Source organism: Podarcis raffonei, chromosome 16 (genome assembly GCF_027172205.1).
Source record: "Podarcis raffonei isolate rPodRaf1 chromosome 16, rPodRaf1.pri, whole genome shotgun sequence".
Taxonomy (NCBI): domain Eukaryota; kingdom Metazoa; phylum Chordata; class Lepidosauria; order Squamata; family Lacertidae; genus Podarcis; species Podarcis raffonei.
The window spans coordinates 8,095,405-8,165,393 of record NC_070617.1 but is presented as its reverse complement, the minus strand read 5'-3'; the positions used below and the strand labels follow the sequence as shown (position 1 = coordinate 8,165,393).

Here is a 69,989-nt window from a genome sequence, read left to right as displayed (position 1 = left end):
CGGCCGGGACCGCCCCCACGTCCACGTGGACTTCAATGCCCACTCGGCCATCCGCTCGATCGTCCTCCTCCTGGCCCTCTCGCTGCATTCTGTCTTCGAGGGGCTGGCCGTGGGGCTGCAGGAGGAGGGGGCCCAGGCGCTGGAGATCTGCCTGGCCCTGCTGATCCACAAGGGCGTCATCGCCTTCAGCCTCAGCCTCAAGCTCCTGCAGGGGCGGCTGCGCCCCCGCGTGGTGGCCGCCTGCCTCGTCCTCTTCGCCATCATGTCCCCCCTGGGCATCGGGCTGGGCGTGGTGCTGACGGAGACCCCCATGGCGGCCCTCCACCAGCTGTCGCGCTGCGTCCTCGAGGGCCTGGCCACCGGCACCTTTGTGTACATCACCTTTCTGGAGATCCTGCCCCACGAGCTCAACTCGTCCGAGCAGCGCATCCTCAAAGTCATCGTCCTCCTGGCAGGTTTCGCACTCGTCACCAGCATCCTGTTCATCAAGATCTGAGCAGGAGGAGGAGCAGCGTGGGTTGTGGGCGGGCGAAGAGATGCCCTCGATCTGTGTCCTAAACTCACTCAGGGATCCCTTCGGACCCAATCCGCGCAGGGCTTTGACTTTCAGAAACTCGAGGGAGAAGGCTGAACCCAAGGCAGGCAAGCAATAATTTTCACAGACATCCCCAAAGATCTCCCCCAGAGGCAAAAATAGCAGAAAACAGAGACAGTCTGGTGACATGGAAGGGAGAGGGCAACAACACACACACGCTATTCCTGGGAAAACCCCCACAAGCCTGGTTTTTTGTTTTGTTTTGTTATCCCCTCCAGGAATTCATCCTACTCCGTTGATTTCCCCCTGCTGGTGGCGTTCCTATATGTTAGAACCTAGGTCCAAAACTTGGGATAAACAGGCTTATCTCCTTTTTAAAGATTCTACCCTCTTCCTCTCAAAATAGGAACGCTGTTTTAGACCTGCACTCTGGCTGTTTCCACAATCTCAGGTGCCCTTTGGGCCTAGCTGTGCTCTAGGCCTGCTTGCCTGGGGCGCCTCTGCAGTTGGGCACAAGGTCAGAGTGTTTGGTGGGGTGTTAAGTGCTTACGCCCTCTTGTGAGTACGTAGCTATGAAAATAAAACCATAGCCAAATTTGGCGTGGGGATGGCTTGACAATCCTTCCCTGGGTTTTAAGAATTAAGCAGGTCTCAGAAACGGGCAGTCAGGCTGTATCTTGTCACCCTCTGCATGCTGGAACAAGGGCTCTTGCGGCAGCAGAGGGGAGAGTTCGAATGCTGCGCCCTGGAGGAATCACAACACAACTGCTGTGCGATTGGAATATTGTTGCACCGGCTGGTGGCATGGTCTTTCGTGCAACTGAGTTGTCACCACCCCTCCTTATGTGTTTCCTTGCACAACCACACCCCCTCCGGTGTGATTGATATCTCAAAGTGATGTACCCAGGGCTCTTGTACACAACTTTTTGCCACGTTTTACAAATCAGCATGTGTGGCAGGGGGTCTCTCGTTTGTGCTTTTTTAGAAAAATACAACCACACAACAAACTGGTTTCTGGTGCCAAAATACTTCTCTGCCATCTCCACAGCTCGTTAACCGCCTTGCCTTAAAATGTTGGTGCCTTGACTGTTTCAAAAGGGCTCACCAACCGTGTGTTTGTGTGTGTGTGTTTTGTACCGTGTGGTTGGTTGGGTTGAGTGAGTCAAACACTTTTAAATTTTGGTTGCCTCCTTTCCTTGACCAGCCCAAGCACTTTGGGGGGAACATTACAAGGCCACCTTTGGGGTTTTTTTGTGTGTGTGTGGGGGGGAATTCTTGCATTCCCTGTCTTAAGTGCCAAAGGTTTTTTTCTCACCTGCCCGGGGTGGGGTAATTCGGTGGGTTTTGCTCAAGTGAAAGTTGCACAAAACCGGTGTTGTGGATTGACGCAGACGCAGCTTTTATTGGGGGAAATGATCCTCTTCCATTGAGGCACCTGAGGCTGAGAGAGACAATGTAAAATAGCTGTGTTCATGCATCTGCTGTAAGCTTGCTTGATACAGAGAAAATCATCTAGGAGGTATCTTTCATTAAACTGACATGTTTTAGGAACAACCTGCTGGTGTCTGTATTCTTGAGTTGCACAGAAGCATTTTGCCAGGCCAAAGTGCAGAACGTTGGTTGTTTGTCTGTGAATCTTGTTCTGTTAATTAGGGATGAGGAATCTTTGACCTTCTAGATGCACGTTTCTGGACTGCAACTTGCGTCAGTTCTAGTCAGGGATGACGGGTGTTGTATCCAGCAAAACCTTGCGAGCTGCAGGTTCCCTGTCCCTGTATTAACAGATGGTTAAACCCATGGGCCTGGTGTAAACAGAACGTAGATCTATGTTTGATGCATGAGAAATTGGGCAAAAGACTCTTGCATTGCATTGGGTTAGACTACCTGATCCTGGGGTGTGGGTGGCTGTGTGTCTATGATTTTACATTAACCAGCAATTGTGAATTTCCATAGGGGTCTGCCCCTGTTGAATTTCAGCACTGGGTCATTTTTGGGCTAGTGTAAGGACGTGGGTGGCGCTGTGGGTTAAACCACAGAGCCTAGGACTTGCAGATCAGAAGGTCGGCGGTTCGAATCCCCGCGGCGGGGTGAGCTCCCGTTGCTCAATCCCTGCTCCTGCCAACCTAGCAGTTCAAAAGCACATCAAAATGCAAGTAGATAAATAGGTACCACTCTGGCGGGAAGGTAAACGGTGTTTCCATGCACTGCTCTGGTTTGCCAGAAGCAGCTTGGTCATGCTGGCCACGACCCGGAAGCTGTACGCCGGCTCCCTCGGCCAATAAAGCGAGATGAGCGCCGCAACCCCAGAGTCGGCCACGACTGGACCTAATGGTCAGGGGTCCCTTTACCTTTAAGGGAATTATCACAAGCGTGGAGCTGCAGCTACAGACCTTTGCAGGGGGCAGTTGAGATGACTGCGGACAAAGAACGACTGAGACGTTGGACTCAGAACAAATTTCCCCAGGCATAAAATAGGTTATGTTTTCATTTAAAAGTGGGACAGCAGTGATCAGACCACCTCCCTTGATTGCATTAAGGCGTTTGCGAATGCTCAGTACCGGTCGCTTGTTGACTTGAGCAGCTTTTGTTCTTAAACCGTTTCCTGTCTCTCGGAGGCTGGCGGGCACTTGAGACGCCCACGACCCAAGCCGTTTTCGCTGGCTGGAAAATACTCGGGGGCGGCGAGTGGAAACGAAAGCAGCTTCGATATCCAGAGCGGTTTTTAAACGGAAGTTCAGCATACAGTTTCTTAACTTGGCGCATAGCAGTCGCCGTCCCGTTTTTTTCAAAATTTCCACCCCTCTGGACCCTCCTTCCCATGTGCACAGCACTGCAAGGGATTTGGGAAGGGTGCGAAACAGATGTCTCGTGGTACGTGCCTTGAAGATGCCCTCCCTCCCCTTCCCTGTGGCTGTTTTTTGGGGAAGATGACAGGCTGGCTCCATCAGGCCTCCTCTCCCTTCAGTCAGTAGAGCATCAAATCTCAGAATCATAGAGTTGGAAGGGACACCCAAAGGCCATCTAGTCGAACCCCCTGGAATGCAGGAATATCAACGGAAGCATCCAGGACATGTGGCATTCCAACCTCTGCTTAGAAACCTCCAAGGAGTCCATAACCTCTCATGGGCAGTGATAGAAATATTATAATAATAATAATAATAATAATAATAATAATAATAATAATAATAATATTTATTTATTTATACCCTGCCCTCCCTGGCCAGAGCCGGGCTCAAGGCAGCTGACACCAGTAAAATTACAATAAAAACGTAATAGGAAAAAAAAAAACCCAATTTAAAATACAGGTTAAAATGCAATCTAAAATGCAGCCTCATTTTAAAAGTAGCCCATAGATCAAAACCATAAGGGGAGGGAAACGTAAGGGTCAGACTGAGTCCAAACCAAAGGCCAGGCGGAACAGCTCTGTCTTGCAGGCCCTGCGGAAAGATGTCGTCCCGCAGGGCCCTAGTCTCTTGTGACAGAGCGTTCCACCAAGTCGGGGCCAGTACTGAAAAGGCCCTGGCCCTAGTTGAGACCAATCTAACCAGCTTGCGACTTGGGTCCTCCGCGGGGCATACCAAGAGAGGCAATCCCTCTGAGAAACGAAAGCTAGGAGCTAAATGGCACCCTAAACCTGGAATATCTAGGCACACTTTTTAATAACAAGAATACAAAGCTGAAAATGAATGAACTGCAGCTAAAATATTATGTTCACTTTTCACGTGGTCTAGTCCGGGGGTTCCCAAACTTTTTTCAAAGAGGGCCAGATTTGATGAAGTGAACATGCGTGAGATATACTGCCACGGGGGCCAGGTTAAATCGACCGCGGGCCGGATTAGGCCCCCCCAAAGCGGACTTTGGACATGCCTGGTCTAGTCCTTCCCCTGCCCACTCCCCCTAATATTCTTAAGAGGGTCTCTTCTTCAGTCTTCAGAGAGTAGCTAGAAGTGGGGAGGCAGGAAAAGCCCCTCTCCTTCCATCCTGCAGTTTTAATCTGAAATCTTAGGCGCAGTACTGTGCCCAAAGCTTGGAAACTGCTCATGATGTTCCCCGTCGCAAAATGCGCCTAGAACAATGGGAGTTTCGAACACTGTTCATGGGAGTCTATATTCCACTGTCAAACAGCTCTTAGTGTCAGCCCTTCCTGATGTTGAGTCAGAATCCCCTTCCTTGTAACTTGGAACGTTGGCTGAAGTCCTGTCCTCCAGAGCAGAAGCTTGCTCCGTGGGATTTTTGATCTCAGCATCGTGGGTTGGAAAGATGGGCGAAAGATTCCTACGTTGCAGTGGGTTGGACTAGATGACCCTCGGGGTCCCTTTCCAACTTTACAATTCCACGATTCTAGGACTGTCCGCAAAGGAGAGCCGAGAAGGAGAGTTCGTTCCGTCAGCTTTCCCAAAGGAGCTGCTGCTAATCCTGAACAGTGGAAACTGACCTTCATAAGAACCACCGGTTTAAGAATTGGTGGCCAAGTTTGATAATTCTTGTTTTGTTTAAAAATGTTAAGCTTGCAAGACTGTTTTGTTATAATTGGTTGTACACAAGCCACTTGGGGAGCCTTTCTGGCTGAAGAACAGAGTACAAATACTCAGAATAAATAAGATGGGGTTGACCAATCTCCCGGGGAAGGAATCCCCGTTTTAAGTTTCTGAGGAACGCTGTGGATCTGCCAAGAGGCTGTTTCCAAAGCCGCATTTACGATACCCAGCAAAGAGGCTGGCTCTTTGGTTGGGTTTGACCTGCGAAGAATGGGATGGGTTGGGTGGCTTGCAGCAATTATTTTGCCTTCTCCGTTTTGTCATTGGCCGAGCACCACCAGTTTGCTGCTTTGACGTTCTTTCTTTGCGGCCGTTTTTGGGCTTTTTTCCTACGCAGAGGGTCTCGATGAAAGGATGTGGGCGGCGGAATCCTTCCTTCGCACGGAGCCCTCGGAATAAATGCTCCCTTGCATTCCTTTCTCGCCAGATGAAAACACGGATGGGGCTGACCGTGCCAAATTGCTTAATGAGATGGGAATGGAGCGGCCCAAATAAAAGGCGTTTTACTCCACCCACTCTGTTTAGAGGGCTGTGTGTGTGTGTGTGTGTGTCTGTTTCTCCCATGCTGCCTTCATTAAAACACAGCTTTCTTCTGTGAAATTTCTGTTGAAACCGTGGACTTGGCAGTGAGAAAGCAGAACGGCCTGTAATGGAGTGAACGGGTTGGGGGTGCTAAAATCTCGTCTTGGGAAGAAATTGAAGGGTTGTATCCAATGGTAATCCTACTCGGAGAAAGTCAAATGAATGGACTTGACTACACCATGTGTGTTATATCGTAAAATCGGAAGGGACGCCAGGGGTCATCTAGTCTAACCCTCTGCGATGCAGGAATCTCAGCTAAAGCATCCATGACAGATGGCCACCCAACCTGCTTAAAAAAAAAGTTTAAAGCAGTGTCATGTCACTTTAAAGTCAGGGCTCCCCACGCCCCCCCAAATTGGGCACTGTACAGTGGTACCTCGGGTTAAGTACTTAATTTGTTCTGGAGGTCCGTTCTTAACCTGAAACTGTTCTTAACCTGAAGCACCACTTTAGCTAATGGGGGGCCTCCCGCTGCCGCCGCGCTGCTGGAGCACGATTTCTGTTCTCATCCTGAAGCAAAGTTCTTAACCCGAGGTAATATTTCTGGGTTAGCAGAGTCTGTAACCTGAAGCATATGTAACCTGAAGCGTATGTAACCCGAGGTACCACTGTACTGTATTTTGCTATAAGTGTTAGGGTAACCTATTCCAGTGTTACAGTTCTGTGGGTTTCCTGGGAAGAGGGATCACACTTCAAAACGACCTTGACAGATTAGAGAACTGGGCCAAAACAAACAAGATGAACTTTAACAGGGAGAAATGTAAAGTATTGCACTTGGGCAAAAAAAATGAGAGGCACAAATACAAGATGGGTGACCCCTGGCTTGAGAGCAGTACATGTGAAAAGGATCTAGGAGTCTTGGTTGACCACAAACTTGACATGAGCCAACAGTGTGACGCGGCAGCTAAAAAAGCCAATGCAATTCTGGGCTGCATCAATAGGAGTATAGCATCTAGATCAAGGGAAGTAATAGTGCCACTGTATTCTGCTCTGGTCAGACCTCACCTGGAGTACTGTGTCCAGTTCTGGGCACCACAGTTCAAGAAGGACACTGACAAACTGGAATGTGTCCAGAGGAGGGCAACCAAAATGGTCAAAGGCCTGGAAACGATGCCTTATGAGGAACGGCTAAGGGAGCTGGAGAAGAGGTTAAGGGGTGATATGATAGCCATGTTCAAATATATAAAAGGATGCCATATAGAGGAGGGAGAAAGGTTGTTTTCTGCTGCTCCAGAGAAGCGGACACGGAGCAATGGATCCAAACTACAAGAAAGAAGATTCCACCTAAACATTAGGAAGAACTTCCTGACAGTAAGAGCTGTTCGACAGTGGAATTTGCTGCCAAGGAGTGTGGTGGAGTCTCCTTCTTTGGAGGTCTTTAAGCAGAGGCTTGACAACCATATGTCAGGAGTGCTCTGATGGTGTTTCCTGCTTGGCAGGGGGTTGGACTCGATGGCCCTTGTGGTCTATTCCAACTCTATGATTCTATGATTCTAGGGGTTACTTGTTAAACCACTCTGGGAATTGCAGCCCTAAAAACACTCAGCACCCGCAGCAAACTACAATTCCCAGGATTCTTTGGCGGAAACCATGACAGTGGTACAGTACAGACGGTGTCTTGGTCATGTCTACTAATTTCAGTGGGACTACTCTGGGTAGGACTAACATTAGAGAAAATGCTGTAGGTCCACTTAGCTGGATCCAACCCTTGTTACACAGGGGTGAATGTGGAATTCGTTTTTGGCATAAAACTGGGCATCTCTGAACACCGTACCATCCATTTGTGTTATAGTACGACTCGTGCAACACGTTGGCGACTAATATACGCACCATAATTACCAAAATACTTATTACATTCTTTATCAATCTTCTGAGAAAAATGCGAAACCTTATGCAAAGCTAGAGACATGCGAACTACCCAACCTAAGATGAACTTATGATGTCTGATTTCAGTGGATTTTTCAAGTGCTTATCCATTTGTGTTACAGCTTTCTGTTTTGTTAAACAAAAACAAAGAGCTGAAGTTCCCAGTACTTAATATTTTGGGAAATATGTTTAGGCTCCAGCCTGAAGGAAATTGAACAGGGCCCCCGAAGTGGGGCTTCAGAACTCAGCTGAGCTCCTTGTTCCTGATCCCCTTCCCAAAGAATGGTAGAACAAAGTATATATTTTTTGCTATGACGAAAATCTATCTCATTCTGGGAATGGGGAAATAGCCATTGAGTGGGCTGGCATAGGGTTTGGCTCCCTCGGCTGTAGTCAAGAGTCCAAACTGGCTGTGACGACGCAGGTGGTTGAATGCATTTCTTCAATTTATATATATATATATATATAAATAAAAATGTTTATTATACACCAGGGCTTGTTTCCCATTGAGGCAGCTGCTTTGGCCACTGTGAAAGCAGGAGGCTGGACTGAGATGGGCTTGATCCAGCAGCAAGGGTCCTCAGGGTGCCCACTTTCCTCTTCACAACAATCCTGCGTGGTAGACTTAAGCTGGGAAGACGCTGACCAGCCCCCAAACTTCCCTGGGAGTTTTCCAAACGGCCAAGGAAGGGTTTTGGCAGCATGTCCTGCCTGCTGCTCCTCTGCACGGGCCGTCCTGTCCTCCTCCTGCTCTTTCCTAGGTTGTCTGCCGCACAATCAGATACGTGCCTTGTTTGGTTTGCAATGTTCCAGTTCGTGTACTCTCTGGCGCGTCCTGGCCTTGGGGCAGATGCTGTTCCTGCCGTCCCTGGCTTTTCGGCTGCTCTCGCCTCTGCAAGCAGGATCTGTGCTGATCCCCTTTGCCTTTGCAATCTGCTCGTTTTCCAGCTTCCCTTTGAACAAAATCCCCTCTGATTTTTAATCCTTTAATGCTGTTTGCAAAACCGCGGTTCGAGCACGTTTCTGCGAGGTTCCTCCTCTCCCCTCCTTTATATAAAGTTCTGCCTGGGTGGGGAACCTCAGGCCCGGTGAGCCAAGGGCGGCCCTCCGAGCCTTTCTATCTGGCCCTTGGAATATTTCCCAGGCCACACCCCCTCTTCCCAAGCCACGCCCCTCACTGGCCCTGCTTCCTATCTCAAAGTGTGTTTGCCTGGCAAAAAGGTGTCCTCGAAATCTGGTCTTACCTCTTGTACAGAAAAGTAAGGTTTTTTTTCGTGCCAAAATGCATCACTTTACACTTGTTGAAGGCATCTCTGATGAAGGAACAGAAAGCAAAAGTGCCTAAAGTGTGATGTGACTTCCTGTGTGGGTGGACTTTTGACATTTCAGTTTCACTCTGCCTTATATTCATCTATATGTATCTACAAGCGATACAGAACAACAGCCACAATGCTCTGTATGGTGCCCTCGTGATGTGAGACTACAACTCCCATCAGCGCCCTCAGGATCTTCAGGGATAAGCGTTGTAGTTTGGCAACACCTGGAGCTCACCTTATTGGCAATGCCAGCTTTAAAGTAATATTTGTGAGCCACCCCAAAAACTCTCAAAAAAGCAAACTCCAAAACTTGGTGATACTTCTGAAGCTGGATGTTGTACTTTTCTGTTTTCTTTTTTTTAAAAAAAGCTTGTGACACTGATTGGTCCTAATATAGGTATTGCCCACCTGTGGATTTAGGCAAGTTAAGTGTCTAGAATTGCAGCCAGTGTTAGAAACTCAGATATATAAGGTAGGCACCAAATCGCACCTTAGCTCTAGGTTACAGTTGTCACAACGGAATGTCTATTTGCCAGGGGGATGGACTAAATGACACTGGGGTCCTTTACAATGCAACCAATGCTTGACTATCGCTTGCTCTTACATTTCATTTGTCCCAGCATGCAAGAAAAAGCAGCACACACAATGGAAATGGAATTAACTATGGACGAAGGCAGAGGTTTTTAAACTGTGGTTGCCAACCTGGTGCCCCAAAATCTTCATGTAATTGCAACTGGACCTGCCTGTGGAATTTCGAACACCGATTGCAGCCTGTGTCTCTTTATAAGTCTCTACTTATTGTTTGGTGCTTGTTTCGTTAGATGGTTACAATGAAGTGAAAAAAAGAAAATAAAACCAATTATTTAAGAAAAACGCACTTTGCACATGCTCAGCGGTTATTTCTTTGAAATAGACCTCACAAATGTAATCAGTGATAATAATTTATATACCGCTTACATGCCCAAAGGAACTTCTAAATCGGCTTACGGGTTTAAAATCAATACCATTACGCTTCTAACCCCGCACCAAATTAAAGTATGCGCCAGTCTCCCCAAAGCCGAGTCCGCGCAGGGCGCGGCGGGAGAGGTAGTTCCCGCTGCCGCTGCTTGGGGAGGCGCCTTATGGACGAGAGGACTCCACCTCCCGTCGTCCCTTGCGGCGGAGCGTTCTCACCCCTCTCATTGCATGCGCGGGGCGCGCCGGGAGCCGTAGTCTCGCCGCCTTTCCTCGCCCGCGCGCGCCCCATGTCGGCGAGGCAAGTAAACAAACTCGCTTTCCCGTCGTGCCCCGCGGCCGAGCTCACAGAGGGAGGGAAGGCCGCGGCCCCGCCGCTCCTCTCACGGGCCAGGGAGGGTTGTGAGGAGGAGGAGGCGGCGGCGGCGGACCAAGATGGCGGCGGCGGGCTCCGGGGCCGCGGCGGCGGCGGCTGCGGGAGCCGGACCGGGCTCCTCCTCGTCGTCGTCGGGCGGCGCTGCGGCCGCGGGGGGCGTCGTGGCTGCGTCGGCCGCGGCAGCCGCCGCCGCGGCGTCCAACCCCCGCAAGTTCAGCGAGAAGATCGCGCTGCAGAAGCAGCGGCAGGCCGAGGAGACGGCGGCCTTCGAGGAGGTGATGATGGAGCTGGGCACCACACGGGTAAGGAGGATGAGGAGGAGGAGGGAGAACGGGACGGGGGACGGGGACGGTGAGGGTGAAAGGCCGCCTCGCCGCCCGCCTGCCCCTCGGCCGGTCCGTCCCTGAGGTGGCGCTGCGGAGGAATGGGGGAACCGACTTCCGGTGAGGGGTACATATACGGGGGTAGCGACATCCGGTCTTGGGGGGGAGCACGGGGTGGGAAGAGAGCCAATGACGGGGCGCCGACTTGGGAAGGGGAGGGCGTGGATTGGTTGAGGTCCTGGGGTGCAGCATCAGTTAAGGATGGGTGCGGAGGGGGGAACCCGGGTGGTGGGGATCCAATGGCAGAGTTGGATGGCGTGGATTGGACTAGGCGGGTGTGAGGTCATGGGGGGCATCCTCAGTTGAAGATGGGCGTGTGAGATAAGGTGGTGGTGATGACGTTGGGTCTCTTGGAGGAAGAGATGTTGAGTCTTAAGTGCTTAAATGGGTGAAAGGGAGAGGTAGTGGGGGGGCTTGTCTTGGGGTCATGGGGGGTCATAAGGGGAGGGGGTGCTGAGAGAGGTCATGGGAGCGCCTTAGGGAAGATGGTGGCGGATGTAAGGATGTGAATTGGCGGACACACTGTTTTGGGTGCTGTCTTATTTATCAATTTTCTAATAGATAAATGAGAGGGACGCGGGTGGCGCTATGGGTTAAACCACAGAGCCTAGGACTTGCCGATCAGAAGGTCGGCGGTTCGAATTCCCGCGACGGGGTGAGCTCCCGTTGCTCGGTCCCTGCTCCTGCCAACCTAGCAGTTTGAAAGCACACCAGTACAAGTAGATAAATAGGTACCATTCCTGCGGGAAGATAAACGGTGTTTCCGTGCGCTGCTCTGGTTCGCCAGAAGCGGCTTAGTCATGCTGGCCACATGACCCGGAGCTGTACGCCGGCTCCCTCGGCCAATAAAGCGAGATGAGCACCGCAACCCCAGAGTCGGTCACGACTGGACCTAATGGTCAGGGGTCCTCTTTACCTTTTTAAAAGATAAATATGTGGGTCTCTTCCTCCACAATAACCCTGTGAGCTAGGTTAGGCTGAGAGGCAGTGACAGGCCCAAAATGACACAGTGAGCTTCATGGCCAAGTAGGTATTCAAACCCTGGTCTCCCAAGTCCTAGTCTAACCCCTGCACAAAACTCCTTGCCTCAGGTCCACCAACGGCATGCAACCCACCCACCCCCAGGAAGGTTACACACTATATTTCTTATAGTATATTCTCTTGCATTACAATTTGAATTCTGTGGAGTTCTCCAGTTCATTGCCCAATCGATGGAGTTCTGTGGAATTCAAATTGCAATTCGATAAAATTCATAAGAAATACTATTAAGGAATCATCCAGCATAGCAGATTACAATTGCCACAACAGGCAGGAAAACCATTAAGTGGTCTGCTGAGACCCTGAGCCATTTTTAAGTGGTCTGCTGGGATGAAATGTTTGGGAATGGCTGGCTTAGGATGTAAATGAGGGTGGAACTGTCTGTAGGAGAGCAATGGCTTGAGAGTTGGCTGTGAATGAATCAGGTCATGGAGGGACCTTATCTAGGGGTATGGCCTTGTGTATTTGAGGTGGGCATCATTAGTGGGCTACTGCAGTGTAGGGGACTTGTGGAAGAGTAGCATTCTCAGGACTGAGGGTTCCCATTTCCTCCAAGATCAGTGTTAGAACTGTTTAGGGAAGGGGGGTGGTCACTGAAACACTCACATAAGGAAAAGCAAGGGAGAAGTAGAGAATAGGGAGAGTTTGGCCTGATTGGGTAATGGCATAGAGCACTCCATAGAGGAGGAATCTGGGGGAGGGATGTACTGTAATAGGGGAGGTGGGCTTGATGGGGACACCACTGTGTTTTACAGTATAGAATGCTTAACTGCTGAAATCAGCTACAGATTTTGATGAGCATCAGTGTAAATCTTCCCCACAGACTGGAACATAGGAAGCTGCCATCTACTGAATCAGACCATTGATAAATCTTGCTTAGTGTTGACTACCCTGCCTGGTAGCAGCTGCCCAGGATTTCAAGCAGAGTTCTCTCCCAGTCTTACCTGGAGATGCCAGAGATTGAACCTGCAAAGCAGATGTCCCTTCCCTTGGATAGGGCAAACTGGTCTATCTAACATGGGCAGAGAGATATAAAGTGTGCACAGGTGTATTAACCATGAATTGCCATTCACGGAGGGATGAGGTTGTCAGACCTAAGCAGCATAGTGAGAACAAGCTTCAGGCCTCGCTGGCAGAAAGGGGACTTGATGCCAGTATCTCTGGGTTACTCAGAAATCTCTCCCGTCCTCAGTCTTTTAACAACTGAATATCCTAAGCTGAACAAGCCAAAAGTGGCTCTTATACATTGGCTCTCTGGTCTTCTGGATACTGCCTCATCAGCCCCACCCAGTATGGCCGACAGACAGGACTGATGGGAGTTGTAGTCCAGCAATATCAGGGCGGCAGGTTCTTCCACCCCCTCTCTAACAGAAATCGTCTTGCTTGACTATTCTCCTACCATTGTTTTTTGGGTTTCCAGGGAGGAATGAGGCTGTCCTGAAAGACTTGCTGAGGTCGTTGGTTCATTCTTTTATGTCCCTGCATGATTCTCTCCCTGATTGTGATTAGGGCCTTGAAATGTGGTGAACATCTGGAGATACATAACCAACTAGGAAACATTATTTCGACTATTGGCTTTTTTTTTTTAAGTTTTGCTTTGAACGATGCTTGGGGAGTATGCTGATAAAGTCGTTGTCTTCTCTCTGGCTTCTGCAGTGCTCGAGGCAAAATGTTGGGCAGGTCCCCCCCCCTCTTCTTTTCATTCCGCAGATCTGGAACAATCTCCCACGGGAAAGAGGGGGAAAGTCTGCTCCCCGGAGATGGTTAAAATTAGATTGGGCAAAGGATGAGAAAACGCAAAAACAGCGGCCTGGCCTCAGCGGGGGTGGAGGGGCACATTGGATGTGGCTGTCTTGGCGAGTTGAGTTGGTATCACTTGCCAAGGTTGGGTCAGGCTGGAGCCCTGGTGGATTTCTGTGCCCAGAGTCCACCTGGACTGTGTATTACGCACCCTAGGATCTGTACAGATTTGGGGACTTGAGAGTGGCACTCAGGAAGTGCTTCTCTGTTTCCAGCGAAGGCTTTGCCATGTTAGATCAAGACTGGAAGGCCACACCTGCACCATACATTTAAGACACTACGATACCACTTTAAACAGCCATGGCTTCCCGCAAAGGATCCTGGGAGCTGTAGTTTATCAAGAATTCTGAGAGTTGTTAGGAGACACCCCAGCCCCAGTTCTCCTCAAGAGCTATAATGTCCAAAATGGGTCAACAATCAATCCCTGTTCCCAGGGAATGGTGGGAATTGTAGCTCTAGGAGGGAAATGGGGAGTGTCTCCTAATGACTCTTGGCACCCTTAGCAAACTACAATTCCCAGTGTTCTTCATCCTGTCAACTTGGGGTGACTTCCCAGCGTTTGGCCCCTAGATTGGAGGATCCACTGAGAACATCACTGAACAGGTCAGAGGGAGAAATGGAAAACTCTTTGGGAGGCCTGCCTGAGCTGTCCAGACACCTGAGAATTAATTTAGATGGATTGTTTTTCTCCATTGTGTAGGAGCTTGTTATAATTTACATAGGGTTGTATCCAGCATTACATCTGCTCAGAATAAGGCCATTGAAATTAAGACATGAACAGACATAACTAACTTTGCTCCATTGATTTCAGTTGATTTTCCCTGAGTGGAAATTAATTGGATTCAGCCCACTCTTTTTCATAATGACATCCCACATATATGCGAAGTTGGTTTGACTTCTGCCGAACCACATTTGTGTGAATGGAAATGGTGTGATTGACAAGCTGGAACATGTGCAGAGGTGGATCAAGGGTCTGGAAACCAAGTCTTATGAGGAACGGTTGAGGGAATTGGGTATGTTTAGTCTGGTAAAGAGGAGATATGATAGCCATCTTCAAATATCTCAAGGGCTGCCACATGGAAGATGGAGAAAGCTTATTTTCTTCCACTCCGGAGGGTAGCACCCAAACCAATGGCTTCAAGTTACAAGAAAGGAGATTCCAGCTAAACACCAGGAAGCACTTTCTGATGAACAGTAAGAGCTGTTTGACAGTTGAATGGACTCCCTCAGAAGGCTCTCCTTCCTTGGAGGTTTTTAAGCAGAGGTGGGATGGCCGTCTGTGATAGATGCTTTAGTTGAGACATTGCAGGAAGTTGGACTAGATTACCCTTTGGGTCCCTTCCAACTCTACAATTCCATGAAGTGTGCATGTGTTATGGAGAAGGGAGGTGAATCAGTAAACTTTGAGATGGAAGAGATGTCCTTTCCCCTAACAGCAGACGTCTATTGGCTTCTGCCAAGGTCTTTGAGATATCAACAGCTGCTCCTCCCCTTTCATCATCTCGGACCTTTTTGCATGCCTAGCAATCCACAAAAAGGAAACATTTTTTTGAAGGCTTCCATGCTTAAAATGCCCCGAAGCAAAGTTGTTGAGAATGAATAAGAACATAAGGAGAGGGTCTGCTGGTCCGTCATCCGGCATTCTCTCAGAGGCCAACCAGATGCCCTGATGGGAAGCCCAGAGCCAGGATTTGAGCACAAGACCCCTCTACCCTCCTGGGTTTCCAGCAACTGGTATTCAAAAGCATTGCTGTGGAGGCAGAGCACAGTTATCCTGGCTAGCAGCCATCGATAGGCCTGCTAACCATAAATTGGTCTAATCCATAGTTTCAGCCTTCCTGAACTAGACTTGCAAATATATCTGCGGAAGTTAGTAGCCTGGAACGACACTGACTGGTCCACCTGTTAACATGCTGGTCGCTGGTGTCAAATCAGTGGCCTGAAGTAGGGGATGGAGAAGCCCAGCTATCTCCCAAGGTTATGAAAGTTCTCCTCCCATGGCTGTGTATTCATCCCAGGTGACCAAGCAAGGTACGGTTTAGAAGCCTGCCTTGATCATGGGTCCTTTTTGTACTTGAACCAACGAAACCCTCAATGCCTAGAAACTTGAAGCTGGCAATATTTACCCAGCCCTTTGCTCTCTTTTGCCTAAAACTTGGCGTATTCACTTAAGAAGGTTGTGGATAGCTGGGAATCTTAAGACCTCTTTCCGCTTTTGCTCCTTACCATCCCTTTAGATATCTCTGTGCAGTCACGAGGTCTAGTTTTTGTTTTTGCATAGAACACGAAATCTCCCTTCCGTGGAATCCAACTCCTGTGTCTGCTGCCGCACGCCCCGATTCGAAAAGGGGGGTGACGTCACCTCACTGCGTCGGGGCGGTGTTGATGCGCTCCCCTGTTTGCGCAAGAAACGGCTGGTTAATTTTCACCCTACGGCAGGCCGGCAGGTTGGTTAGGCTGCAAATTCTATACCTCGAGGGGACGTGCTCAGGTGTTTTCCCTCAAACCAGTCCTTCCAGAAAGGCTTGTGATACGCAGGATCCCCTAGGTAGATAAAACGAAGCAGACATCCATCCTCAGGGCTCCCAAAGCAACCCACCCTGCGGCAAAACAGGCCAGATGCCAGTTAGCTAGTTCAGATTTGCCTCCCTCTTGTTGGGTGAGAGGTGGATTTACGAGCCAGTTAAATGTTGCACCGTGACGTGCAGAGAACTTCGAACACATAAGCACAGGCTCTTAAGCGCTAACCTGGACCTGCTTCGTGGGATATATAGGTAAAGGTAAAGTGACCCCTGACCATTAGGTCCAGTCGTGGCCGACTTGGGGTTGCGGCGCTCATCTCGCTTTATTGGCCAAGGGAGCCGGCGTACAGCTTCTGGGTCATGTGGCCAGCATGACTAAGCCGCTTCTGGCGAACCAGAGCAGCGCACGGAAACCCCGTTTACCTTCCCGCTGGAGTGGTACCTATTTATCTACTTGCACGGGCATGCTTTCGAACTGCTAGGTTGGCAGGAGCAGGGACCGAGCAACGGGAGCTCACCCTGTTGCGGGGATTCAAACTGCCAACCTTCAGATCGGCAAGCCCTAGGCTCTGTGGTTTAAACCCCCAGCGCCACCCGCATCCCATTGATATACAGTATAGTGTGATCCAAAGAGCTGCTTTGTATTGACTCAGAGCATTGCTCCATCTTGCTATCTAGAGATGCACCTAAACGTTGCTGGACTAAAACCCCCACTGTCAGCATCCCTGATCATTGGCCATGCTAGCAGGGAATAATGGCAGTTGGCTGCTCCAACCTGGAAGATCTCAGGTTCTCCTTCCTTTTGCCAACACTGCCTGGCAGCGATAGACCACGGTTTCAGGCAGGAGTCTTTCCTATCTGGAGATGCTGGGGCAGTGTTAGAAACTCAAGATACAGAAGCCAGGGGCCAAGTGGCTCCTTAAACCAAGGTTGCAGCCGCCATAACAGAATCCTCCAGCCAGGCAAAGAAGAGGCGTCACTGCAGTGCAAATCCACTGGTCGAAGGCCTGTGTGGTGGAGGGGCGTGGCTTGTGGAGAGGGGCGTGGCTTGTGGAGAGGGTGTGTGGCAAGGGGAGGAGACACTGTAGGGAAAGTCTTGAGGGCTGGAGAGAGAAGCCTGGAAGGCCGCATCCTGTCCCTGGGACTGAGGTCCCTTGCCCTTTGCGTAGACAATACAGTGGTACCTTGGTTCCCGAACAAATCAGCTACCGAAGGCCACAAACCCGAAAGTGAGTGTTCCGGTTTGAAAATGTTTTTTGGAAGCCGAACGTCTGACACTGCTTCTGCGGCTTCCAATTGAGTGCAGGAAACTCCTGCAGCCAATCGGAAGCCGCGCCTTGGTGGTTTTCAAACCATTTCAGGTGTCAAACGCACTCCAGGAACGGATTAAGTTTGAGAACCAAGATCTACACCGACCAAAGATCTGATCTGGCTTTGGACAACTTCCTGTGTTTATACATTCCATTTCCCTTTGTGGACAGTGTGGGGTTCCTTCCCCGCTTTAGCTGAGCCTGCAGATTTGAAGCAAGGCTTCCTGGTTGGAGGGTGCGATTCTGGCTGGCACGGGCCTCCCCAGCACCTGTCCTCTAGAGGGTACCTTCATACGTGCTGAGAAAAACTCCAGGATAGGAAACGGGAGATTCTTTCTGTTCTTGCACAAGTCGAAGGCGATCCTAAATGTCACCTGCATAACATCAATAGCGACAAAGTGGGCCTAGTTACAGGTGGCTCATTTTAAAGCGCTGCTTTTTAGCTTTAAAGCGGAGGTGTGGACCTACAGCTGCTGCTAAAGTCCAGCTTCCATCAGCCCCAGCCAGCCAGACCACTGGTCGGTGCTGATAGGAGCTGTAGTCCAGCCAGACAAGGAAAGCCACAAATTCCTGATGTTGCTTTAAAGCCCAATATTGCCTGGATCCAGGATAACTTGAGGTGTGCCAGCTCCCCATATATGACTAAGGTAAAGGGACCCCTGACCATTAGGTCCAGTCGTGATCGACTCTGGAGTTGCGGCACTCATCTCACTTTATTGGCCGAGGGAGCCGGCGTACAGCTTCCGGGTCATGTGGCCAGCATGACTAAGCCGCTTCTGGCGAACCAGAGCAGCGCACGGAAACGCCGTTTACCTTCCTGCCGGAGCGGTACCTATTTATCTACTTGTACTTTTGACGTGCTTTCAAACTGCTAGGTTGGCAGGAGCAGGGACCGAGCAACGGGAGCTCACCCCATTGCGGGGATTCGAACCGCCGACCTTCTGAACGGCAAGTCCTAGGCTCTGTGGTTTAACCCACAGCACCACCCGCGTCCCATTCCATATATGACTACAGTGGGCCAATTAGGAGTCTCTGTTTCAGGTTCTGGCAGCGGGAGAAGCAAGTGCTGGTGAAGGCTGTCAGGAATCATAGCCCAAAGCATCAGGTCACCCTGGTCGTATATGGGCTGGCTCAGTTGATAGAGCGTGAGACTCGTAATCTCAGGCTTGTGGGTTCGAGCCCCACATTGGGCAAAAGATTCCTGCATTGCAGGGGGTGGGACTAGATGACCCTCATGGTCCTTCCAACTCTACAGTTCAATTATTCTATCCTTGCCCATGTGACTGGAGGCTGTTGGGAGCTGCAGTCCCCACAATGTGTGGAGGAGGTCCCACCTTCTGATAATAATAATAATAATAATAATAATAATGATGATGATGATGATGATGATAATAATAATAATAATTTTTTATTTATACCTTGCCCATCTGGCTGAGTTTCCCCAGCCACTCTGGGCTGCTCCCAATCGAGTATTAAAAACAATACAGATTTAAATATTAAAAACTTCCCTAAACAGTGCTGCCTTCAGATGTCTTTTTAAAGATAAGATAGCTGCTTATTTCCTTCACATCTGATGGGAGGGCGTTCTACATGGCGGGTGCCACCACCGAGAAGGCCCTCTGCCTGGTTCCCTGTAACTTCACTTCTCGCAATGAGGGAACCTCCAGAAGGCCCTCGGCGCTGGACCTCAGTGTCTGGGCTGAACGATGGGGGTGGAGACGCTCCTTCAGGACCGAGACAGTAGGAATGTTGCAACAGCAGGTTCCCTGCATTGGTGGCGGGTTAGAATGAATGACCTTCAGCCAGGACTCCTTCCAACTTGATTATTCAATAATAAATGAAATACTGAGTCGGAACAAGGGTTCATCTAGCTTAGCCTGAAAGTACTGGCGAGCCCCTGTGTGCCGTGTCTCTGCCATCTGCTCACTCTCAGGTATACTGCTCCTGGGCATTCAGGTTCCATTGAGCTACTAGCTGCCCCTCTTTCATCCCATTATATTGTCCAGCCCATTTTCTTTTAACGAGAGGGAGGTTTGGAGAGTAGCAACAAGGGTGGGAGGGGGCTGTTCAGTTTTGGCCCACTCTTCCCAGTGAGGTTCACTGGGGCACCATCGTTAAGACTTATTTCAGCCCCAGGCAGAAATATCTCTTTTCTTCCAGGCATTTTGATTAGTGATCATTTTGCTGGCTGTCGACGGCATGTGTTTGCTGCTGACCTTTTATTATTGCGTCTGCCATGTCGTTTACTTCATGGCTTCTCTCGCATACCCCCCGATCTTTCAGTGTGGCTTTATGCCAGGCGTGGGGAAAACCCTGGCCCTCCCTCCGGACGTGACTGCACTACAACTCCCAGCATCCCTGGCTGTTGGGCCATGCTGGCTGCTGGGAGTTGTAGTCCAGCAACATCTGGAGGGCTTTTTAAGAACTTGGAAGCCTCTTGAAGAGCTCTGCATGGCGAGTAATAATAAATCAGAGCACCAGTTAAATCACCTTTCTTCCAATGGATTCCATTCCTTCCTTCCTTCCTTCCTTCCTTCCTTCCTTCCTTCCTTCCTTCTTCTTTCTTTCTTTCTTTCTTTCTTTCTTTCTTTCTTTCTTTCTTCCAATGGATTCCATTCCTTTCTTTGTTACTGCCTGAGATTTATACCATGGCTTGCCCTATGAGTGGTAAAAGATCTGTGGGTCCTTCTGATGTTCCTTTTCCTCCCCCACAACCACAAAATCAAACTTTGTGCTTAATCTAAATTATGCAGATTGAGGGCGCCTTTGCATAGGATCAACTTTCTGTAGACCGTCCTGCAAGCACTCTGGGCTGTCTGGGTGATGGAATGTGATGGTGAAAGTTGGGAAATGTGGAGGGGACGGTTAGATGGTCAACATGATAAGTTTGGAGAGGGAGGGGAACAGGCAGGAACCAGTCACTCCATGCTCTCAGAAGGCTCCCTCTGCTATCTTATAAAATCTGTGTCCTCCATATACAGTGGTACCTCGGGTTAAGTACTTAATTCGTTCCAGAGGTCCGTTCTTAACCTGAAACTGTTCTTAACCTGAAGCACCACTTTAGCTAATGGGGCCTCCTGCTGCTGCTGCGCCGCCAGAGCACGATTTCTGTTCTCATCCTGAAGCAAAGTTCTTAACCCGAGGTACTATTTCTGGGTTAGCGGAGTCTGTAACCTGAAGTGTCTGTAACCCGAGGTACCACTGTATTGGCTGAGTGGTAAGCAGGACCAGAGGCAAAAGTGGGCAGCCATGTTGATGATAATAGTCTAGTTTCTTGCACACCCCTCCCTCTATGCCTTCATGCCAGTGAGAGACATGGTCTGAGTTCTAGGACACATCCCAGCCAGGCCAAACTCAAGGCGAGTGCGAAGCAGGACTGGTGATGAGGGGTGTGGCCTGAGGAGAGTCCTGAGGGCCAGAGAGAGAGGTGTGGAAGGCCGCATAAGAAGGGCCTGCTGGATCAGACCCAACGGCCCGTCTAGTCCAGCATCCTGTTCTTACCAGTGTTAGAAACTCAGATATATAAGCTATTAGCCAAGGAATGAATCTGTGGTAGCCGAAATTACAGTACAGTCATACCTCAGGTTACAGTCGCTTCAGGTTGTGTCTTTTCGGGTTGCGGACTGCCAAAACCCGGAAGTACCGGAACAGGTTGCTTCAGGTTTCAGCGGCCGCACATGCACAGAATCACTAAATCGCGCTTTGCGCATACACAGAAGCACCAAATCGCAACCTGCACGTGCGCAGACACGGGTTGCGAACGCTGCGGGTTGTGAACGTGCATCCCATGTGGATCACGTTCGCAACCCGAGCGTCCACTGTACGTACTTATCTTACTCTCTCGCACAGCACGGGGTGGCAATTTTACTCTTGAGTCGTCAGCCAGCTGACTTGCACGGCAGCAATTTTGCTTGCACGGCAGCAATTTTAGTCTTGCGCTGCAGTACACAGCCAGGTGGTGCAGATGTCGATCGCAGTACCTGCAGCAAGACATTTCAAATTGGTTGCAAGTGGACCATTCCCAGTCACAAAGCACACCTGACTACTGGGAAATTCGGAACACTGGTTCCTACAGTAGCCAGACACCATATCCCGGCGGGGATGTCACAAGCAGGACCCGGGCACAAGGGCAACTCTCCCCACTTGGGGTTTCCAACAAGTGGTTTCAACACACCCACCACCATGGAACTTACTTGACTCTTGGCTCAGCTACCCGAAGGGAAATTGGAGAGATTTCTCTCCCACCGCCCCCATTACTAGAATTTGCAGAGCGAAGGTTGTGGGGTGACCTCAACGCACCACAACAAGATTGCAGTTGCAAGATTAGAGGGCTTTAAGGAAGGGATCGGAACAACTGCATGCTTAAACTATTGCCCTGGCTGCCCACATTTTACCGTGTTTGTATTGCAGAGCCACTGGGAGAACAGGATGTTGGACTCAATGGGCCCTTGGTCTCTTCCAATAGGTTTCTTCCTAGATTCTTATGTGTGTGTGTTATTGAGGGGTGATGGCGGCTTAGACGAGGCTCCCAAAGCCTGGTTCTAGTGCAGGGAGGGATTTACTTCTCCGGGGAAGTTGCGGCATCTACTGTCTTTATGAAGTTCATTTTTATCACCCATTTGAAATTCATTTATTTTTATTTAGCTTATAAAATTTTATGCTGGTTAATTGTTTAAAAAGAAAACCCTAAAAGTGGTTTACAAAAAGAATAAAACTATAAGTAAAGATGGTAGTTAAACACTTCATAAAGACAGTAGTTAAACATAGCTGTTTAAAACATTTTTTAAAAAAATTAAGATCGCCGATAAGCGAAAAGCAGATTGAAACACGTGAATGTTTTACATAGAGCGCTCCGATCTCTATCTTCCTATGTGCGTAATGTGTATCCATTATATCTGTCTATCTATCTGTTTATTGATTAAGTGGTATATAAACCTTGCTGAATAGGAATAAATAAATGTTCTGGCACTGAAATGGCTTTTTTTCTTTTTGCTTGAATCGCCGATTTAGCTCCAGGCCCAGAAGCTGCGTTTGGCGCATAGTCGAGGCCCGTACTATGGCGGCTCTTTACCCAACGTCAACCAGATTGGGAGCGGCACCTCTGAGTTTCAGGTAACTGGGGATGCAGGCCTTGCAAAGGTCCTGGGCTGCTTTTCCTCTGGCTGAGGCTTCTTTCTCAAATTTGGTTCTCTTTCCACAATGTGTCTGAGCCTTAGATAAATGAGGGCAGAATTGGGTTCAACTGTCTGCCCCCCTGAAAGCTCTTCTGTGGTCTTGAATAGCCAGGGGGCCAATTGGAAACCTAACAGGTGATGTTTTCCCCATCTCTGAGCTGGACCTGTTGAATTAGTGACTCAGACAGTTGCAGTACACAACCCTGCTGTGAAGTGGATCTGATTTTTCTATGGTGCCCCCAGCAGAAGTGTGGGAGGCGGTAGTAAAGGAGGAGTGTTGATTAACCCTGTAGTTGTAAAATCTCCTTTCCGACCTATCTATAGGAGTCTGCATGTGAGCGTGATTTTCCCCACCCTCCTGGCTATAGGGAACGGTCTCTTTCTTTGGATCAGGACTGAGGTGGGTGGGGGTTGGGAAATATCTGAAATTCCGAGGCGCTGGCATTTAATTTTTGACATACCAGCCCTCTAAGAGCAGGCTGATAAACATCGTAAATCGGAAGGAGGGTTGGCTTGTGCCTAGTTGTGTGGGTGTGTGGGGTTTTCCCCTGATCAGTCCCTCGCGAAGGGTTGGGCCACCCACCGTTGCCTGTGTGTGGTATGGTATTATTCTCACTTACCTTTCCCCTCTGTCTAGGAGGACGCTCTATGCTCCAGAAAACAGGGGTGTTAAATGAGAGATGCTATTAGAATGGGCAGGGGTGTATGACTGAGCATCTGCCAATAATAATACAGTGGTACCTCTAGTTACGAACTTAATTCGTTCCGGAGGTCCGTTCTTAACCCGAAACTGTTCTTAACCTGAAGCACCACTTTAGCTAATGGGGCCTCCCGCTGCTGCCGCGTGATTTCTTTTCTTATCCTGAAGCGAAGTTCTTAACCCTAAGGTACTATTTCTGGGTTAGCGGAGTCTGTAACCTGAAGTGTCTGTAACCTGAAGCATCTGTACCACTGTAGTAATAATAATAATAATAATAATAATAATAATAATAATAATGGTAATAATTTGATTTATACCCCACCCTCCCTGGCCAGGACCGGGCTCAGGGTGGCTAACATCAAAATATATAATATGTTAAAAACATAAAAGTCAAACAAACAATTAAAATACAGCTTAAAATCAGATTAAGAGCAAAATAAAATGAGATGGCAACCCATGAATTATAACTATGGGGGTTGGGGCCATTTAGTGATCTTACACCTTACAGTGCCGATCAAAACCTCTAAGAACTGGAACGTAGGGACTTGCCTTTATATTAAGACAGACCATCTAACTCAGTACAGTGGTACCTCGGGTTACAGATGCTTCAGGTTACAGACTCCCCTAACCCGGAAATAGTACCTTGGGTTAAGAACTTTGCTTCAGGATGAGAACAGAAATCGTGCTCCGGCGGCGCAGCGGCAGCAGGAGGCCCCATTAGCTAAAGTGGTGCTTCAGGTTAAGAACAGTTTCAGGTTAAGAACGGACCTCCGGAACGAATTTAAGTTCTTAACCCGAGGTACCACTGTATTGTCTCCACCAACCGGCATCAGCCCTGCAGGGTTTCAGGGAGGGAGCCTCTTCTGATTCCCAACCCTACCTGGAGAACTCAGGGATTGAACCCTGCATGGAAGGCAAGGTCCTCTGTCTCCACGGCCCATTTCCACGTAGCCCCAACCGTTTATGTCTATCCTTTTTCTCTCTTCTCGATGGCACTAAGAGCAGAGCCTAAATCCGGGCACCATTTTTAGAACACGTTTTTAATTGATTTTTAACATACGGAAAGATAAAATACCCTTTTTTAGTATACGTAAAAGGAAAACGAAACCTAATTACAACAGATAGAATGTGGATTGAAGTCAGCTTTCCGGGCAAGCACATGTTGAGTAGTAGTAGTAGTAGTAGTAGTAGTAGTAGTAATAATAATAATAATAATAATAATAATAATAATAATAATTTATTATTTATACCCCGCCCATCTGGCTGAGTTTCCCCAGCCACTCTGGGCGGCTTCCAATCAAGTGTTAAAAATAGTATTTTCGTTTAGGGATCTACTCATATAAGTGCATCAGACAAACATCTGAATCATTAAAAAACACAACACCCACCCCTTTCCCATTCCCCCCCCCCCGCCCCCCGTTTCAGGGGTAAGAAAATTGAGAACGCTATAAAGGAGGCTTGAACATGGTTAGGAATCAAATAATCCAAATCTGCTTAAAAGCTTGAGATGGAGACCATCCACGTTTCTGTATATTAACAAACGTCACAAAATTATACCATGCTTATATATAGATAGATAAAAGTGGCCTCTTATTTGAATGCCTGCTTTTGAAGTAATGCAATGCAGGAGTGCCAACTTGAATAAAATATTGGGGGACAGGTAAGTCCCACATAATCAATCACACGATGCAGCGCATGCGCACTATTTAAATTACAACCTCCGTCAATTTTTTTGGGGGGGGGGCAAAGACCCCTTGGCCCCTAGGAATTTGCTCCTATAATGCAGTGCACCATACCTGTGTTTCCCCATTTCTCCTCTGGAGATCCTGATTCTGAAACCCCTTAAAAAGGTAAAGGGACCCCTGACGATTAGGTCCTGTCGTGATCGACTCTGGGGTTGCAGCGCTCGTCTCGCTTTATTGGCCGAGGGAGCCGGTGTTTGTCCGCAGACAGCTTCCGGGTCATGTGGCCAGCATGACTAAGCCGCTTCTGGCGAACCAGAGCAGCGCACGAAAACGCCGTTTACCTTCCCGTCGGAGCGGTACCTATTTATCTACTTGCACTTTGACGTGCTTTCGAACTGCTAGGTTGGCAGGAGCAGGGACCGAGCAATGGGAGCTCACCCCGTTGCGGGGATTCGAACCACCGACCTTCTGATCGGCAAGTCCAAGGCTCTGTGGTTTAACCCACAGCGCCACCTGTGTCCCTCTGAAACCCTTTGGGTGCCTTTAAAGAGGATTGGACAAATTCACGGAGGGGAGAAAGAGAGCTGTCTATGGCTGCTAGCCACGGTAGCTGTTCTCTGCCTCTGCTGCTGGAGAAAGCAATACTTCTGAATCTCAACTGCTGGAAGCCACAGGAGGGGAAGAGTTGCTGCCATGCTCAGGTCTTGTTCTCCACAGGCGTCTGGTCAGCCACCGTGAGGACAGGTCGCTGGACTCGGTGGGATCTAGCAGCCAGGCTTCTCTTATGACTTCTCCTAAGGAAGTTAGATTAGCCTCAACCAGAGCCAGGGCCTTTTCAACACTGGCTCCGGTCTGGTGGAACGCTCTGCCTCATGAGACCAGGGCCCTGCAGGATCTGATTTCTTTCCATAGAGCCTGCAAGACAGAGTTGTTCCGCCTTGCCTTTGGCTTGGAATCAACTTGATCCCCTCTCCCTCTTTCCTTTTTCCTTTCTCCTTCTGTTATGGAACTCCTATTTGGGGACTTCCCTGGCTTTTTTTCTGTCCCACGTAGGACCTGTCTGGATAGTTGGCCTTGGTGAAGATTTGATGTTTTCATCCCCCCAAAAAGTTTTTGATTTGAGTTTCTGCTGAAATGAGGCTGCATTTTAATGTTGTACTTTAATCTTGTTTTTAAGTTGTATTTTAATCAATTGTTTTATACCTGGTGTTAGCCACCCTGAGCCCGGTCTTGGCTGGGGAGGGCGGGGTATAAATAACATTTATTATTATTATTATTATTATTATTATTATTATTATTATTATTATTTTCCTTTAATTCTGCTTCCACCCACTCCCTTCTTGTTTCCGTCCAGGGTCCCCTCCATTCGCCACTGGACTCTGCCCGCGGCACGCGGCACCACGGTTTGGTGGAACGGGTGCAACGGGATCCCCGGAGGATGATGTCTCCGCTCCGCCGCTACATGCGTCAGATATCCTTTTGGCCTCCCGCGTCTTCTCCTGCACCGCAGGTGTCCCCTCCCCTCCCCACCCACAACTTTCCCCGCTTTGATTCATCTCCGCGCTGGGGATTATAGAGCATTAACGGAAATCGAACCAAAAAAAAATTAGAAACCACTGCACCGCTCCATCTGTGGAGTCTTGTGCTAATGGTGGCAAACTCCCTCCCCATCAAATCTCTGAGCCGACATCTTCCTTAACCTCCTGCTCACATCGACAGCTCCCCCTACAGCCCTGCCTACGTTTCGCCACCGGCTGAACCCAGCTGGAGGAGGTAAAGCTCGTGCCGTCTCTTGAGTGAGGTCTGAAGTCCCCCCCCCCCCACTGTGAAAACCTCCATCTCTTTGCCTTTTCTTCTTGGCCAGATGCTGTCGGACTCCATGAGAGCCAGTGTGGTGTAGTGGTTAAGAGTGGTAGATTCGTAATCTGGGGAACCGGGTTTGCGTCTCCGCTCCTCCACATGCAGCTGCTGGGTGACCATGGGCCAGTCACACTTCTCTGAAGTCTCTCCGCCCCACTCACCTCACAGAGTGTTTGTTGTGGGGGAGGAAGGGAAAGGAGAACGTTAGCCGCTTTGAGACTCCTTAGTGTAGTGATAAAGTGGGATTTCAAATCCAAACTCTTCTTCCAGTCCCTGTTGGTCCCAGTCTGCATGGTTGGTGGGCAAGGATGATTGGAGCTGTAATTTACAACCCCCAGAAAGGTTGCAGTCCATAACTCCTGGCCTTAAGCTCCCTTAAGCATCTTTTTGCATGGAAGAGGAGAGGCACAGCTAATATCTATGGGCGGGTAGAGGGAAGTAGCCAAAGCGATGTGCACTGTGGGTGTTGTCAGACTCTCGGCTCCCGTCATCCCCCGCAGCCAACATGGCAAACAAGCTCCTTCCTAGCGGATGCCCCAAACAGTCAGGGATCACACATTAAATGCAGGGATGGGGAGCCAGATGTTATTGGACTCCAGTGCCCATGATCTTCAGCCAGCATCGCCAAGGATCAGGCATGCTGGGAGCTGTAGTCTAGAAACCTCTGGAAGGCCACTTGGTTCCTCCACTCTTGGTGTAGCAGTTGGCACTGTTGGCAGGGAGACTCGGGGTCAGTTCTCAAAGCTCATTGGGTCCCCCTGCGCAAGTCACTCTCCTGCTCAGCTTGACCTGCTAGAGATGGCAGGTGTGAGGGTACCATTCTGTTTGATCTCCCCTGCTAAAAAGGGTGGTGTCCAATGTTAGGCCTACTCGCAGTAGATTTGCTGAAATTAATGGTCATGTGTAACTTAGGCCCATTAATTTCATGGGACGTGGGTGGTGCTGTGGGTTAAACCACAGAGCCTAGGGCTTGCCGATCAGAAGGTCAGCGGTTCGAATCCCCGTGACGGGGTGAGCTCCCGTTGCTCGGTCCCTGCTACTGCCAACCTAGCAGTTCGAAAGCACGAAGTGCAAGTAGATAAATAGGTACTGCTCCGGTGGGAAGGTAAACGGCGTTTACCTCATGGTCAGGGGTCCCTTTACCTTTATATAACATACATGAGAATGAAAAATACTCTGGAACGGTGCTCATGCGATTATGTAGTCACTGTTCCAGAGTAAAGTCTGGCACAGTGATTCATTTAAGGACTTTCAGAGACCTCAGTTTGTTAGTTTTGATGTTTTGAATTATTCTATAAAGTTTTTCACATTGTAATTGTTTCTGGCCATCGTGTTGCTTTTGATATTGCTGACTCATATTTTGCAACACAGGGGTTTGTTTAATTACCCAACAGAACAGCAGGGGAAACTGCCCCCTTCCACCCCCACCCCAGGAAAACTGGGAGATGCATGCATGCATGTGTTTTTAATACAGTGGTACCTCGGGTTAAGTACTTAATTCGTTCCGGAGGTCCGTTCTTAACCTGAAATTGTTCTTAACCTGAAGCACCACTTTAGCTAATGGGGCCTCCCCCTGCTGCCGTGCCGCCGGAGCCTGATTTCTGTTCTTATCCTGAAGCAAAGTTCTTAACCTGAAGCATTATTTCTGGGTTAGCAGAGTGTGTAACCTGAAGTGTATGTAACCCGAGGTACCACTGTAGATGAAATGTATTACCAAACATGACCAGTAGTCTTTCAGTTTCACTTGGAGGCAGCCTGTCTCCCATCCACGTTGCCAGAACATGCTCAGAGGTTCAAGAGGCAGTGAAGGACTGGGGAGGAGGCGCTCTCCCAAGTGAAGCTTTCTCAGAGAGCTGTATGACATTTGACACAGCCTCCTGCTACAGGGACAACATTAGAGGAGGAAAGAGATTTTGAAAGTCCCTTCCTGTCTTAGGCAAAAAAAAGGGCCCCATTCTACCGAGGCAGCAGAACGAGGCAGAGAAATTCTGAGGCGAGAAAAGAACGATCTGCACCACTTCAGACCGCAAGGAGGGAACGTTTTTGGGGAATGTTCCCTTTCTTTAAAATATAAATACATTTCTGCAGGTTGGAAACAAGCCTGCTATAGTTAGCTGAACTTGTGATGGTTTGGGATCCTGTCCAACAAAGGCTACATTCGCACCAGACATTTAAAGCACTATGGCACCGCTTTAAACAGTGAAGAATTCTGGGAGCTGTAGTTTGTTCAAGGTGCTGTTAGGAGACCCCTGTTCCTCTCCCAGAGCTACAATCCCCATATTGGTTAAACAACCATTCCCTCTTCCCAGGTAACTCTGGGAATGTAGCTCTGGAAGGGGAATGGGGTTTCCTAACAAGTCTCAGCACCCTGAACAAACTACAGCTCCCAGAACTCTTTGCGGGAGGCCGTGACTGCTTGAAGCAGTATCAAAGCACTTTCAATGTTTGGGGTGAATACAGCCATATTCTGCTGAGAGTAAAAAGGTAAATGGGCCCCTGACCATTAGGTCCAGTCATGGCCGACTCTGGGGTTATGGTGCTCATCTCGCTTTACTGGCCGAGGGAGCCGGCGTACAGCTTCCGGGTCATGTGGCCAGCATGACTAAGCCGCTTCTGGCAAACCAGAGCAGCGCACGGAAACACCGTTTACCTTCCTGCCAGAGTGGTACCTATTTATCTACTTGCACTTTGACGTGCTTTCGAACTGCTAGGTTGGCAGGAGCTGGGGCAGAGCAACGGGAGCTCACCCCGTCACAGGGATTCGAACCGCCAAACCTCTGATCAGCAAATCCTAGGCTTTGTGGTTTAACCCACAGCACCACCCGCGTCCCTATTATATATTGTATATTATATCTTTTCAAAAAAAGATTGGTTAATGAAGAAATTATATATCTTTCTACTTACGAGTGTTGAACTAATTGGCTGATGAAGAATTCAACGCAACAGTAGTTGTTATCTGTAAACACTGTTCAGCAGAGTTCAGAGTTGGGCATCAGAATTGGATATTTGCTGATTATACAAAGCTTCACAGCCTGCTCTCCGCTGGGTAAAGTCTGGCACCGTGATTCATTTAAGGACTTTCAGAGACTTCAGTTTGTTAGTTTTGATGTTTTGAATTATTCCATAAAGTTTTTCACATTGTAATTGTTTCTGGCCATCGTTTTGGTTCTGTTGTGAAACAGAAAGTACGTTTGGGTATTAACGATGCCAAGGGACCCCCATTTTGGACGACCAGAGAGGACTCCCTGGCATGTTTTTCTATTCAAGAGCATTATGGGTAATTAGAGCGAAGGAGAGGAATTTTGGGGATAGCCTTCCGCAGAAAGCGCTATGATCTTTCTTCAAACAGTCATGGCTCCCCTCAAGGAATTGTGGGAACTGTCACCAGTAATTGTTAGTTCCCAGAGTGACAATTCCCAGAATTCCCTCTGAAGAGAGATTGATCGCTGAACCGCTCTGGGAATTGTAGCTCTGGGAGGGGAATAGGGGGCCCTAAGACCGATTTTCCTTTCCCTCTGTTTACTTCCCCCTGCCAAGTTTCTAGTCCCCTAGAAGTAATCCACTTGCTTTTCCCCCACCCCATTTTGAAGGACAATGCCCTGGGGGAACTTTCCGATGGAGAAAGGACACTTGTTTAGGCTGCCGGCAGCACTCAACAGGTGAGCCACTTTTTCGATTCTGTATTTCCTTCCCCCTTTTAATCTGCGCAAGGTTCTTGCTAACTGGGTTGCAAGTATGTGGTCTTGAGTACAGAAGCAAAGGCGGTATCATCTCTTATAGGGGGGCTTGGAAAGCAAATTTGTTATGGTATCTTCTGCTGCCGTTAGTCATTGAAGAAAGTTAGTCTTAAGGCAGGGAAGAAATGTGCAAGCCCGCAACACCTCTCGCCGTTCACTTTTTGTTCCTAAAGATGCTTTCGAGAGATGCCTTGGCCAAGGTATTCTGTGCTTCGGTAACGTCGAGATTGTATTGTTGCAATGTGCTCTACGTGGGGCTGCCCTCGAAGGCAGCTCCAAAACTTCAACCCGTCCAATATGCAGCGACCGGCCATTTTAAAGCAGCTGCACCTGTTGCCAGTTTGTTTCCTGATCCAATTCAAGATGCCCACGTTACCGTTTGAAGTCCTAAATGACAGGTCCCAAATTCTTGAAAGGCCACCTCCTTCCCTACAGACCCCCTCAGGTTCTGAGTTTGGCGGGGGGTGGGGTGCTGCTGTTAGCGTTTCTCTGCCCTCAATAGCTCAGGGTGGCGGGGGCCTAGGAGAAGGGCCTACTCTGTGGTGGCCCCTGAGCTGTGGAACTCCCTGCCGGCAGAGGTGCACTGGACACCTTCATTATTCAGCTTCCAGATGTTGCAGAAGACACACCTCTTTGCCCTGGCTTTTGACCCTTGAGGTGTATATTTTTAGGACTCGTTTTTGTGATTGCAAATTGCTTTTTTCAACGTTGTGTTTTAATGGTGTAGGGCAGGTAATGATAATAGCAATAGGAATAATAATGAATCAAACCATTTAAGCCTTACTCTTTGCAAAGCTTTAAAGTATTTTCATATTTGCGTTACAAAAAACGTAAGCTATCCATTTATTACCCTGACTTTTTATTTCATTTTCTGCATCTTTTTTTTAAAAAATTCACCAGGGAGGTTAGTGCAAGATTCCCAGTTTTTATTTTGAAACAAACCTTTTTTTTTCCGGGTGCCAGGATTTTCCTGCCTACACACACCCCTTATCTCACAGGGATAGATTTTATTTTACCTCGCCACCCCTCTCATGTTCCCCATTTGCATGAGAGACCCTGGCCCAGAAGAACCATCTTTTGCTGCTGCCCCCTCTATATAAAAAAAAGAAGTCCCATTTTTGCTTCAGTAGACAAGGGATGGCTTCCGGCTGGTTGCACGCATCTCTGCTGGGCTCGGCAAACAATGCCCCCGTTGTTTTCCCCCAGGGAGCGACACGGATTCTTCCCCCGTGACGTCCCTCCCTCCCTCGCCCTTCTCCCAGCCCCGGGTCCCAAAAGCACAGTTAGAAAACTCTGGGAAGCTTTTGGAAGCGGGGAGCCTGGCAAGGCAGCGGCTGTTCTTCCTCTGCCCACGTTTTCTCCCCCTGCCAGCCGACGGACAGGCTGTGCCTTGTCTGGGTCTCTGGGTGCTTTCTTAATTGGCAGAGACTCTTCCTTCTCTCCCATCCCCACTGCCCTGGGTCTCCCACCGCATCTTTGCCTCCGATCTGGGCGCTAATGAGGAGCACGGAAGACGGAAATCCCTCGAAAAAGCAGCACATAGGATGATCATGATCACTGCAGATGGTGACAGCAGTCACAAAATTAAAAGACGCCTGCTTCTTGGGAGAACAAACGTAGACAGCATCTTAAAAAGCAGAGACATCACCTTGCCAACAAAGGTCCGTATAGTTAAAGCTATGGTTTTCCCAGTAGTGATGTATGGAAGTGAGAGCTGGACCATAAGGAAGGCTGATTGCCGAAGAATTGATGCTTTTGAATTCTGGTGCTGGAGGAGACTCTTGAGAGTCCCATGGACTGCAAGAAGATCAAACCTCTCCATTCTGAAGGAAATCAGCCCTGGGTGCTCACTGGAGGGACAGATCGTGAAGCTGAGGCTCCAATACTTTGGCCACCTCATGAGAAGAGAAGACTCCCTGGAAAAGACCCTGATGTTGGGAAAGATGGAGGGCACAAGGAGAAGGGGACGACAGAGGACGAGATGGTTGGATAGTATTCTTGAAGCTACGAACATGAGTTTGACCAAATTGCGGGAGGCAGTGGCAGACAGGAGTGCCTGGCGTGCTCTGGTCCAGGGGGTCACGAAGCGTCGGACACGACTAAACGACTAAACAACAACAACAACAGGATAGGACATGGAGAAGAACTGGCCCCGCCGCAGACAGATCCAGCCCCTCCTGCAAAACAGGGTGCCCTCCCCACCCCACAGAGACCCCAGTATAGATCACAGTTTTGCACAGGAGCTACAGGGAGAAGAATTACGTGCGTGCAGCTGCAGCTTTTGATTGGATTTGATTTAATAGTTATATTCCACTTTTGCAGCGACAAAATGTCGAGCCCGAAGTGGCTCACGACCAGCACGGTTGCATTATAAAGCAGCAAAAATGGCAAACACAGTAGCATATAAATTAAGCAAACAGCAGCAAATTCATCAAAACAACTAATACCATTCAGTAAAGTCAAAGTAAATCAAAATTTCAGAAATATCATACCTGCACATTTACTTACTTAAATGCCACCCTTCTTCCAAAGGTCACAGGACGGTTTGCAGCATAAAACCACAAAATGCATAACCCAGTAACAATAATTATAATACCCCTTCCCACTACTATACATTTTTAAAACCCGATGACACCACTTTGACAAGTCATGGCTTCCCTCGCAAGGAATCCTGGGGAAACAGTTTGCTATGTGTGCTGAGAGTTGTTAGCAGACTCCCCCTGGTGGTGTGTGGTTGTGGGTCAAATTTGAAGGAGTGGTTTGGTCTGTGTTGGGGAAGGAACAGCTATGAGCTTATCTAGCTTGCCTGTGTGCTAAGAATATCAGGCATTCCCCACCTGCCCCCTTGTTTCCACAGCAACCTCCTGCATTGTTGTTCCAGCTTTGGCAATTCTAAAGACTTCACGTGTCAAATTTTTATTGAACCTCCAAATCTTGACCTATGAATTACAGATTTCAAATTTGTTGTACATTTCTTTTTAAACTTTGGCTTTCCTTCTTTCCCTCTGTGCTGTTCTTAATCCTATCCCATTTACACCGGTCCTTAAAAGACCTACACCGGCTCCCAGTACGTTTCCGAGCACAATTCAAAGTTTTGGTACTGACCTTTAAAGCCCTAAACGGCCTCAGCCCAGTATACCTAAAGGAGAGTCTCCACCCCCACTGAGGTCCAGCTCCGAAGGCCTTCTGGCAGTTCCCTCCCTGCGAGAAGTGAAGGTACAGGGAACCAGGCAGAGGGCCATTTCAGTAGTGGTGCCCGCCTTGTGTAACGCCCTCCCATCAGATGTCAAGGAAATAAACAACTGTCTTGACTTTTAGAAGACATCTGAAGGCAGCCCTGTTTAGGGAAGTTTTAAATGTTTGATATCTTACTGTGTTTTTAATATTCTGTTGGGAGCCACCCAGAGTGGCTGGGGAAACATAGCCAGATGGGTGGAGTATTTATTATTATTATTATTATTATTATTATTATTATTATTATTATGCATTCTAATGTTTGTCTCCCCCCCCTTAATTCTCCCCTCTGCCCTTGCAAAGCAGAACAAATTCTGATTCCGCCCTGCACACGAGCGTGATGAACCCCAATCCGCAGGACACGTACCTGGGGCCCTCCCAGGGCGCCCCCCCTCCAAATCGCAAGAGCGGTGAGTGGCCCTTTTCCTCTGCCGGGTGGGGGGGGTCGCCTCTTCCCTCCCATCAAGGGGTGGATGGGTCAGAGGAAAGGATGGCAATGACTTTGGACATCCCCAATTTTGTGCCATCCAATCTCCTTGATTTTTATTTTATTTTTTAATGTGCTGATCAGCAGACTAGCCAGGGAAATTTGGCTCTATTCCCACTATACATTTAAAGCACCATGCTGCCCCCTTTGAACAGTCATGGCTTCCCCCAAAGGATTCTGGGAGCTGTTAGTTTGTTCAGGGTGCTGAAAGTCTGATTCAACTTGACACCGATCTTATTCTGCGCCCCCTTTCTCCCTCCCGCCCTCAGGTTACTTGGATAACGACATGGATAGCAAAGGTAACCACTGTCTCCTTGCTTCTCTCCTCCCCCCCCCCCACTTTCCTTGCCTGGTGAATTTCTTAGGCCCTATAATGCTATTCCAAGAAGGGGGAGTCCCTTGCCAGCAAGGCTGGCCTATACGTTTGGGGCGCTGGGTTGTCTGTTCCCATGGTGCTTAGGAAAAGGGTTTGTCTATCCGCCCCCCACAAGCAAGGGCACTGAAAACTCCCAGGTTGACTGGCGAGTCAGCAATGGCGTAGCGGTTAAGACTATGACCCGGAAGAGACCGTAGTTCAAATCCACAAAGCTTGCAGGGCTACCTCGGGCCAATTGCTGTCTCTCGGCCTCAGCTACCTCACAGGGTTTTTGTGGTGATTATTATTATTATTATTCTGAATTTGCATTTTATTTATTTGTTAACATTCTTATATTACATTGGTAAACGTTGTCATATTACATTACAGGACTTACTATAATATAATTTCCAACACATATACATAAATTATATACAAATTTTATATACCTAGAAAGAAAATGAAACAAAAAAAGAAAGAATAAAGAGGAAAAACAAAAACAAATCCCCCCCCAAATCATATACATACCAACACACTAGACTTTCTGTCTTTCCTGTTGTATATTCTGGGTTTTTGTAGTGATCAAGTGAGGACAGGTGGGTTCAGAACCACAAACACCACCCTGAGCTCCGTGGAGAAAAAGGCGGGATATAAATGCATGAAATTATGAAATAAAACCACACGCAACAGTGGGGCAGCCACTGTGGAAGTATTGAAGGCGACTTGGGTGCCCTTGCCAAAAAAAAGAGCATCAGCGCTTCCTTAGAATCAACACAGTTCCCCGCCCTCTCAACTGACCGTTTCCTGACATTGAGACTACATATCCCATCATGCTCTGGTGGTCTGTGTGCTCGATCAGGGCATGCTGGGAGACATGGTGTGGACCCATCTGGGGAAGCGGCAGTTCCCTGCAGCCTTGCCTCTCAACACCACAGGGGCGTGGCTTCCCCAGGCTCCGCCCCCTGAAGGGGAGGAGCCACAACTGGCCTGACCAGCTGTCCTGTCTCCACCTGACCCCAGGGGATAGCTCAAGTCGGTAGAGCATGAGACTCTAAACCTCAGGACCCTGGGTTTCTTCCCCATGTTGGGTGAAAGATTCCGGCATTTGCAGGGGATTGGACTGGATCAGGGTTTCCCAAAACTGGGTCGCGGACTGTTTTTGGACTACAATTCCCATCATCCCTAGCTAGCAGGACCAGTGGTCAGGGATGATGGGAGTTGTAGTCCCAAAACAGCTGGAGACCCAAGTTTGGGGAACCCTGGGGCTAGGTGATCCTCATGGTGATCCTTCCAATTCTACGATTCTGTGGTATTCCTCTCTTCCAGTGTTTCCTTTCCATGTGCCTTCCATTGAGGAGAGTCTCCTGGACGACGGCAAGCAGTTGCTGAAGCCCTGGGACACCAAAAAAGTAGGTGAATTGTGCGCAGTTTGAGATTCCGACAAAGGCTGCAGCCCCCAGACACTTGTTTTGTATGATTTGGCATTCCTTGATCACATAGGCAGTGGAACCCCATGTGGCCAATAAGTTCCCCATATCTGTATGCTGATTTTCAGTTGACTCCACCTTCCTCTTTTCCTCTCTCAGCTCTCCTCATCGTCTGCCCGTCCGAGGTCCTGCGAGGTGCCTGGGATCCAGTAAGTGTCAGCGCAGATTTCCAACTTGGAAGCCCTTCTATCCCGGCTCAGTCCCCAAATTCCAGCCTCAAACACAAGTCAGTCATTTAGTGTCACCATTCCCATGCTAGGGAACAGCCTTCTAGCAGAGATATGATGGGCAACCCTCACTTTTGACTCTCAGGCATCTCTTTTATTTATTCTTATAACAAAGTTTGTTTCTGGCCATTGCATACCACCCTGATAATTTACGATTTTGCATTGTGGGAAATACATTAATATATACCCTATTTTTCGCTCTATAAGACGCACCAGACCACAAGACGCACCTAGTTTTTGGAGGAGGAAAACAAGAAAAAAAATATTCTGAATCTCAGAAGCCAGAACAGCAAGAGGGATCGCTGCACAGTGAAAGCAGCGATCCCTCTTGCTGTTCTGCCTTCTGGGATAGCTGCGCAGCCTGCATTCGCTCCATAAGACGCACACACATTTCCCCTTACTTTTTAGGAGGGAAAAAGTGAGTCTTATAGAGCAAAAAATACGGTAAATATAGATCCACCGGTGTCTAACTTACCCTCTTAAATGATAGGTTGGGGATTTGCAGCAGGCTGGATATTTAGGCCTATAACAATACTGATGGTGATCATGTAATTCTGTTCTTTTTTTAAATGAATATTTCCTCCCCATGTTAAAAAAGCGAAGCACAACTCCTTGCAGCTAGAAAGGATGCACATGCGGGGGTGGGGAGAGGTTTCGTGCACATTTTCTAACTGCAGTGATTTTGGAGAATTGCATTAAAAATGTGATACCTGCCAACCTGCATTTGAAGTGATGCGTTACACTCTCTGTGTGTAAACCCATCTGAAGTCTTGAGTCCCTCACCAGAATGACATCTCTCCCTCTGCCTGTCTCTCTTTCAGCATCTTCCCATCCCCAGACCAGCCTGCCAACCTGCCTCTGATCCCCACCGCCCTCAACACGGGGGGCTCCCTCCCGGACCTCACCAACCTCCACTTCCCCTCCCCGCTGCCCACGCCGCTGGACCCGGAGGAGTCCGCCTACCCTAGCCTGAGTGGCGGCAGCAGCACCGGCAACCTGGCCAACACCATGACACACCTGGGCATCAGCGGCGGCATGGGGCTCGGCCCCAGCTACGACTCCCCAGGTGACACCTTGACCGTGCGCAGAGGAGCCCAGCCGGGGAACTCAGGAGAAGCGCTGGGGCGGGGTGTGTGTGTGTGTGTGAAGGCTTGGTGTGTGTGTGTGTGTAGCCAAACAGTGGGCAGAACCACAGGATAGCCCCACGATTGGCCCTTCTTCAAACCACCAAACCGTGGGATATGGGGGAGCTGAAAGGACAGGAAATGTCTGTTCTGTAGGCCAGATGTAAATAAAAATAAATCAAAATTTATTATTATTATTACAGTGGTGCCTCTGGTTACGTACTTAATTCGTTCCGGAGGTCCGTTCTTAACCTGAAACTGTTCTTAACCTGAAGCACCTGTTTAGCTAATGGGGCCTCCTGCTGCTGCCGTGCCGCCGGAGCACAATTTCTGTTCTTATCCTGAAGCAAAGTTCTTAACCCGAGGTATTATTTCTGGGTTAGCGGAGTCTGTAACCTGAAGCTTATGTAACCCGAGGTACCACTGTATTATTAGATGTGGCCCACCAGCCTCAGCATTGGGCCTGGGGGGCTGTTTTCACCAAACCTCCCCCTTTGTGTCCCAAACAGGGCCACAAACAATTGGGAGCTTAAGAGTGAGTCCTTCTTCGTCCTTTGCTGGAGCATGGCGTACTGCCCCATCCATTCCTATGGTGGGCAAGAGAGGGAGATTGCCTTCCTCCAGGGCCACTGGGGCTGCAGCGTTTAGTCGATCGACTGATCAGTTAGATCAACTGCCCCGCCAACCTGATGCCCTCCAGATTTTGCTGGCCACACCTCCCTTCACCCTTGACCTTTGGCCCTTGCTGGCTGGGGCTGATGGGAAGTGGAGTCCCACAACATTTGGAGAGCCCACCACCAGGTTCATCCATTTCAGTAGGTCTGCTCTGGGGAGGACTTAGTTGCGTGCGACCCGTCAGACGCTGCGACTCTCGGTTGTATTCAGTCAAGTCCTGCTCAGAACAAACGCATTGGGAGGAATTTGGCATAGTGCTAAGGAGATTGTTCCATCAGATTAGCAGAGATTGCTTGGACTGTTGGAGCAGTCTTTCTTCTCCTCCGCCCGTGTGGGTTCTACACACACAAGCCAATTGTGGTGGGGGCACTGGGAAGAGAGTGGGGAAGTCCCGTTGCCTTAGCATAAGTCCTCTGGCGGACTTCCACTAGTGGGATCTGTTTGTTACACCTGGCCTGTCGAAAGGAACGAACCCAAGTTGGGCATGTTCATTAACGGGTTTCTAAACCACAGAGCCTAGGGCTTGCCGATCAGAAGGTCGGCGGTTTGAGTCCCCGCGACGGGGTGAGCTCCCGTTGCTCAGTCCCTGCTCCTGCCCACCTAGCAGTTCGAAAGCACGTCAAAGTGCAAGTAGATAAATAGGTACCACTCCGGTGGGAAGGTAAACGGCGTTTCCGTGCGCTGCTCTGGTTCACCAGAAGTGGCTTAGTCCTGCTGGCCACATGACCCGGAAGCTGTATGCCGGCTCCCTCGGCCAGTAAACGAGATGAGCGCCGCAACCCCAGAGTCGGCCATGACTGGACCTAATGATCAGGGGTCCCTTTACCTTTTAAGTATGACAGTGTCATTAGCCCAGTGCCATCTGTTCTGGCAGCAACTTTCCATGGTCTCCAGTCTTTCCCATTTCCCTGGCACCTGAATCTATGACATGGTTCTGAACCCGATAACTTTAGCATAAGCTGGGGGCTCCCTCTCCCCTCCCATTCGGGTGGTGGGCATGTATCAACTCCCAGCCCCCTTGGGAGGTCTTCCTTCCACTCCCTTCTGAGGCCCATGTGGTGGGAGTATGTGTCCATGACATTTTTCTGTTCTCACCTCCATCCGTGTGCTCCCATTGCCCCCCCCCCCCAGTCCAAGATTGCGACACACAGGGCAGGGGGTGTTCATGTATCTCCATGGGTAATTGTGTGTGTGTGTGTGTGTGCACACGAGGGAGACGTGGTTCACACCTAACACTGAGCTAAACCGTGGCTTGCTGTGGTTTGGTGGATGTGCGGGTTCCCAGAGCAAAGATGCTCAGAGTGAAGAACACAGCTTCTTTGCTGCTTCCTTGGTCCTGTAAAGGAAGCCATGGTTTGGCTTGGCACATTGCCCAATCCTGGGCTCATGGTTTTTCTTTCTTCTGGGTTCGGACCTAATGGTAATCTAAATCACGGTTTAGTCCTGGATCGTACCTGAGCAGCAAGACTGGGTGGGAGCGCAATTGTCATTCTGGGAACCTACTTGTCCACAGTGCACTATGGTTTGGTTTAGCACATTGTGCCAACCAGGACTCATGGTTTATCCTGTTTCCGGGTTCAGTTCTAACACCAAGCTGAACTGTGGTTTAGTCCTGGGTTGTACAGCAGCAACATGACCATGTGGGGTGATCCGGAGTCCCGTGGCTGTGACAGTCACTCTGGGAACACACTGGTTTGCAGTACACCATGGTTTGTCTTAGCCAGGGGTCAGCTAACTTTTTCAGCAGGGGGCCGGTCCACTGTCCCTCAGACCTTGTGGGGAGCCGGATTATATTTTGAAAAATAAAATAAAAAATGAACGAATTCCTATGCCCCACAAATAACCCAGAGATGCAATTTAAATAAAAGGACACATTCTACTCATGTAAAAACACGCTGATTCCTGGACCATCCACGGGCTGGATTTAGAAGGCGATTGGGCCTGATCTGGCCCCCGGGCCTTAGTTTGCCTACCCGTGGTCTTAGCACATCCTCCAAACCCGAGCTTGCTGTTTATCTTGCTTCAAGGTTCAAACTTAATGCTACGCTAAACCAGGGTCGTGCGGCAGCAGGCAGACCGTCCTTCTGGGAACCTGCTCGTTCGTTTCCACTCCATGGTTTGGCTCATAGCTGTCCACTTTTCCCTTTTCTTGCGAGGAATCCTATTCGGAAGAAGGAAATTTCCCTTAAAAGAAGGGAAACGTTGACAACTATGGTTTGGTGTGAACCGGGCCTGTGTGTGTGTGTGTGTGTGTGTCCATTTCCTCTCCCCCCCCCCCACTCACATTTATTTATTTCGTTCTGTTCTTTCTTTTTGTCCCCACAGGGCTGTGCTCATCTATGCAGAGTTCCCTCAGTAACCCCTGCATCCAGTCCTCGCTTAGCAACCCCTCGCTGCAGGGCTCCCTGAGCAACCCCTCCCTCCGCTCGTCCCCCAGCAGCTCCTCCATCCCTTCCTCCATGAGCAACCAGTCCCTGCCCTCCTCCCTCAGCAACCCCTCCCTCTCGTCCTCCCTCAGCAACCCCTCCCTCCCCTCCTCGCTCGGCAGCCAATCGGGGCAGCCCACCCTGCAGCAGCCGCAGCAGCAGCAGCAGCAGCAGCAGCCCAGCTATGGCGGCTCCCCCTCCTCCGCTTCCTCCTCCGCCCCCGCCTCCTCCTACGCCCCCCTGAACGCCTCGCCCCGCCGCAGGGTCCCCCTCAGCCCCTTGACCCTCCCAATGGGCGGAGACTCGAGAAGGCCGCACCCAAAACAGTTTTCGCCAACTATGTCACCCACATTGTCCTCCATCACGCAGGTACGCACGGGGCGCTCTCGCGCGCTCGCTTTCGGCCTCTGCCTTTTTTGAAGGATAACTTTTAATTTGTTTCTTTTCCATCGTCGTGTCTTTCTCCGTCCCTCCATCTCATCTCAGCTTCCAGGGAAAAGCACCCACCCTCCTTTTCCTTCTCAGGTGGTAATTTTGCTGAAAAATGTTTTCCCAAGGCCTCGTTTATTCTAGGCTGCTTCCAGAACCTTTTCCCGGTTCCTCAGTTTTTTCCCTCTGAAAGATTCCCAGGGGGGGGTCTAAGCAGGGTTGGCAGCGGAGCAACCGCGCCGGCTGCTGGGCCGTTTGGGAAGTGTCTGCCTCCGAGGCGCCGCAGCACACCTTAATGCGGCTCAAGCAACTTCAGTGCCGTTCAGATAAACATCGCAGGTGGATCCATAAATCCACACGTGTTCCCATCTGCTGGAGACTGTTCAGGCCTGTGCATGTGTGCATTCTCTCCCAGTCTCTGACTTTAATGACCTCATCTCTTGCCAGTAAGGAGCAGGGCAAACCCCCCGCCTCCCATCAACTCATTCCTCCTGGACAGTTATGGCCATCTCTCTGGGTTTTGGAGGCAATCTTCCCTCTCTGGTGTAGCTGCCTTTTCCCTAGGAGATGGTGCCTGCTGTTCAATTGAGCCAGTGAAGGAAGAGATTGGTTTAAAAAGACAGCCAAGGAGAATGCAACGCTTTTGGGCAACCAGCAAGCAGCCGGTTTCCTCTCTGAGAAATGTGGCAGGCCTCCGAAATGTAAAAGTTTTTTTAAAAAAGGTGAAATTATAAGAACTCCTGTCCCCCAGCACACACGCATTAGGAACCTCCTTGCACAGCCAGTTTGCAACGAAATTAGACATTGTCCCCTCTCCTCACTTCACCCACCTGGGTTTCTTCACCTGCCCAGCGACTATTTGAGGGCTCCGTGTAGGACACATAAGCGCAACCCTGCAGGATCAGACCCAAACACCCATCTATTCCAGCATCCTGTTCTCAGAGTAGCCAATCAGATTCCTCCAGGAAGGCCCTCACTGTTACTCGTAAGAGCAGCTCTGCAGGATCAGGCCCCAGTCCCCATCAAGTCCAGCATCCTGTTCTCAGATGGGCCAACCAGGAGCCAGACTTTGGGGGGGGGGAGGCCTTGGCACAGTGTCATCCATGCCCCCCTCGCACCAAGCTCAGGGCTCAGCCCTACCCTGACTTTAGAGCTATGAAATTAACAGAGATGGGGCCAGTGGGTAGCGGTGAGGGTCCCTTCCACACCGCTTAAGGCCCTTGGCCATTGCCAAGCCTGCCCAAATGGCAGTGCCAAGCCTGGCCAACAGGGAAGTCGCAAACAGGACCCAGTTACCACCTTGAGTTCTTGGTGGGGGAAACGGCAGGATGTAGAAAATGGACTGTAAAAAGCAGCAGTACCGTTTTTTTCGCTCTATAGGACACACTTTTCCCCCTCCAAAAATTAAGGGGAAATGTGTGTGCGTCCTATGGAGCGAATGCAGGCTCCTTGGCTTCAGCAATAGCAACACGAAGCCTCCGAAGCGTTGCTTTCGCTGAAGCCTGGATAGCGCAGCGACCCCTCTCGCTCTCCAGGCTTCAGGGATAGCCGCCTGAAGCTTCCGGAGCATAGCGGGAGGTCCCTCTGCACTCCGGAGGCTTCGGATTCCTTTTGCTGAAGCCGGGAGAGCAAGACTCTCCTGGCTTCAGCAGAGAGGGAGAGCTGCGCAGCGCCCCTTCAGCCAAGCGGGAGGAGAAATGGAAGGGGCTCCATTTCTCCTGCCGCTTCGCTGAAGGGGCGCTGAGCAGAGAGGGGGAGATTTTTTTTCTTGTTCTCCCCCTCTAAAACAAGGTGCGTCCTATAGAGCAAAAAATATGGTACTTTTTACTTTAATATATGCCCACTAGGTGGAGCTCTTGATCTCTCCCTTTCCTTCCTTTTCCTTCAATTAGGTCTTTCTACTAGACTTCTGAGTGGGCTGTACCATTTCAGGCTTGTGGGTAAGAGCGAACCATTTTGAACGTTCCTCTGGGTAACACAGAATTCTCTGCGTTAAAAAAAATAAAAAAGATCTGCTCCTTCAGCCTGCTTATTCATACAGGAATAGTTTTGTTTAGCTATAAGCCATAGCAAAACAGGAAGGGGGAGAAGGAACTGTTCAAGAGTTGAGCAATGAATTTAGTTATTAATTCCCAGGCAACAGCGCCAATAAGGAGATGTGCGCAGTAACGTGGTTTTCATGATCAAACAGCAAAAAAGCATACAAACTCAGTAGGTGTGACTAAACCTCCAACAGATTTCCCCCCACAGGGATCTTTTATAAAGCAGACATAGAGTTGTATATAATTGCCAACCTCCCCCTGTGGCAGTTTTGCAAAATACAAGAAGACATTGTGACTTCTTATTAACCAGGAAGACATTGAAGCTTAGCTCTGTGAAGCATTTCCTACATGGAGCTGTGTAGTTCCTTTTTTTTTTAATTTTTTGTGTGTGGCAAATATCTATTTTTATTAATACATTTCCAGAGATTTCCAGAAACTTGGGCCCAATACAAACCAGTAAACACACTGGGATAAATGCTTTTAAAATCTAAAAAGGGGACAAAAGAAAAATAGAAGAAGAAAGGGAAAAGAGAGGGAGAGGAAAAAAGAAAAAAGGGGGAGAAAAGAAAATGAAAGTAGGATAAAAAGAGCTGTGTGGTGATTTTTGAGGCAGATTCATGGAGGAGCTTTGTTGTCTGCACGGCTGCTGGTCCTGATGGCTGTGCAGCAATTGGCAGCCAGGGGATAACTCCTGTTGCACGCAGCTCCTGTTTGCGGACTTCCCCTTCCCATTGGGCCGCCGTGTAAACAGGATGCTGAACTAAATGGACCCCCTTTGGCCCGAACCAGGACAGCTCGTCTTTAGAATTGCAGGGAGTGACTCTCTTTTTGCGGGAGCATTAAATGGTTCCGTTCCCAACCTGCAGTCTGAATTGGTACAATCTGCTTTTTTTAGGGAGGGTGGAGTTCACCTCTGAACTCTCCCACCACTGAACCCTCTGCACCCTGCTGCCTCAACACTTGGCGGGGGCCAGCGACGTAGGGAAGCCCCTTGCCTCCTTCCCCCTGCGGCTGCAGACTCCCTTTTAACAGGACTGGAACGCCTCTCTTCCCTCTCCAGGGGGTTCCGCTGGACACCAGCAAGCTGCCGGCCGACCAGAGGCTGCCCCCGTACCCCTACAGCCAGCCAGGGATGATCCTGCCGCAGAATCAGAAGTCCCTCCACCAGGCGCAAGGGCCGGCCTCTCAGCAGGGGCGCCAGCCTGCCCAGCACCAGCACCAACACCAGCACCAGCAGCAACAACAGCACCAGCAGCAGCACCAACACCAGCACCAGCAGCAGCAGCAGCAGCAGCACCACTTGCAGTCCCAGTGCCCCTACCCAATGCATTACCTGTCCAATTCTATGCTGCAGAACCAGTTCGGCCAGCAGCTGGGTGACTTCGGCCTGGGCAACGTGAGTATACTTGGTGTCTCCTCGTCTCTTGCCCCACCTCCTTTTGGGTCTGGGAGTTGCATCATCATCATCATCACCATCATCATTTTTATTTATACCCTCCCGGCTGGCCTCAACCAGAGCCAGGGCTTTTTCGGCTGTGGCTCCAATCTGGTGGAACGCTCTGTCACAAGAGACTAGGGCCCTGCGGGACTTGACATCTTTCCGCAGGGCCTGCAAGACAGAGCTGTTCCACCAGGCCTTTGGCCAGGGCACAGCCTGACTCCCTCCTTTGGCAATCCTCACAGAACTTTAGCCTAATGGTTGCCATCAATTTGATTTGAACTGATTTTATAATGTTGTGTTATTTTACTGTTGTTAGCCGCTCTGAGCCCGGCTTTGGCTCGAGAGGGCAGGATATAAATAAAAAATTTATTATTATTATTATTATTATTATTATTATTATTATTATTATTATCCCGCCCTCCCTGGCCAGAGCCAGGCTCAGGGCGGCTAACACGAGTAAAATTACAGTAAAAACATAATGGGGGGGGGGGACCAATTTAAAATACAAGTTAAAGTGCAATTTAAAATGCAGCCTCATTTTAAAAGTAGCCCATAGATCAAAACCATAAGGGAAGAGAAACATAAGGGTCAGACTGAGTCCAAACCAAAGGCCAGGCGGAACAGCTCTGTCTTGCAGGCCCTGCAGAAAGATGTCAAATTCCACAGGGCCCTAGTCTCTTGGGACAGAGCGTTCCACCAAGTCGGGGCCAGTACTGAAAAGGCCCTAGTTGAGACCAATCTAACCACCTTGCGACTTGGGACCTCCAAAATGTTGTCATTTGTGGACCTTAAGGTCCTCCGCAGGGCATAGCTGCGTGGCGCCAGCCCTTTTGGCCTCGCCCCCAAAAAACACATTTTAAAGGCCATCGGATGTTGATGAGCCATATTCTTATTCATATTCTTATCATCAATGCTTTTTTTCTGGTGGATACGCATACCCTTAAATATTTTGTGAATCTAAGTTTGGCCTCATTGAGGGACAGTATTTCAATATGAGTAGGAAAATGAGAGTACCCCTAAACTTTTTTTTAGAAAAAAAAGCACTGCTTATCCTCATCATTATCAAACCACTCTGGTGAAGCAATAAAACACAATATTAAAAGCAGCTCAAAACAACTCGTAAACAGAGAAATAAGGCGGCTCCTAAAACTGGGGACGTGGCTGGCGCTGTGGGTAAAACCTCAGTGCCTAGGACTTGCCGATCGTATGTTTGGCGGTTCGAATCCCCGCGGCGGGGTGAGCTCCCGTCTCTCGGTCCCAGCTCCTGCCCACCTAGCAGTTCGAAAGCACCCCCAAGTGCAAGTAGATAAATAGGTACCGCTTTATAGCGGGAAGGTAAACGACGTTTCCGTGTGCTGTGTTGGTGCAGGCTCGCCAGAGCAGCTTCGTCATGCTAGCCACGTGACCCGGAAGTGTCTGCGGACAGCGCTGGCCCCCGGCCTCTTAAGTGAGATGGGCGCACAACCCTAGAGTCGGACACCACTGGCCCGTACGGGCAGGGGTACCTTTACCTTTACCTTAAAACTGCCCACCTCAAGCACTGGCAACTCCTTGATTCCAGCCAATTCATAAGGCAGCTTCTTCCTTATGAAGCGAGGGGTGGTTTTCTGGGCCTGCCTTCCTCAGGTGTGTGTGTGTGTGTGTGTGTGTGTGTGTGTGTGTGTCACAGCCTGTCCTCCCCACCTGCCCCATCCTGCAACGTATCACCGAAACCGGCCCAGGCCCACTCTATCCTTCCTTTCCGCAGTTCGATCAATACGGCTACGTGGACAACATGAGCGGAGGCTTCGCGTTCAACAGCAACGCCTTCTCGGACGACCTGGGTGCCTTAAATTACCCGCAAGGCGACAACATGGGCTTGTCGGGCAGTGGGACCACAAACACCAGCAGCAGCAGTAGCAGCAGCAGCACGCACGACCCCCACCTGCTCAACCGCCAGAACCTGAGCAACTCGAACCGCCACGGCCCCATCCCCAACATCATCCTCACAGGTAAGGGGAGAGAGTGGGGAGGTGTAGCCTTGATTTATTGCCCAGATAAGCCTGGCGTCCGGCCCGCTTCCAAAGCTGCGCCAGGTCTCTGCTTCACAGTCCGCATTCCGATGCTCTGAGCAAACAGCAGAGTTTTAGCAGCGTTCAGAGAAAGCTTCTGTGCTTCAGTGTGCATAAAACAAAATCTCACACAGAGGTACGAATAACTAAAAGCAGCTTTATTTACAGCAAAGCTATCCATTGTCTAACACAGCATGCAGCATCGTGAGACACGTCTGCTTCACGTGAAAGCGAAATAATAATAATAATACATTTTATTTATATCCCGCCCTCCCCAGTCGAAGCCGGGCTCAGGGCGGCTAACAACAATAAAACAGTACAACACAACACTCTAAAATCATTCATTAGCAGAATAGAACAAAGGACTGAGACTCTCAGAAGTGACGCAGAGTCTCCCCACCCCACAGTAGACAGGACGTACACTCTGAGCTGTTTAACCCTGTAAGCTCAGGTTCTCCTCACAGGAGGAGGGAGCAAAACCCACCTCGGGTGGGGGGGAAACAACTTGACAGGTAGCCTAATATTTTCGGGCAGGAAAAGTAAGAGCGAAGAGGCAATTGTCCGGATCCGCTGTCTGAAACAACTGCATTTCTTGTGCAAGGCCGGCTCTGGGAACTGCAGAGGCAAAGCATAGCCATCGTGGTTATTTTAATTGATTTTAATTGATTTATTAAATTTCTGCGCCCGCCTTCATCCAAAGATCTTGTGGTGGTTCGCAAGATGAAAATGCAGGATAAAAGCACAAATAAGTAGAACAAAAGCAAAACAGGATAGCAGCGTGCACACACACACACACACCAGACAAATTTAAAATACTGTAGAATATTGATCAGCCCAAGGCCTGATGGAAGAGGGAACGTTTTTGCTTGGCGAAATAGCATGAAGGTGCCAGACAAACCTCCCTCGGGAAAGTGTAACACCAATTATAGTAGCCTTCGATAGATGAATTTGTCGAATGATTTTATTATTTGTACCCTTCCCATCTCAGTTGCCCCAGCCCCTCTGGGCGGCTTCCAACACATATAAAAATACAGTAGAACATTGAACATTAAAAAACTTCCCTAAACAGGGCTTCCTTCAGATATCTTCTAAAAGTTGTTTAGTTCTTTACCTCCTTAACATCTAATGGGAGGGTGTTCCACAGAGCGGGTGCCAGTACCGAGAAGGCCCTCTGCCTGGTTCCCTGTAACTTCACTTCTCGCAGGGAGCGAACCGCCAGAAGGCCCTCGGCGCTAGACCTCAGTGTCCGGGCTGAATGATGGGGGTGGAGACGCTCCTTCAGGTATACTGGGCCAAGGCTGCTTAGGGCTTTAAAAGCACCAACACTTTGAATTGTGCTCGGAAACATACTTGGAGTCGGTGTAGATCCTTTAGGACTGCTATTATACTGTCCCGGTGGCTGCTCCAAGTTCAGCTGCCGCGTTCTGGATTAGTTGTAGTTCCTGAGTCGCCTTCAAAGGCGGCCCCACGTAGAATTCTGCAATTTAACTACCGTAGATTCCGGCGTATAAGACGACTTTTTAACCCCGGAAAATCCTCTAAAAAGTTGGGGTTCTCTTATATGCCGGGTATGGGTTTGCTGGGCAGCTTCGCCAGGCAGCTTCCTCCCCGGCCCACCGCCCACTGCCGCTGACCAGTGAAGCTGCCACGTATAAGACTGGGCATATAAGTCAACCCCCCAAATTGGCAGCTGCCAATTTGGGGGGTCGTCTTATACGCCCGTTCGCCTAATACGCCAGAATCTACAGTATGCACCGTGTGAGGAAGAAACTTCTCCTTGTCTGTACATCTCTTTTTGCTCTCCAATCCTTCCCTCCTCTAGGGGACTCCCCGCCCGGGATCTCCAGGGAGATTGCCACCGTCCTGGCGGGCATGCCAGGCTTTGAGATGGACTCCTCCTCCCTGGGTCTGGATGAGGACCTGAGGATTGAGCCGCTCACTTTGGACGGACTCAACATGCTGAGCGACCCCTACGCCCTGCTGACCGACCCGGCCGTCGAGGATTCTTTCCGCACCGACCGACTCCAGTGAAGGAAGGGAGAGGGCCGCAGCGCCGAGAAACGCCACCCCTGCGAGGTGGACCCTCTTGAGCCACGAAAAAACAAAAGGACGACTTTTTTTTTTGCTTTCCTAAACCAGAGGCGCCGGGCAAGAGGGGCTGGGGACAGCGGAGATTGTGTTTGCCCACCCTGCCTTTCCACCCCACGTGTCGTCATCCCCTCCAAGCTTAAAACGCCTCCTAGGGTGCTCTGGGACCGGACTTTGCAACGAGCACTTGCAATCCCAGGTTATAGGGGACCGGGGCAGGGGTCGACCTCCCCAGGGTCAGGGAAGAAGCCTCTGTACTCTTCAGAGGCGGGGGGCAGGCCATGAGAGTTTTCAGCATCCTCCCCAAAGCGGGAGAGAACGTACGCAGTCTAGGTGTTAGTGTTCCAGTTCCCTTGAATCGGGGTGTTGGGGGAGCTCGCATTTGTGTGAATCCAAGTGTCTGCCCCCTCCCTCAAAATCAATTCCAGCCATTTCGTTTCCCCAAGTTTATTCCTGTGTATATTTCGTACCTGCACCCGATAGCTATAGAGACTTTCGTAGCGTGCAGAGCATTTTGGGGGGGGCGGGTTACATTCTCGTTTTCTCTCTCTTTTTTTGACCTAATCATGTTTTTTTTAAATTTTATTTTAAAGAAAAGCAATTATGTACATAACTGCCCTTCTCTCCTGCCCCCCCTCCTCCTGAGCTGCCGTGTACATGTGGGGGAGAGGAAAAAAAGGGGCGTTTCTCTTGTAAAGCACTTGTAACTTTGCATCCTTATCTGTCGTGAGGTCTGGCTTCTGTGCTTGAGTTTGGGGCGGAGGGGGGGAGCTCAAAGTAGGGGGGGCTGTGGTTGGGGTTCAGCCCATACCTCACCTTTCCTTCCCCTCCGCCCCCACTGTGGAAGAGATAAACCAGAGTGATTTTATTATTATTTTTTAAAATATATGTTAATTATAACAACATTCCGTCACTGATTTTTGTGTGGTTTTCCGGGCGGCGGTTCGTCCTGCCAGATCAGGGTGGGGACTGTCCCAGCCTTGGGTTCTCTTTTTTTCCAGAGCAGCTGCCCAAAGTCTGCAAGGAAGGGGCTCAGGGCGACGCCGGAGCTACATTTCGCCCCCGGCGTCTGGTCTGCTTCTGACGCAAAACTTTTAAGAGCCCATCCGCCCCTGGTTTTCAGAAGCCGCTTGCCACGTGGTCTCAGCGAAAGAGGAAAAACCGATGCAAAATTCTCCGGACCGGTTTCATGTGATCTTGAGTGGGATACTTGGGCACACAAATTTACTAAGGGAAGTGCTGCCGGATGAGGCCCATGGCCCATCTAGTCCCGCATCCCTGTTCTCTCAGGGGCCTCAATGGGGCACCCACAACCGAACCCGAGTGCGACAGCAGCCTCCCCTCCTGCCATTTCCAGCTATCGGTATTCAGAAGGATACCGTCTCTGACCCAGAGGCAGCCCAGGCGGCTTGAAGCAAAACAGAATATGGCAGCTCTTGGCCGCCTCATCTTCTGCAGCCAGAGAAGAAGAAGAAGAGTTTGGATTTGATATCCCGCCTTTCACTCCCTTTAAGGAGTCTCAAAGCGGCTAACATTCTCCTTTCCCTTCCTCCCCCACAACAAACACTCTGTGAGGTGAGTGGGGCTGAGAGACTTCAGAGAAGTGTGTCTGGCCCAAGGTCACCCAGCAGCTGCATGTGGAGGAGCGGAGACGCGAACCCGGTTCACCAGATTACGAGACTACCGCTCTTAACCAGGGGGCAGCAGTGGGCTCCTCAGAGGCCGGATCTACTGCCTGGGGCGACTGCCGCACCTTGCCTCACGGGTGCACTGGCCCTGCCCTTACTGTGGAGGTAGCTGGTACCCATTCCTAGCCATATCCTCTGAGAATTTGCCCAGTCTTCTAAAAACATCTAAGTTCATGCCCGTTATTGCCATTTATGGAGTGAATTCCATAGTTAAAACAGCAGCACAGAGCTTTCAGCAACTCTCTACCCTTGATTTTAGCGTGCAGCTGTTCAGTTGGCCAACTAGATACCCCAATGCAAACCCAAACACAATGGCAACTCTTCCCACTTGCGACTCTGGCGCCGATTCTGGAGGCAGAACATCCTGGCTAGTGGTCACCGATCGCCTTATTCCTCCCCGAATTTTGCATTGGCCAAGAGCCTTATTCGTCCATGGTTTAGCTATATGAAGCAAGATCATTTGCATGGAAACAAAGTGCCCATAACTTTCCAGAAGCAAGACTAGGTAGTAACAAACTTTAGACTAAGCTAAGGTGCGGCTGGTTGGCCTCCTTGCTATCCTTTCAGCCTCTTCCAGTTTCTGAGCATTGCTTGGCTTAAATTTTGATACGGAGTCTTCCCTGAAAGGCCTGTAAAAGATTTGCATGCCCTCCCAACATTCCTGGGATGAAAATGTCCCTATGATCACGTGAGGACTGTCAGAGGATATGCTCAATTGTACCAGCACTCGGGAATCCTGAGCTGATCAGGCAGTGGCCTGTGTTGTAACCACATTAACTTGCTCCTTCATGCCTTTGCACTCAAGTTCTAGCTTCCCATTTGATAGATAAATAGCAGAAAGCTCCACATCTGAGATCCAGATTTTTTTGGTAAGACTACAAAACTTGCGAGTGACGGCTGCCTGGAGAATTATGCAGCCAGAGTGCCACCTGGTGGTGCCACAAAATTAAGTACACCTGCAAAATCTCCCTCCACCCCATTGTGTTGAGCTTACCTGGCAGGTGAGAGTCTGAGTGCACTTTTAACTAGGTGAGTAAGGGGTCAGTCCCATGAGTGGTACTCCTTGAGGAGAAGAGCTCTGACATAGATGGTCCACTTGGTCCATTTCCCCCCACAATAATAATAATAAATTTTATTTATACCCTGCCCTCCCCAGCCAAGACTGGGCTCAGGGCGGCTAGCACCTGGTATAAAAACAATTGATTAAAATACAACTTCAAAACAAGATTAAAATACAACATTAAAATGCAGCCTCATTTCAGTAGAAACTCAAATCAAAAACCTTTTGGGGATGAAAACGTCAAATCTTCACCAAGGCCAACTATCCAGACTGGTCCTATGTGGGCCAGAAAAAAGCCAGGGAAGTCCCCAAATAGGAGTTCCATCACAGAAGGAGAAAGGAAAGAGGGGGAGGGGATCAAGTTGATTCCAAGCCAAAGGCCAGGCAGAACAACTCTGTCTTACAGGCCCTGCAGAAAGAAATCAGATCCTGCAGCCAAAGCCCAACCAGATTCCCCTGGAAAGCTCAGAACAGTGGCGGACCAACATTTTTGGGTCCCTGAAGGTCGAACTGTTATGAGGGCCGCTTCGCAACCAGCAATGGGGTCTGGGTAACCACTGCTTTCTTCTTTACCACATCTGTACTTCTGATTCTCAAACTTGGGGGTTCTTGAAATACATACTGCAAAAGATAAATCGTGTGACTCAAATTGTGTCTACTAGACCTCAAAATGCTAAGCAACATGGACTAAATTTGCTTCTGGGGTCTCTGGGGGATGAGGCACTCTGAAGCTTAAACATCATTAGTTTCGTAGTAGATCCACTCCTGGCTCAGCAGCAGAGCAGGGAGGCAACAGTGCTCCCTGCTGTCGCCCTCCGGCAATTGCCACTGCGTTGAGAGAGACTGAATCTGGGGGCTCTGCTTAGCTGCAGAAGGCAGGGTGGTGTGTCACAAGCTGCTGCTGAAAAGGATCTATACCCAGGAAGGGACCAGGTCAGTGGCAGAGAGCACCTGCTGCCCATACCGAAGGTCACAGGTTAAATCTCTGGCGTCTCAGGGTAGAAATGGGAATGCCCCTGTCTGAAACACTGTAGAGCTGTTGCTGGACAATGTGGACAAGACTGAACCAGATCAGCCCAGCAGTCTGGGCTGGCTCCATGTTCTGTGTCGTCCGCCACCCAAAAGGGCTTTCAGAATCCCACCCAGCAAATTTATTATTGATGGTGTTTTTTAAAGGGGCTTCTGTTTCTGTTCGTTGGCTGGGGTGTGTGTGAGACTAGGGGGTACGAACCCCTGCCCCCCAATCAGACTTACCCCTTTTCCCATTCCCCACCCCTGACCAAACCCTTCTCCCTTTACAACTCGCCCTCTCTTCCTACTCCCAAATCCCCCCCCCTTTTGCTTGCTTCTTTAGCCCCTTCCATCTTTTTAATGATATTTTTAACATGCACACTGCTTTTGGGGAATAATGGTTTGGTTTCTGTTCAGCGCTATTGTGTGAATCTTTTAAATTGCAAAACATGCTGCTGCAATGGTGTTGACTATGGACCTTCCAAGGTTCCCTATTTTCCAGGGACAGTCCTGGATTTACAGAAGCCGTCCCGGGTTTCTGATTTGATCCCGGAATGTCCCATTTCCCCTTAGGACATCCCTATTTTCATCGGAGAAATGTTGGAGGTTATGGAGTTCTCTAACCCCATAGCCATCTAAAGGCAGCCCTGTATAGAGAAGGTTTTCTTTTAATGTTTTGTGTACAGTGGTACCTGGGGTTACATACGCTTCAGGTTACAGACTCTGCTAACCCAGAAATAGTGCTTCAGGTTAAGAACTTTGCTTCAGGATGAGAACAGAAATCGTGCTCCGGCAGCACAGCAGCAGCAGGAGGCCCCATTAGCTGAAGTGGTGCTTCAGGTTAAGAATGGACCTCTGGAACGAATTAAGTACTTTACCCGAGGTACCAGTCTGTTGGAATCCACCCAGAGTGGCTGGGGCAACCCAGTCAGATGGGCAGGGTATAAATAGATGATGATGATGATGATGATGATGATGACGATGATGACGACGACAATAATAGAATAGAAGGTGCTTATTTTCATCCGAAAAATGTTGGTGTGTGTGTGTGTGTGTGTGTGACTAGAGCGCCAATGCTGAAAATGAGAAGAGGCCTGGTGATAGGTCTCAGCCACATCTTCAGGTGGGTATGGGAATTGTTGCTGGCCTGAAACTCTGGACAGCTTCTGCCAGCTTGGACCACCTTGAGAATATAGGATCCCCCCGGAATCCGCTGTTTGTAAAAATGGCAGCCATTTTGACTTATGCCACTCCTCTCTCCAACAGCCATTTTGTGACTGACACCCACAGCACTTCCCTCCAAAAATCCAGATATGCCCGCTGTTCTAAAAATATCGGTGACGCTGCTTTTAGGCCACATTTGCACCATACATTTAAAGCACAACTTCCAACAGTCATGGCTTCCCCCAAAGGATTCTGGGAGCTGTTGTTAGTCAGGTGTGCAGAGACCAAGTTATTCCCCTTACAGAGTGTGTGTGTGTTGTTTAGCAATCAATACCCCTTTCTCATGAAATTCTGGGAAATGTAGCTCTGTGAGGGCAAAGCATAGTCAAAACACTCTGTGAAATTATGGGTGGGAATGCCCGTCTCCCCCCCCAAAAAAACCGGTCCCCTTTTTAATTTCCGTTTTTCCCCTTTCCTTTTTTGCCAAGCACGTAAAGCTGAATGAGTAGAACTTGCGAGTTACCTGTTCACACACCATGGGATCTCTTTGGTAAAAGTCACGGGATGCGGAGCCAAACTTTACAAAACTTAAATTTTATTGGACGTGAAACCGCCTATAGAGGTATAATCCCGAACCACAAAACCTCAACCCACCGGCGTGTACATTTACGAACTCAAAGCTTCGTTGTAAATCATTGCCAGGGCACCCAGGAAAGTGACGTATTCCTGGAAGTTCACCACTTGGTCCCCATTGCGGTCCAGATCTTTCATTAATGCCTGTATCTCTGAATCTTGCAGTTTCTGGAATAGACAACGAAATCACGAATTTAGAATGCTCAGTGGGACAAGGGGTTTGCTTTCCGTTTCAACATTTGAGGCGATTTTCTGGGAAACTTGTGGGGGGAGGCAAGGTTTAGTATGAATAATAGCATTATTTTTATCGCAGATGGGGGAAAGTGATGGGAGATGCTGTTGGTGACACCTTGCTCCTCCTTTAATGCTGTCTGAGTCTCGCTCTGCACATGCACAGAAGGCGTTCTTTATACCCTCCTTTTGGGATTAAGACCTTGCCCTGGCACCTAACTGTCTCCTACACTTTCTCATTTCCTGAGGCCATCGCGCGACAGATTCGTCTACGTGGCTTCCTGATCATTTGACGGAATTTTAACTGAAAAGCTCCTTTCTTGAGGATTTAGCCCAAAGCGGAAGACTGCTGGGTCATGAAGGGACTGCTTCACCCGTTCATATCCCCCTGCTCTCTCTCTCCATCCACCCAGATGCTTCTCCACTTGTGGGGAAAGGTCTAGGGTCGGTGAGTGTCCTTCTGTATCCGAGACCACATAACACCGATCTTGAAAGACCTACATTGGCTCCCAGCACTTTTCAGAGCACAATTCAAAGTGTTGGTGTTGACCTTTAAAGCCCTAAATGGCCTCGGTCCAGTATACCTGAAGGAGCGTCTCCACCCCCATCATTCAGCCTGGACACTGAGGTCCAGCACTGAGGGCCTTCTGGCGGGTCCCTCCCTGTGAGAAGTGAAGTTACAGGGAACCAGGCAGAGGGCCTTCTCGGTGGTGGCACCTGCCCTGTGGAACGCCCTCCCATCAGATGTCAAAGATATAAACAACTACCTGACATTCAGAAGACATCTTAAGGCAGCCCTGTTCAGGGAAGTTTTTAATGTGTGACATCTTAGTGTATTTTTGGTCTTTGTGGAGGCTGCCCAGAGTGGCTGGGGAGGCCCAGCCGGATGGGCGGGGTACAAATAAAAAATTATTATTATTATCATTTCCCCCCTGGGAGAAAAGCAACTGGGGCAAGCCGTTTTGAGTCAGTGGGGATATACGGTAGGTCATACGGCTTAATCTACCCCACCATGGTCACATTGCAGAGCTTTTAGTTTGGCGGGGGGAAGAGAGAGCGAGAGACAGGATGTGTCCCTGTGTACCCCCCAGCTTCCTTAGTCCTCAAGCAGGAACTCTGAGCATATTTGGTCCTTTCCCCCATCCTCACCGGTCCAATGGTGAGCTCCTTCTGGATCAGCTCCTTCAATTCCTTCTTGCTTAGGGTGTTCTTATCGCCATCCTTGCCAGCGTATTTGTGGAAGGTGACAACCAGCAGGCCGATAGCTTGGTCAAGAGGTGCTGCCATGGCGAGAGATCTGAAAAAGGGGCAAGACAGAACGGGGAGAGTTCAAGAGGCTATACAGATTGGGAGGGGAAAGCCGGCCTTCCAAAGCTTTCCTGCTGCCTACCTCTCTAACGCAAAGGGATATGGGTGGTGCTGTGGGTTAAACCACAGAGCCTAGGACTTGCCGATCAGAAGGTTGGCAGTTCGAATCCCCGCGACGGGTCCCATTGCTCGGTCCCTGCTCCTGCCAACCTAGCAGTTTGAAAGCACGTCCAAGTGCAAGTAGATAAATAGGTACCACTCTGGCAGGAAGGTAAACGGCGTTTCCATGCGCTGCTCTGGTACGCCAGAAGCGGCTTAGTCATGCTGGCCACATGACCCGGAAGCTGTACGCCGGCTCCCTCGGCCATTAAAGCGAGATGAGCACCGCAACCCCAGAGTCGGCCACAACTGGACCTAATGGTCAGGGGTCCCTTTACCTCTCTAACACACACACTTTACAGTGGTACCTCGGGTTACATACACTTCAGGTTACATACGCTTCAGGTTACAGACTCCGCTAACCCAGAAATAGTGCTTCAGGTTAAGAACTTTGCTTCAGGATAAGAACAGAAATCGGGCTCCAGCGGCGCGGCGGCAGTAGGAGGCCCCATTAGCTAAAGTGGTGCTTCAGGTTAAGAACAGTTTCAGGTTAAGAACGGACCTCCGGAACGAATTAAGTACTTAACCCGAGGTACCACTGTATTTTATTTAATAAAAATCCCATAAACATCACTGCGTCTGCATGAGCGGCAGAGAACAAGTTTAAAGAGCTGCAGGAGCGGGTTCGAGTTGCACTTGTTAATGTAAAACAGGGCTGGGGAACTTTTCTTCAGCCTGAGGGCCGGGCAGCCTTCCGGGGGCCACAGGCAAAAGTGGCGGACGTGACAAATGTGGATTTTGCCCTTGTACACTAGGCAACTTTCTCTGTACACTACCCTCCATCCAGGCTAGGAAGAAGCCACTGTTGGTCTTCTAAGCCAGACAGAAACAAGGAACGTGGAAAGAAGGTCTGGTAAGGGGTATGGCTCAGGAAAAAGACAAAAAATGCAACATGGAGAGGGTCCCAAGGGCCAGACAGAGAAGCTCCGAGGCCCACATTTAGTTCCTGGGCCTGAGGTTCACTATCCATATTCCTTTTCTTTTTAAAAGTTTTGACTGCAACAAAGAAAGAAAATATTTAAAGACAACTGATTCCCACTTAAGGAGATGAAGATATTGGGGGGGGGGGGGGGGCTGAGGTCAATCTGGTAGCACCACATTCACTGCAAAAATAAGGCAATTGCTTTCCACAAGGCAATTATTTTTTTTTTGGGGGGGGGGACTTGTTCTACAAGCTTGCAATGTGGTTCGGTTTAAACCGGGAAGGTTATGCATGTAGGGTGCCTATTGGCTAGCACCTGTGATGTCACCTGGTTGCCTCTCCTCACAATCTGGTAGAGAGTTTCCCAATGCTTTTCGGATGCTTAAAAAAAGTATTAATATAATGCATCGCTTTATAATACTTTTTTTTTTTTAAAAAAAGGGTAGCCCATCTGAAATAAGAGGTGAAGGAAGGACTTGTAGCTCAGTGATAAGAGTGTCTGCTTTTTATGCACCAGATGCCGGGTTCAATATCCAGCTGGGACTGGGGAAGACCTTTTTCTGAAACTCTGGAGAGCCGCTGCCAATGGTTTGACTCAACAGAACAGCTTCCTATGTTCCGGGGGGCAGAGGCCAGGCAGGCTTAGGACTGAGCTATGATTTGTCTTGCAACTAGGCCCACCCACTCAATCACCCATTGTGATATCCTCTCTTGGCATGGCCTGGTGCCAGGAGACAGTGTGTCCTTGTGGCACTCTGTCATCCTAGCTGATCACAGGGTGCGGTCTCTTAATCCTGGGAAGGAACATGCCCACAGGGGTAAGGACCAGAAGTCTTAGAAGTCACAGCAAGAGGTATTATTTTAAGGCTTAATGCTTCTCCTGTGCTGAAAGCTGAGTGACGAAAGGAGGAGAATACTCTCTCGTCCCAACCCACATCAAGGCAGCGACTCTTTCGCTGAGCTGCCTGCGGGCCTTCCCTTAAAAATAAAGTAAGATTCCACCCAAGAAAGATGTTAAATTATTTTTGTATGCCACAACGGCCGCCCAAATATTACTTGCTAAAAATTGGAAAACACAAGAACTACCAACAGTGGAAGATTGGCAGATGAAGATGATTGACTTTTCGGAGCTAGCTGACCTGACTGGAAGAATCCGCGACCAGAAAGAAGGGGCGTTTCAAGAGGACTGGAGGAAATTTAAGGACTATTTGAATAAATATTGTAATATAAAAAATTAGAAATTACTTGAAAGAAACAAATAGGCCTAGGATTAAATTAAGTTATAATTAAATAAATGGGATTCAGAATGTTAAGAAAAGTGAATAAGATGGACTATAATTGGAAATTGTTTTAGTTAATAATGATATTGGAAAGCTGTTACTTTTAATTACAAGGAAACTCAGAAGGGAGGGATTTGAGGAAGTCAACCAAGATGTTTAAAAGGTTGGATTTGTGAAGAATTAAGTTTGTTATTATTGTCTGTTTATTGTCCCCCCTTTTTTTCTTTTTCCTTTTCTGTTTTTGTGTAGCATCTTGCTTTGTGGTTTGTGTTATCACGGTGGAAAATTTAATAAAATTTATTTAAAAAATAAATAAATAAAAATAAAGTAAGAAGTGGCCAAGGATGATGGGAGTTGTGGTCCAACCACTAACCTGTGGGCGCTTCAGGATGCTGTTCGACTACAACTCTCATCACCTTTGGCCATTGGCTGATGGGAGCTGTAGTTGTCCCTGTTCTAGAGGATGGCACATAATCACACCCATCTAAAACACTCTTATTCCATGGCTTCCCCCTAGGCACCCTGGGAACTGCAGGTAATTTATTATTATCATTAATATCATCGTCATTAATTTGTACCTCGCCCATCTGACTGGGTTGCCCCAACCACTTTGGGCAGCTTCCAACATATATAAAAACATAATAAAATATTAAACATTAAAAAAACACTTCCCAATACAGGATTGCCTTCATAATAAAAGACTGAACAGGGCTGTTTTCATGGAACTTTCAGCTCCCTGAAAGAACTACAGTTTATAGCATCGGTAGGCAAACTAAGGCCCGGGGGCTGGATCCGGCCTTCTCAATCTGGCCCGCAGATGGTCTGGGAATCAGCATGTTTTTACATGAGTAGAATGTGTCCTTTTATTTAAAATGCATCTCTGGGTTATTTGTGGGGCATAGGAATTCGTTCATTATTATTTTTTTCCAAAATATAGTCTGGCCCCCCACAAGGTCTGAGGGACAGTGGACCGGCCCCCTGCTGAAAAAGTTTGCTGACCCCTGGTTTACAGGATGCTTGGAGGGAAGTTAAAAGGGCATGGCAGCTAAAAGCGGCATGAGAGCGCTTTAAATGCAGGATGAAAACGCTCTACTAATAAAGTAGCAACGAAATTACTGGGTCTCTGTGTGCATTATCACGCCTGCCCACCAGAGGCCAGGAGGGCGTGTGGAGCAGTCTTGATGCGCAAAGTTTACAAGCGGCACAAGCTAAGCAAGCATGGAGGGGGGGCCGTGGGTGCCCCACCCTTGGGCAAGTCCCCATTTCCATCACCCAACACCCCCCCTCCCCACACATCCTTCCTTTTTCCTGCGCTTTTGCAGCACAGCTTCATGCGTCAGGCTCCAAACTGTCCCGGTTTGGACTCTGGGCGCCTCCTAGTTTTCGAGAGGGTTGCAAAATTCCTCGGGTGGGGAGCGCAACGCCCACCCGCTCCCTCCCCGCAGCCGTGGAAAAACCCCACATGGCAAAGGCTTGGGTGGGGGGGAAGCGCATCTTGCCCAATGGGAGTAAAGCGGAGGGAATGTAAGTTTCCATTTACAAGGGAGCGGCTCCCTGAGCGCAAAAGAGCGACGCGCTCGCTGCCGTGGTTCGGCGGCGAGGGGACAAGCGCTCTGCGTATGCCCAGAGGCACCGCCTTTATTGCAGTTTAAATCTCAAACCGCCGGGAGGGGCAGAGGAGAGAGAGGGGGGCGTTGAATTCCAGAGCTGTACTAACTCCGGATTTCACGTTTGCATTTTGGCTTCTGGTTAAGTCGCTTTCAGACTTTTTGCAAAAGAGAGAGAGAGAGAGTTTGAAAGCGACTTAACCAGAAGCCAAAATGCGAACGGGAAATCCGGAGTTAGTACAGCTCTGGAATTCAACGCCTCTCTCTCTCTCTTGCAGAAAGTGACGCCTAAATGAGAAGAGCAGAAGTAATGAAAAGGTTTTTAAGAAAGTGGTTTAAAACGAAAGGGCACCCAATATTTGAATGGAGGAGGAACATCATTAAATAAACCATTCCACCCATAACTTGGGAGGGTGACCCACTGAGCTCAAAGGGACGAAATACCGTTAAATAAATAGCGATATCAATATATAATGAATTGCACGTTTAACTTGGGAGGGTGCCCTACTGAGCAAAATGGGACTTAACTTCTGTGTGGGCCCCGGTAAGTATTACGCTGCCATCCTCTGCGCTCTTACTTCCGAGGAGACCCGTATAGGCTCGCGCTGCTAAGCTGCTCTCCTGTACTTAGCAGTATGCAAACCTCGCTGAACTCAAGGAGGCTTACTTCCGAGTAGACCTATCGGATCTCCCTGTTAAGAACGAGGGAGGGGAGGGCGAGGCAAAAGGATCTTTCTGATAGGGCAGAAAGGATATTAAAAGGTTCGACTTTTTCCCAAACTATTCCTAGGTTAGTGGGGAGGAAACCACATCTCTGAAATGGTCTCTCGACTGTCCCTAAGGAGGAAAAAAGAACAGGGGAACTAGGAATGAGGGGCACATCTGGAGCAAAAAAGCGGCACATCTGGCTCACTGGAGCGGGGAAATCTTCCGCAAAAGCTCAGGAGATGATGGAAACGAAATGGAGGAGCCGTGGATGGGAGGAACAGGATTCAAGACTTACCAGAAGCGAGATGGTCCGGTGCTGAGTGGCAGGAAGCGATGGGGAAAGTGGTAGCTCACAGCTGGGGCAGCCTGGACTTAATAGGCAGAGGCGGAGCCCAGGCTGTCCCAGGAGGCAGCTGATTGGATGCAAAGAGGAACAACGCCCCCCCTTCCCCAAAACTTTCTGAGTATTTCAAACTCCACCTTTATTTGCTGTATTAACTCTTTCCCAGGTTCCAGAACTCTCCAGCACTTCTCAGGTGCAGAGAGAGAGAGAGAGAGAGTGGGGAGGGAAGAGAGACTTTTCCCCTAATTCCACCCAGAGGGCTAGAAACTTGTCATTTCTCTCCTTACGCAGGCTTTATCTCTTTGATCTGTGCCTCAGTTTCCCTTTCCAGGTGAGCTTCCTTCTTTCCCTTTCATCCACCCACCCACCTCTCTTTCTCTCTTCTTTTTCCTCTGTGCCTCAGTTTCCCTTCCAGGTGTCCGTTCAGTCCTGCATTTGCTCTTGTGCCTCAGTTTCCCCTCCGTTTCTGTCTGTCTGCCCTTCAAATCAAACTGAGATTTGACGGGCCCTTAAACACACAGCTGGATCCCCTGATCATTTTCAAAGAATGTGTGTGTATACTGTATTTTTTGCTCTATAAGGCTCACTTTTTCCCTCCTAAAAAGTAAGGGGAAATGTGTGTGCGTCTTACGGAGCGAATGCAGGCTGCGCAGCTATCCCAGAAGCCAGAACAGTAAGAGGGATTGCTGCTTTCACTGCGCAGCGATCCCTCTTGCTGTTCTGGCTTCTGAGATTCAGAATATTTTTTTTCTTGTTTTCCTCTTCCAAAAACTAGGTGCATCTTGTGGTCTGGTGCATCTTATAGAGCGAAAAATACGGTATATATATTAGGGGCTGCTGTCTCTGCCCAGCCTACCCCTTTCCCCTTTCCCCACCCCTGATGAACCCCCCTTCCTTGATATCTAACCCACCCCCTCGCCTATTCCCCCCCTCTATTGTCAGCTATGCAAATAACTGAGCATGATGACACCTTACGTCTTTATGCATATAGGAATATATATATATGTGCCTGTTTTTTTTTCTAACTTGCTGCATGGAAATTACAGTGGCACCTCGGGTTACAGACGCTTCAGGTTACAGACACTTCAGGTTACAGACTCCGCTAACCCAGAAATAGTACCTCGGGTTAAGAACTTAGCTTCAGGATGAGAACAGAAATCGTGCTCTGGTGGTACAGCAGCAGCGGGAGGCCCCATTAGCTAAAGTGCTGCTTCAGGTTAAGAACAGTTTCAGGTTAAGAACGGACCTCCGGAACGAATTAAGTTCTTAACCAGAGGTACCACTGTACCTTTTCAAAGCGTGGCAACAGGCAAAGGCTTACAGCAAGACTCACTGCCCGGCCACCCCCATCCTCATATTTTCAGAATACAGTACCCTCTGCCTGCTTCCTACAAAACCAGTTGTACCAGTTCCTTTAAGAGCGATAAATGAGTGTTTGGCCTTGCCAAGGAGATCTGTTTGGACGTCTCATTTTCACACAAGGGGCCACCTTCCCTTCTGTTGACACACAGACCTCTCACTCTCCCTAGTTGGCAACGTTCCTCAGATTCTCCAATACTTTCTCTCTGGGCTTTCACATATAGGACAGGGTGTGTGTGGAATGAAAGGAGACCGGTTTGCATGCGAGTCGATTTGCTAACATGTACGTACTGGTGCCAATTTTAAAATGATTACTGTAATTTAAACAGGAATCCGGGACGTGTCAGCCTCATGGAGAAGACGGTGACTGGGTGATGTGGGTGCCTGTTCAGTCTGCCGCACGGGTGTTCGGTTACCTGCAGACGGGCAATTTCATCACTTCTCCCTTTTGGAGTTCCTTATCCTTAAGCTTGGACGTGGGTGGTGCTATGCACAGAGCCTATGACTTGCTGCTCAAAAGGTTGGCAGTTCAAATCCCCGCAACGGGGTGAGCTCCCGTTGCTCAGTCCCTGCTCCTGCCAACCTAGCAGTTCGAAAGCATGTCAAAGTGCATGTAGATAAATAGGTATTGCTCCGGCAGGAACGTAAATGGCGTTTCCGTGCGCTGCTCTGGTTCGCCAGAAGCGGCTTAGTCATGCTGGCCACATGACCCGGAAGCTGTACGCCGGCTCCCTCGGCCAGTAAAGCGAGATGAGCGCCGCAACCCCAGAGTCGGCCACGACTGGACCTAATGGTCAGGGGTCCCTTTACCTTTACTATCCTTAAGCCAGATCAGATACGGCCGTTCAAATAGAGCTGGAGTGGACCAAAGCGGCCCTCCAGCTTCTCTGCCTGGACCTCAGAATTCTCCCCAGCCACACCCACTTCCTCCAGGCCACGCCCCCTCACTGCCCTTGCTTGACACGCTCCTTGAGTGTTTTTGCCTGGCAGGAACGTGTCTTTGCTCTCTGGTAATGTTTCTATACTTCTCCGATTGGGGGGAATAAGTGTGTGTGTGTGAGCTAGCTTACTGTACAAAAATAAAGTTGACTATTTTCGGACTATTTAAATAAATATTGTAATATGATGAATTTGCGATCAGGATTCGAACTATGAGCAACAGAAAGAATTATGGTTATGATATTAAAAAAGCAAAGATAGGGTGCCACAAATTAAAAAACACCGCAGAAAATGGGATGGAAAGTCGATAAAACTAAAGAAAAAAATATTATGTATTGGAGTTTTATGTGAAATTTGTAAAAATTTAATAAAATTGTTTTTGGTTTTTTTAATGTTGACACTTGTTGCTCCACACTGGTGTGTGGCCCCTAAAGCATTACCAAGAAGGGGAGGCGGCCCTCAATCTGATAAAGTTCCCCCCTCTTTGCGATACAGGACAGGGCACGTGACCAATCAAATCCACCAATCAAAATCCACAATCAAAATTGAGGTGCTCTCGTGCTCAGCGGTAGTGGGGATTGACTGGTAGGGCAGAAGGCAGGGAGCCTGGCAGTAGGTGGCGCCAGAGTCGATGACAGGCAGAGCCCACTAATCCTCCTTTTGTCCCCATCCTCCTCCTCCCTGCTGAGGAGGAACCCTGAGACGAAGGAGGAGGAAGCAGTTGTAAGAAGGAAAGAAGGCAGCTGCAGGCTTGGGGCGGGTCAAGGGTGATGGGGCAAGTACCCCCTTCCCCCCTAATGGGCCAGCCCCCTCACTGCATATTGTGCAATGCCTTCATTATCAGATCAAGGGGCGCTGGCTAAATTCCGCCCTGCAAAATTGCTGCTGCTTTGTTTATTTTGGCCCTCTGTGTTCCAGTTTTCATTTTCTCTGCAACAGCCTCCGGCCTCACTCCGCATTGCCAATTAAAAAGTAATGGATGGTATTTCTCTCCCCCCCCCTTTTTTCTCTGGGGAAAAACACATTAGATCAAACGTAATTACCTCCTGTAAAATGCATGCATTGCAGCCCAGGCAAGGACCACACACCATGGCTAGGGCAGCCCTGCAAAATTGGCTTGGAACGACACAGAACCGTTTGGAAGGTTTTCGCTTCCTCCCAAAATTGCCCAGAGGATTGTGAGCACATTTGAATGCATCTGAAACAGATGCGACCCGCAAGGAAAGGTTGCCGTGTGTTCCCGCTGAGGGTTGTAGCTAATAAGCCACACCCTCTTCCAGGAAACTCCATTCCGTTCTCCCTCCTTGCTGCCCTGGTTTTTCTGTTCTCTTCCATTCCATGTGAGCCAACATAGGAATCTCCCTGACGCCAAGTCAGATCATTGGTACACCTGCACACAGACAGTGCGTTCTCCAGGAATTCAGACAGGGAGTCTCTCCCAACCCTTCTTGGAGATGGCACTGGGCATCGATCCTGCGACCTTCCGCATGCCAAGCAGCTGCTCTTGCACTGGGCCACGCCCCTTCCCCATAACATCCTGCAGCTATGGAGCACGTTCTGCCCTCATTGGACAGGGTTCCCTTCCATGTAAGGTTTTCTTTTCCCTGCCTAAATATGTGTTTTTGGGTAGTTCTGCAAACTGTGATATGGCCGGCCCTAACATTAGGTAGTGCAAGGGTCTGCTTCAGGCAGTGGGATGGGTGGGTAGTTCTGCAGGCTGGATGTGGGTAGTTTTGCAGCCTGGAAGCTGCTGGTTGCTGCCTTCTTGCCTTCTGCAGCTCATTGGTTTGTTTTTTATATATATATATATATATATATATATATATATATATATATATATATACATATATATAAAACAATATATATATATCAAGGTAAAGGGACCCCTGACCATTAGGTCCAGTCGTGACCGACTCTGGGGTTGTGGCGCTCATCTCGCTCTATAGGCCGAGGGAGCCGGCGTACAGCTTCCGGGTCATGTGGCCAGCATGACTAAGCCGCTTCTGGAGAACCAGAGCAGCGCACGGAAACGCCATTTACCTTCCCGCTGGAGCGGTACCTATTTATCTACTTGCACTTTGACGTGCTTTTGAACTGCTAGGTTGGCAGGAGCAGGGACTGAGCAACGGGAGCTCACCCCGTCGTGGGGATTCGAACCACCGACCTTCTGATCGGCAAGTCCACAGAGCCACCTGCGTCCCATATATATATATATATATATATATATATATATATATATATATATTGTTCATAAATGCACCAACCAAGCACGTACATCGATATATAAGCCACATGTCTGAAACCCCACAAAAAGTCCTGAAACCATTTTGTCCCTCCCAAATTGACCTCAAACATTTCTCTGCAAGGTCGAAGGAAAATGGAAAAGCCTCCCCATTGTCTCCTCCTTCACAAATCCTGTCTTAAGGGTATGTCTGTGTATGAATAGGGTGAGCCTGTGACCTGGCTCAGGAACTATTTGTCATTGCAAAAGACTGGCCAGGCTCTCTAGGGTATCCAGTCAGGTGACCATTGACAGGTCTGCCTGACAGGACATAAACAACGCACTCAGATTTCTGTTGTAGACCGCCCTTTCTGTGATGTAGGTATGATGTTTCTGGGGGTGGTCTTGGACTCCAGGGCGGGCAATTTAAAATGTCTATATAAGGGCGGACACACCTTTGTTCGGGGTCCTCCTCCTTTCCTGTGTGTGAAGGGGGCACCCTGTTGCAACAGATCAATAAAGATCAGGCTTACTAGCTGCTTTGCTTCTCAATATTCTCTGGTTGGCCTCTTGTTATTTTCTCCGACCGATGGAGAACCTACAAAGGACTCTTATCAGGGCTCTTGTTTTCCCCATAAGGGAATAAGGGCAGATTTTTGTTTATTACAGTTTAAATCAACCAGCCATTTGCATATTCGTTGGTGAATTCACCCCATCCCAGATGCTGGGTCTCCTTCCTTTCACCTGGAACAGAGCCCAGCTCCTCGGCTGAACAAACACCAGCCTTGAGTCCACATCAACCTGCTATGGCAATGAATAGGAAACCTGAGCACGCATGAATGAGATCATGCCTCTGAGGGCTTCTCTGTTCTCTGTTCGCTCCAGTGCAACAGGAAACCTTTGGTTACAAAAGGAAGTGTTCTCTAACCAGGACTGGAGAGAGCCTGAGTCCCTCCAGGAATTGTGGGAACCTGACTCTGCTCCAGTCCTAGCTAAGGATGGGTTGAAATGTTTCCCGTTTCAGTTTCTCAACTCCCCAGGGTTATCTTCTGTTCTCCACATTACCACACCTGTTATGTACTGAAGTTCTCACCCTGGGCCAGCAGGGGGATACTGTAGATAGTTATGCAAATGAAGGATCAAAAGTGACGTTCAGTGATTGGATAGTTTTAGAAAGTTGCTACAGTAACGTTGTTCTGGAGCTCTATATAAGCAGGCTGGCTGAACCCTTCAGTTCAGTTCTGTCCTGGCCTCTGAATAAACAAGAGCTGTTTGAAGAATCGCTGTGTCATCTGATATGTTCACCCACAACTTAACAACAGCGGCTCGTGGTTTTGCCTTAAAATGGGGGGTGTACGCTACCTTGATCATCTCGGAGGTAAGGTGGAATATAAATGTAAAAATAAATAAATTGGCTTTTGTAATGCTTAGAAGCCTATTTTGGCCTTTGCAGGATAAATAAATAAACATTATTATTTGTAGCTTGGCCCCTCTCAGAAAACCCTAGGTTCACTTACTTTGGAGTAAGCCCTGTGGAACCCACTGGGACTTACTGCCATCTTAAACGCAGATCTGAGTTTTGTCTCTAAGGAAAGGGCACTGAGATTGTAGCTCAGCTGGGTTTTCATTGGGCATTGCCACCTAGTGGCAGAGGGAAGCATTGCACTTCCTGTCTGCCTCCGCGGAACTTCCTGCCTGCCTCATCTACAGAGACAGGTCTCCTGATCTAGAAAAGACTTTGAAGCGTCTTGTGGGGCTCCCTGTCAACTCTTTCATTTTAAAGTTGGCAACTTGTGGGTGTGCTTGCTAATATCAAATCTGAGTGTTGGCCTATTGACAACACAGCTCAGCAGTGGCTTTCAAGGGCTTTAAACAGGACTCCCTCCTTACCTGGAGATCCTGGGGGAAACCTTCTGCATCTAAAACTTGGGTGGGGAATCTGTGGCCCTCCAGCTGTTGCTGGATCCTAACTCCCACCATCCCTGCTAGCATGGCCAATGGTCAAGGATGATGGGAGCTGTAGTCCAGCAACATCTGGAGGGCACCCAGCTTCCTCCATTTCTGGTTATCCCAACCAATCAGGGTCCACATATTAAATGCCACTTAAAGGTAAAGGGACCCCTGACCATTAGGTCCAGTCGTGGCCGACTCTGGGGTTGCGGCGCTCATCTCGCTTTATTGGCTGAGGGAGCCGGCGTACAGCTTCCGGGTCATGTGGCCAGCATGACTAAGCCACTTAGTCGAACCAAAGCAGTGCATGGAAACACCGTTTACCTTCCCGCTTGAGCTGTACCTATTTATCTACTTGCACTATGACGTGCTTTTGAACTGCTAGGTTGGCAGGAGCAGGGACCGAGCAATGGGAGCTCACCCCATTGCGGGGATTCGAACCGCCGACCTTCTGATCGGCAAGTCCCAGACTCTGTGGTTTAACCCACAGCGCCACCCGCGTCCCATAATTAAGCTGTTGGGTATGGTATATAAAGAGCAGCACCTAGCTCTCTCAGTACCCTGGTGGATGGGTCATGCTTACTGATATATTGTAATTTAGTGTAAAAGGAGTTTTTGTTTTTGTTATTAAAAACCTAGCAAAAGTTACTTTTGCATTTCTTGGAATGTGTGGTCTCCCCAGCACGCCTTCTGCAGCGCAACTAGTCTGCAAAAGAACCAACATCTTTGGTTATGGGCCCAGCTGCTGAGTGGATGACTGTACATTTTTGGACTTTAAGAAAGGTTTGAAAACTCCTTCTTCCATTGGTGTGGTTCTGTGGGTCTGGAAGAGTTCTAGAATGGTTGACTGGGTTCCAGAACTGAGAACGCTCTGATGTTCCCACAGCTGACAGATGAGAACTACAGTTTATGGTCGTTTGGGGTGGAGGCACTTTTGACCTCTCGGGAAGTTTGGACCTATGTAACCGATGACCCTGTGACTATTGCTTGGTCGAAAGGAGATGCGAAAGCCAGGGCGATGATTAATTTGGCAGTCAGCGACCAGCAAGTAGTCTATATAAGAAATAAGAAAACTGCCAAAGAAATGTGGGACAGTCTTGCAGCAGGTCAGGGGTGATGGGATTTGGAGTCCAACTACATCTGGAGGGCCACAGGTTGTAGCCTCCGGACTGATCCTGCCCGCCTTCTCCAAAGGTTCCATGTGGCTACAAACAAACAACCCTCAGGACTAAATGGCTGAACCAGTTTCTGGAGGTTGAGACCTTTATTTAAAGTTGCCACATGGGCTCTGGGTGATGCAGGGCACCGACTGCTGGAGATTTACCCCACTCTCTCCCTTATTTTGAATCCTGCTGGAAGAAATCGTTGTAGGTCATGCAGAGGGCCGTCAGGAAGCCCGTGTACTCCTTGAAGTCAATCTCATCATCCTTGTTCTTGTCCAGGGTCCCCATCAGCTTGTCAATTCCGCCTGCCTTCATCTTCTGCGAGGGAAAGGGGGGCAAAGGAAAGAGAGCGGGAGAGATTGGGGTACATGTCTGATTATGGGGGGCACTGAACCCCCCTCACAAATTTAACTCTCTTTCAAAACTTACGGGTTGCATCCAACTGAGGCCGTATTCACGTGATACATTTAAAGCTCTCCAATACTTTAAATGGGACGTGGGTGGCGCTGTGGGTTAAACCACAGAGCCTAGGGCTTGCCGATCAGAAGGTCGGCGGTTCGAATTCCCGTGACGGGTGAGCGCCCGTTGCTCAGTCCCTGCTCCTGCCAACCTAGTAGTTCGAAAGCACACCACTACAAGTAGATAAATAGGTACAGCTCTAGCGGGAAGGTAAACGGCGTTTCCGTGCGCTGCTCTGGTTCGCCAGAAGTGTCTTAGTCCTGCTGGCCACATGACCCGGAAGCTGTACGCCGGCTCCCTCGGCCAATAAAGCGAGATGAATGCTGCAACCCCAGAGTCGGTCACGACTGGACCTAATGGTCAGGGGTCCCTTTACCTTTAATACTTTAAATTGTCATGACTTCCCGCAAAGAATTATGGGAGCTGTAGTTTGTAAAGGGTGCTGAGAGCTGTTATGAGACGCCGGCTATTTACCGCTACAGAGCTACAGTTCCCAGAGTTCCTGGGAAGCAGGACTGGTTGTTAAACCACTCTGGAAGTTGTAGGGGAATTGGGGCTTCCTAACAACTCTTGGCACTTTTAACAAACTGCAGCTCCCAGAATTATTTGGGGGACGCCAAGACTGTTTAATTGGGACGCGGGTGGCGCTGTGGGTAAAACCTCAGCGCCTAGGACTTGCCGATCGAAAGGTCGGCGGTTCGAATCCCCGCAGCGGGGTGCGCTCCCGCTGCTCGGTCCCAGCGCCTGCCAACCTAGCAGTTCGAAAGCACCCCCAGGTGCAAGTAGATAAATAGGGACCGCTTACCAGCGGGAAGGTAAACCGGCGTTCTGAGTGCTGCGCTGGCTCGCCAGATGCAGCTTTGTCACGCTGGCCACGTGATCCGGAAGTGTCTCCGGACAGCGCTGGCCCCTGGCCTCTTGAGATGGGCGCACAACCCCAGAGTTTGTCAAGACTGGCCCGTACGGGCAGGGGTACCTTTACCTTTACCTTTTAAGACTGTTTAAAGAAAAATTAATGAGTGCTAAGATGTCAAGGGTAATGAAAAAAAACAGAATTACAGCTGTAAATGACTGGGTAAGAGAAGAAGGATTAAAGAAAGTGAGTTATAAGTTAATTGAAGTGAGGGGTTGCTGAAGAAAATTTTAAAATAGGGATGCAGAAAAGGGAGGCATGGGGAAGTCGGTGAAATAAGGTTTATGAAAAAGAGGTTATGAAATTATACGTGTTTATATGTTTGTTTGTTTATGTATTGTGAATTGTAATGTGTTTAATTTATGTTGGAAAATCAATAAAAATTTATATATATATATAAAAAGACTGTTTAAAGAAGTATCATAGTGC

The 69,989-nt window shown here is 49.1% G+C and overlaps 4 protein-coding genes across 7 annotated transcripts in view; 2 read left to right on the top strand and 2 right to left on the bottom strand.

The window, feature by feature from the left end:
- Positions 1-2,089, top strand: part of SLC39A1 (solute carrier family 39 member 1) — a 14,931-nt gene extending 12,842 nt beyond the window's left edge. Inside the window, exon 4 of the mRNA XM_053368712.1 lies at positions 1-2,089. This exon is cut by the window's left edge and continues 194 nt beyond it. Within this exon, the coding sequence (XP_053224687.1) occupies positions 1-496 (496 nt within the window). The 3' untranslated portion in view covers positions 497-2,089.
- Positions 2,090-10,129: 8,040 nt separating this feature from the next.
- CRTC2 (CREB regulated transcription coactivator 2) lies at positions 10,130-49,347 on the top strand. Of its 2 annotated transcripts, XM_053368689.1 has the most exons (14): positions 10,130-10,469; positions 22,231-22,332; positions 26,134-26,252; positions 26,493-26,552; positions 30,230-30,298; positions 33,917-34,020; positions 34,367-34,396; positions 35,779-35,861; positions 36,039-36,088; positions 36,988-37,232; positions 40,291-40,760; positions 43,923-44,258; positions 46,051-46,294; positions 48,177-49,347. In XM_053368689.1, exons 1-14 carry the CDS (start codon positions 10,227-10,229, stop codon positions 48,383-48,385), a joined length of 2,364 nt encoding a protein of 787 aa, XP_053224664.1. In that variant the 5' UTR covers positions 10,130-10,226; the 3' UTR covers positions 48,386-49,347. The 2 variants fall into 2 exon arrangements, with proteins under 2 accessions (XP_053224664.1, XP_053224665.1); XM_053368690.1 differs by lacking the exon at positions 34,367-34,396.
- A 4,596-nt stretch (positions 49,348-53,943) lies between these two features.
- LOC128403729 (protein S100-A6-like) lies at positions 53,944-60,615 on the bottom strand. Its single transcript, XM_053368771.1, has 3 exons — positions 60,509-60,615; positions 55,379-55,526; positions 53,944-54,166 (listed from the first exon to the last, which is right to left on the bottom strand). The coding sequence occupies exons 2-3, from the start codon at positions 55,514-55,516 to the stop codon at positions 54,032-54,034; spliced, it is 273 nt and encodes a 90-aa protein (XP_053224746.1). The 5' UTR covers positions 55,517-55,526; positions 60,509-60,615; the 3' UTR covers positions 53,944-54,031.
- Positions 60,616-68,256: 7,641 nt separating this feature from the next.
- LOC128403725 (protein S100-A5-like) overlaps positions 68,257-69,989 on the bottom strand; it is a 13,638-nt gene continuing 11,905 nt past the window's right edge. For all 3 annotated transcript variants that reach the window (XM_053368762.1, XM_053368761.1, XM_053368763.1), the window contains exon 3: positions 68,257-68,506. In XM_053368762.1, coding sequence (XP_053224737.1) covers positions 68,363-68,506 — 144 coding nt within the window. In that variant the 3' untranslated portion in view covers positions 68,257-68,362. The remainder of the gene's footprint in view (positions 68,507-69,989) is intronic.

Coding starts and splice junctions, on each gene's coding strand:
- LOC128403729 (XM_053368771.1), bottom strand. CDS start 55,516: ATGGCAGCACCTCTTGACCAAGCTATCGGCCTGCTGGTTGTCACCTTC. Junction 54,167..55,378: donor AGGAGCTCACCATTGGACCG/GTGAGGATGGGG, acceptor TGTCTATTCCAG/AAACTGCAAGATTCAGAGAT.
- CRTC2 (XM_053368689.1), top strand. CDS start 10,227: ATGGCGGCGGCGGGCTCCGGGGCCGCGGCGGCGGCGGCTGCGGGAGCC. Junction 10,470..22,230: donor TGGAGCTGGGCACCACACGG/GTAAGGAGGATG, acceptor TCGCCGATTTAG/CTCCAGGCCCAGAAGCTGCG. Junction 40,761..43,922: donor CATTGTCCTCCATCACGCAG/GTACGCACGGGG, acceptor TTCCCTCTCCAG/GGGGTTCCGCTGGACACCAG.